Genomic DNA, 72,089 nt, shown 5'->3' with positions numbered 1-72,089 from the left:
CTACGGCTGATGCTAACCCTAACCCTAACCCTAACACTATCCTAAGGCTGATGCTAACCCTAACACTAACACTATCCTAGGCCTGGTGCTAACCCTAACCCTAACCCTAACACTATCCTAGGGCTGATGCTAACCCTAACTCTAATAATATCCTAGGGCTGATGCTAACCCTAACCCTAACCCTAACACTATCCTAGGGCTGATGCTAACCCTAACCCTAACCCTAACACTATCCTAGGGCTGATGCTAACCCTAACCCTAACTCTAACACTATCCTAGGGCTGATGCTAACCCTAACCCTAACAATATCCTAGGCCTGATGATATCCCTAACCCTAAACCTAACACTATCCTAGGGCTGATGCTAACCCTAACCCTAACCCAAACACTATCCTAGGGTTGATGCTAACCCTAACCCTGACACTATCCTAGGGCTGATGCTAACCCTAACCCTAACTCTAACACTATCCTAGGGCTGATGCTAACCCTAACCCTAACACTATCCTAGGCCTGATGCGAACCCTAACCCTAACCCTTACACTATCGTAGGGCTGATGCTAACCCTAACTCTAACAATAAAACTGTCCTAGAGCTGATGCTAACCCTAACGCTAACCCTAACCCTAACCCTAACACTATCCTAGGGCTGATGCTAACCCTAACACTAACACTATCCTAGGGCTGATGCTAACCCTAAGCCTAACCCTAACACTATCCTAGGGCTGATGCTAACCCTAACCCTAACACTATCCTAGGCCTGATGCTAACCCTAACCCTAACCCTAACACTATCCTAGGGCTGATGCTAACCCTAACCCTAACACTATCCTAGGGCTGATGCTAACCCTAACCCTAACCCTAACACTATCCTAGAGCTGATGCTAACCCTAACCCTAACACTATCCTAGGCCTGATGATAACCCTAACCCTAACACTAACACTATCCTAGGGCTGATGCTAACCCTAACCCTAACCCTAACACTATCCTAGAGATGATGCTAACCCTAACCCTAACACTATCCTAGGCCTGATGATAACCCTAACCCTAACACTAACACTATCCTAGGGCTGATGCTAACCCTAACCCTAACACTATCCTAGGGCTGATGCTAACCCTAACCCTAACCCTAACACTATCCTAGGGCTGATGCTAACCCTAACGCTAACCCTAACACTATCCTTGAACTGATGCTAACCCTAACCCTAACCCTAACACTATCCTAGGCCTGATGCTAACCCTAACCCTAACCCTAACACTATCCTAGGGTTTATGTTAACCCTAACCCTAACACTATCCTAGGGCTGATGCTAACCCTAATCCTAACCCTAACACTATCCTAGGGCTGATGCTAACCCTAACCCTAACCCTAACACTCTCCTAGGGCTGATGCTAACCCTAACCCTAACACTATCCTAGGCCTGATGCTAACCCTAACCCTAACACTATCCTAGGGCTGATGCTAACCCTAACCCTAACCCTAACACTATCCTAGGCCTGATGCTAACCCTATCCCTAACACTAACACTCTCCTAGGGCTGAGGCTAACCCTAACCCTAACACTATCCTAGGGCTGATGCTAACCCTAAACCTAACCCTAACACTATCCTAGGGTTGATGCTAACCCTAACCCTAACACTATCCTAGGGCTGATGCTAACCCTAACCCTAACCCTAACACTATCCTAGGGTTGATGCTAACCCTAACCCTAACACTATCCTAGGGCTGATGCTAACCCTAACCCTAACCCTAACACTATCCTAGGGCTGATGCTAACCCTATCCCTAACACTATCCTAGGGCTGATGCTAACCCTAACCCTAACCCTAACACTATCCTAGGGCTGATGCTAACCCTAACCCTAACACTATCCTAGGGCTGATGCTAACCCTAACCCTAACCCTAACACTATCCTAGGGCTGATGCTAACCCTAAACCTAACACTATCCTAGGGCTGATGCTAACGCTAACCCTAACCCTAACACTATCCTAGGGCTGATGCTAACCCTAACCCTAACCCTAACACTATCCTAGAGCTGATGCTAACGCTAACCCTAACCCTAACCCTAACCCTAATACTATCCTAGGGCTGATGCTAACCCTAACCCTAACCCTAACACTATCCTAGGGCTGATGCTAACCCTAACCCTAACTCTAACACTATCTTAGGGCTGAGGCTAACCCTAACCCAAACACTATCCTACGGCTGATGCTAACCCTAACCCTAACACTAACACTATCCTAAGGCTGATGCTAACCGTAACACTAACACTATCCTAGGCCTGGTGCTAACCCTAAGCCTAACCCTAACACTATCCTGGGGCTGATGCTAACCCTAACCCTAATACTATCCTAGGGCTGATGCTAACGCTAACCCTAACCCTAACACTATCCTAGGGCTGATGCTAACCCTATCCCTAACCCTAACACTATCCTAGGGCTGATGCTAACCCTAACCCTAACACTATCCTAGGCCTGATGCTAACCCTAACCCTAACCCTTACACTATCCTAGGGCTGATGCTAACCCTAACCCTAACCCTAACACTATCCTAGGTCTGATGCTAACCCTAAACCTAACACTATCCTAGGGCTGACGCTAACCCTAACCCTAACCCTAACACTATCCTAGGGCTGATGTTAACCCTAACCCTAACACTATCCTAAGGCTGATGCTAACCCTAACCCTAACCGTAACACTCTCCTTGGGCTGATGCTAACCGTAACCCTAACACTATCCTAGGCCTGATGCTAACCCTAACCCTAACACTATCCTAGGGCTGATGCTAACCCTAACCCTAACCCTAACACTATCCTAGGCCTGATGCTAACCCTAACCCTAACCCTAACACTATCCTAGGGCTGATGCTAACCCTAACCCTAACACTATCCTAGGGCTGATGCTAACCCTAACCCTAACCCTAACACTTTCCTAGGGCTGATGCTAACCCTAACCCTAACACTATCCTAGGGCTGATGCTAACCCTAACACTAACCCTAACACTATCCTAAGTCTGATGCTAACCCTAGCCCTCACACTATCCTAGGCCTGATGATAACCCTAACCCTAACCTTAACACTATCCTAGGGCTGATGCTAACCCTAACCCTAACCCTAACACTATCCTAGAGCTGATGCTAACCCTAACCCTAACACTATCCTAGGCCTGATGATAACCCTAACCCTAACCCTAACGCTATCCTAGGGCTGATGCTAACCCTAACCCTAACACTATCCTAGGGCTGATGCTAACCCTAACCCTAACCCTAACACTATCCTAGGGCTGATGCTAACCCTAACGCTAAGCCTAACACTATCCTTGAACTGATGCTAACCCTAACCCTAACCCTAACACTATCCTAGGCCTCAAGATAACCCTAACCCTAACCCTAACACTATCCTAGGGTTTATGTTAACCCTAACCCTAACACTATCCTAGCGCGGATGCTAACCCTAACCCTAACCCTAACACTATCCTAGGGCTGATGCTAACCCTAACACTAACACTATCCTAGGGCTGATGCTAACCCTAACCCTAACCCTAACACTATCCTAGGGCTGATGCTAACCCTAACCCTAACTCTAACACTATCTTAGGGCTAAGGCTAACCCTAACCCAAACACTATCCTACGGCTGATGCTAACCCTAACCCTAACCCTAACACTATCCTAAGGCTGATGCTAACCCTAACACTAACACTATCCTGGGCCTGGTGCTAACCCTAACCCTAACCCTAACACTATCCTAGGTCTGATGCTAACCCTAAACCTAACACTATCCTAGGGCTGACGCTAACCCTAACCCTAACGCTAACACTATCCTAGGGCTGATGTTAACCCTAACCCTAACACTATCCTAAGGCTGATGCTAACCCTAACCCTAACCCTAACACTCTCCTTGGGCTGATGCTAACCGTAACCCTAACACTATCCTAGGCCTGATGCTAACCCTAACCCTAACACTATCCTAGGGCTGATGCTAACCCTAACCCTAACCCTAACACTATCCTAGGCCTGATGCTAACCCTAACCCTAACCCTAACACTATCCTAGGGCTGATGCTAACCCTAACCCTAACACTATCCTAGGGCTGATGCTAACCCTAACCCTAACCCTAACACTTTCCTAGGGCTGATGCTAACCCTAACCCTAACACTATCCTAGGGCTGATGCTAACCCTAACACTAACCCTAACACTATCCTACGTCTGATGCTAACCCTAGCCGTCACACTATCCTAGGCCTGATGATAACCCTAACCCTAACATTAACACTATCCTAGGGCTGATGCTAACCCTAACCCTAACCCTAACACTATCCTAGAGCTGATGCTAACCCTAACCCTAACACTATCCTAGGCCTGATGATAACCCTAACCCTAACCCTAACGCTATCCTAGGGCTGATGCTAACCCTAACCCTAACACTATCCTAGGGCTGATGCTAACCCTAACCCTAACCCTAACACTATCCTAGGGCTGATGCTAACCCTAACGCTAAGCCTAACACTATCCTTGAACTGATGCTAACCCTAACCCTAACCCTAACACTATCCTAGGCCTCAAGATAACCCTAACCCTAACCCTAACACTATCCTAGGGTTTATGTTAACCCTAACCCTAACACTATCCTAGCGCGGATGCTAACCCTAACCCTAACCCTAACACTATCCTAGGGCTGATGCTAACCCTAACACTAACACTATCCTAGGGCTGATGCTAACCCTAACCCTAACCCTAACACTATCCTAGGGCTGATGCTAACCCTAACCCTAACTCTAACACTATCTTAGGGCTAAGGCTAACCCTAACCCAAACACTATCCTACGGCTGATGCTAACCCTAACCCTAACCCTAACACTATCCTAAGGCTGATGCTAACCCTAACACTAACACTATCCTGGGCCTGTTGCTAACCCTAACCCTAACCCTAACACTATCCTAGGGCTGATGCTAACCCTAACCCTAATACTATCCTAGGGCTGATGCTATCCCTAACCCTAACCCTAACACTATCCTAGGGCTGATGCTAACCCTAACCCTAACACCATCCTAGGCCTGATGCTAACCCTAACCCTAACACTTACACTATCCTAGGGCTGATGCTAACCCTAACCCTAACCCTAACACTATCCTAGGTCTGATGCTAACCCTAAACCTAACACTATCCTAGGGCTGATGCTAACCCTAACCCTAACCCTAACACTATCATAGGGCTGATGTTAACCCTAACCCTAACACTATCCTAGGGCTGATGCTAACCCTAACCCTAACACTATCCTAGGGCTGCTGCTAACGCTAACCCTAACCCTAACACTATCCTAGGGCTGATGCTAACCCTAACCCTAACACTATCCTAGGGCTGATGCTAACCCTAACCCTAACCCTAACACTATCCTAGGGCTGATGCTAACCCTAACCCTAACAGTATCCTAGGGCTGATGCTAACCCTAACCCTAACCCTAACACTATCCTAGGGCTGATGCTAACCCTAACCCTAACCCTAACACTATCCTAGAGCTGATGCTAACGCTAACCCTAACCCTAACCCTAACCCTAATACTATCCTAGGGCTGATGCTAACCCTAACCCTAACCCTAACACTATCCTAGGGCTGATGCTAACCCTAACACTAACACTATCCTAGGGCTCACGCTAACCCTAACCCTAACCCTAACACTATCCTAGGGCTGATGCTAACCCTAACCCTAACTCTAACACTATCCTAGGGCTGAGGCTAACCCTAACCCTAACACTATCCTACGGCTGATGCTAACCCTAACCCTAACCCTAACACTATCCTAAGGCTGATGCTAACCCTAACACTAACACTATCCTAGGCCTGGTGCTAACCCTAACCCTAACACTAACACTATCCTAGGGCTGATGCTAACCCTAACTCTAATAATATCCTAGGGCTGATGCTAACCCTAACCCTAACCCTAACACTATCCTAGGCCTGATGCTAACCATATCCCTAACACTAACACTCTCCTAGGGCTGAGGCTAACCCTAACCCTAACACTATCCTAGGGCTGATGCTAACTCTAACCCTAACCCTAACACTATCCTAGGGTTGATGCTAACCCTAACCCTAACACTATCCTAGGGCTGATGCTAACCCTAACCCTAACCCTAACACTATCCTAGGGCTGATGCTAACCCTAACCCTAACACTATCCTAGGGCTGATGCTAACGCTAACCCTAACCCTAACACTATCCTAGGGCTCATGCTAACCCTAACGCTAAACCTAACACTATCCTTGAACTGATGCTAACCCTAACCCTAACCCTAACACTATCCTAGGCCTCAAGATAACCCTAACCCTAACCCTAACACTATCCTAGGGTTTATGTTAACCCTAACCCTAACACTATCCTAGGGCGGATGCTAACCCTAACCCTAACCCTAACACTATCCTAGGGCTGGTGCTAACCCTAACACTAACACTATCCTAGGGCTGATGCTAACCCTAACCCTAACCCTAACACTATCCTAGGGCTGATGCTAACCCTAACCCTAACTCTAACACTATCTTAGGGCTAAGGCTAACCCTAACCCAAACACTATCCTACGGCTGATGCTAACCCTAACCCTAACCCTAACACTATCCTAAGGCTGATGCTAACCCTAACACTAACACTATCCTGGGCCTGGTGCTAACCCTAACCCTAACCCTAACACTATCCTAGGGCTGATGCTAACCCTAACCCTAATACTATCCTAGGGCTGATGCTAACCCTAACCCTAACCCTAACACTATCGTAGGGCTGATGCTAACCCTAACCCTAACACTATCCTAGGCCTGATGCTAACCCTAACCCTAACACTTACACTATCCTTCGGCTGATGCTAACCCTAACCCTAACCCTAACACTATCCTAGGTCTGATGCTAACCCTAAACCTAACACTATCCTAGGGCTGATGCTAACCCTAACCCTAACCCTAACACTATCATAGGGCTGATGTTAACCCTAACCCTAACACTATCCTAGGGCTGATGCTAACCCTAACACTAACACTATCCTAGGGCTGATGCTAACCCTAACACTAACCCTAACACTATCCTAGGGCTGATGCTAACCCTAACCCTAACACTATCCTAGGGCTGATGCTAACCCTAACCCTAACCCTAACCCTAACACTATCCTAGGGCTGATGCTAACCCTATCCCTAACACTATCCTAGGGCTGATGCTAACCCTAACCCTAACCCTAACACTATCCTAGGGCTGATGCTAACCCTAACCCTAACACTATCCTAGGGCTGATGCTAACCCTAACCCTAACCCTAACACTATCCTAGGGCTGATGCTAACCCTAACCCTAACCCTAACACTATCCTAGGGCTGATGCTAACCCTAACCCTAACTCTAACACTATCCTAGGGCTGATTCTAACCCTAACCCTAACAATATCCTAGGCCTGATGATATCCCTAACCCTAAACGTAACACTATCCTAGGGCTGATGCTAACCCTAACCCTAACCCAAACACTATCCTAGGGTTGATGTTAACCCTAACCCTGACACTATCCTAGGGCTGATGCTAACCCTAACCCTAACCCTAACACTATCCTAGGGCTGATGCTAACCCTAACCCTAACACTATCCTAGGCCTGATGCTAACCCTAACCCTAACCCTAACACTATCGTAGGGCTGATGCTAACCCTAACCCTAACCCTAACACTGTCCTAGAGCTGATGCTAACCCTAACGCTAACCCTAACCCTAACCGTAACACTATGCTAGGGCTGATGCCAACCCTAACCCTAACTCTAACACTATCCTTTGGCTGAGGCTAACCCTAACCCTAACACTATCCTACGGCTGATGCTAACCCTAACCCTAACCCTAACAGTCTCCTAGGGTGATGCTAACCCTAACCCTAACACTATCCTAGGCCGGATGCTAACCCTAACCCTAACACTATCCTTGGGCTGATGCTAACCCTAACCCTAAACCTAACACTATCCTAGGCCTGATGCTAACCTTATCCCTAACACTAACACTCTCCTAGTGCTGAGGCTAACCCTAACCCTAACACTATCCTAGGGCTGATGCTAACCCTAACCCTAACCCTAACACTATCCTAGGGCTGATGCTAACCCTAACCCTAACACTATCCTAGGGCTGATGCTAACCCTAACCCTAACCCTAACACTATCCTAGGGCTGATGCTAACCCTAACCCTAACCCTAACACTATCCTAGGGCTGATGCTAACCCTAACCCTAACAGTATCCTAGGGCTGATGCTAAACCTAACCCTAACCCTAACACTATCCTAGGGCTGATGCTAACCCTAACCCTAACCCTAACACTATCCTAGAGCTGATGCTAACGCTAACCCTAACCCTAACCCTAACCCTAATACTATCCTAGGGCTGATGCTAACCCTAACCCTAACCCTAACACTATCCTAGGGCTGATGCTAACCCTAACACTAACACTATCCTAGGGCTCACGCTAACCCTAACCCTAACCCTAACACTATCCTAGGGCTGATGCTAACCCTAACCCTAACTCTAACACTATCCTAGGGCTGAGGCTAACCCTAACCCTAACACTATCCTACGGCTGATGCTAACCCTAACCCTAACCCTAACACTATCCTAAGGCTGATGCTAACCCTAACACTAACACTATCCTAGGCCTGGTGCTAACCCTAACCCTAACACTAACACTATCCTAGGGCTGATGCTAACCCTAACTCTAATAATATCCTAGGGCTGATGCTAACCCTAACCCTAACCCTAACACTATCCTAGGCCTGATGCTAACCATATCCCTAACACTAACACTCTCCTAGGGCTGAGGCTAACCCTAACCCTAACACTATCCTAGGGCTGATGCTAACTCTAACCCTAACCCTAACACTATCCTAGGGTTGATGCTAACCCTAACCCTAACACTATCCTAGGGCTGATGCTAACCCTAACCCTAACCCTAACACTATCCTAGGGCTGATGCTAACCCTAACCCTAACACTATCCTAGGGCTGATGCTAACGCTAACCCTAACCCTAACACTATCCTAGGGCTCATGCTAACCCTAACGCTAAACCTAACACTATCCTTGAACTGATGCTAACCCTAACCCTAACCCTAACACTATCCTAGGCCTCAAGATAACCCTAACCCTAACCCTAACACTATCCTAGGGTTTATGTTAACCCTAACCCTAACACTATCCTAGGGCGGATGCTAACCCTAACCCTAACCCTAACACTATCCTAGGGCTGGTGCTAACCCTAACACTAACACTATCCTAGGGCTGATGCTAACCCTAACCCTAACCCTAACACTATCCTAGGGCTGATGCTAACCCTAACCCTAACTCTAACACTATCTTAGGGCTAAGGCTAACCCTAACCCAAACACTATCCTACGGCTGATGCTAACCCTAACCCTAACCCTAACACTATCCTAAGGCTGATGCTAACCCTAACACTAACACTATCCTGGGCCTGGTGCTAACCCTAACCCTAACCCTAACACTATCCTAGGGCTGATGCTAACCCTAACCCTAATACTATCCTAGGGCTGATGCTAACCCTAACCCTAACCCTAACACTATCGTAGGGCTGATGCTAACCCTAACCCTAACACTATCCTAGGCCTGATGCTAACCCTAACCCTAACACTTACACTATCCTTCGGCTGATGCTAACCCTAACCCTAACCCTAACACTATCCTAGGTCTGATGCTAACCCTAAACCTAACACTATCCTAGGGCTGATGCTAACCCTAACCCTAACCCTAACACTATCATAGGGCTGATGTTAACCCTAACCCTAACACTATCCTAGGGCTGATGCTAACCCTAACACTAACACTATCCTAGGGCTGATGCTAACCCTAACACTAACCCTAACACTATCCTAGGGCTGATGCTAACCCTAACCCTAACACTATCCTAGGGCTGATGCTAACCCTAACCCTAACCCTAACCCTAACACTATCCTAGGGCTGATGCTAACCCTATCCCTAACACTATCCTAGGGCTGATGCTAACCCTAACCCTAACCCTAACACTATCCTAGGGCTGATGCTAACCCTAACCCTAACACTATCCTAGGGCTGATGCTAACCCTAACCCTAACCCTAACACTATCCTAGGGCTGATGCTAACCCTAACCCTAACCCTAACACTATCCTAGGGCTGATGCTAACCCTAACCCTAACTCTAACACTATCCTAGGGCTGATTCTAACCCTAACCCTAACAATATCCTAGGCCTGATGATATCCCTAACCCTAAACGTAACACTATCCTAGGGCTGATGCTAACCCTAACCCTAACCCAAACACTATCCTAGGGTTGATGTTAACCCTAACCCTGACACTATCCTAGGGCTGATGCTAACCCTAACCCTAACCCTAACACTATCCTAGGGCTGATGCTAACCCTAACCCTAACACTATCCTAGGCCTGATGCTAACCCTAACCCTAACCCTAACACTATCGTAGGGCTGATGCTAACCCTAACCCTAACCCTAACACTGTCCTAGAGCTGATGCTAACCCTAACGCTAACCCTAACCCTAACCGTAACACTATGCTAGGGCTGATGCCAACCCTAACCCTAACTCTAACACTATCCTTTGGCTGAGGCTAACCCTAACCCTAACACTATCCTACGGCTGATGCTAACCCTAACCCTAACCCTAACAGTCTCCTAGGGTGATGCTAACCCTAACCCTAACACTATCCTAGGCCGGATGCTAACCCTAACCCTAACACTATCCTTGGGCTGATGCTAACCCTAACCCTAAACCTAACACTATCCTAGGCCTGATGCTAACCTTATCCCTAACACTAACACTCTCCTAGTGCTGAGGCTAACCCTAACCCTAACACTATCCTAGGGCTGATGCTAACCCTAACCATAACCCTAACACTATCCTAGGGCTGATGCTAACCCTAACCCTAACACTATCCTAGGGCTGATGCTAACCCTAACCCTAACCCTAACACTATCCTAGGGCTGATGCTAACCCTAACCCTAACACTATCCTAGGGCTGATGCTAACCATAACTCTAACCCTAACACTATCCTAGGGCTGATGCTAACCCTAACCCTAACACTATCCTAGGGCTGATGCTAACCCTAACCCTAACCCTAACACTATCCTAGGGCTGATGCTAACCCTAACCCTAACACTATCCTAGGGCTGATGCTAACGCTAACCCTAACCCTAACACTCTCCTAGGGCTGATGCTAACCCTAACCCTAACCCTAACACTATCCTAGAGCTGATGCTAACGCTAACCCTAACCCTAACCCTAACCCTAATACTATCCTAGGGCTGATGCTCACCCTAACCCTAACCCTAACACTATCCTAGAGCTGATCCTAACCCTAACCCTAACTCTAACACTATCTTAGGGCTGAGGCTAACCCTAACCCAAACACTATCCTACGGATGATGCTAACCCTAACCCTAACCCTAACACTATCCTAAGGCTGATGCTAACCGTAACACTAACACTATCCTAGGCCTGGTGCTAACCCTAAGCCTAACCCTAACACTATCCTGGGGCTGATGCTAACCCTAACACTAATACTATCCTAGGGCTGATGCTAACGCTAACCCTAACCCTAACACTATCCTAGGGCTGATGCTAACCCTATCCCTAACCCTAACACTATCCTAGGGCTGATGCTAACCCTAACCCTAACACTAACACTATCCTAGGACTGATGCTAACCCTAACCCTAACACTATCCTAGGGCTGATGCTAACCCTAACCCTAACCCTAACACTATCCTAGGGCTGATGCTAACCCTAACCCTAACACTAACACTATCCTAGAGCTGATGCTAACGCTAACCCTAACCCTAACCCTAACCCTAACACTATCCTGGGGCTGATGCTAACCCTAACACTAATACTATCCTAGGGCTGATGCTAACGCTAACCCTAACCCTAACACTATCCTAGGGCTGATGCTAACGCTAACCCTAACCCTAACACTATCCTAGGGCTGATGCTAACCCTATCCCTAACCCTAACACTATCCTAGGGCTGATGCTAACCCTAACCCTAACCCTAACACTATCCTAGGACTGATGCTAACCCTAACCCTAACACTATCCTAGGGCTGATGCTAACCCTAACCCTAACCCTAACACTATCCTAGGGCTGATGCTAACCCTAACCCTAACAATATCCTAGGCCTGATGATATCCCTAACCCTAAACCTAACACTATCCTAGGGCTGATGCTAACCCTAACCCTAACCCAAACACTATCCTAGGGTTGATGCTAACCCTAACCCTGACACTATCCTAGGGCTGATGCTAACCCTAACCCTAACCCTAACACTATCCTAGGGTTGATGCTAACTCTAACCCTAACACTATCCTAGGGCTGATGCTAACCCTAACGCTAACCCTAACACTATCCTAGGGCTGATGCTACCCCTAACCCTAACACTATCCTATGGCTGATGTTAACCCTAACCCTAACCCTAACACTATCCTAAGGCTGATGCTAACCCTAACAGTAACACTATCGTAGGCCTGATGCTAACCCTAACCCTAACCCTAACACTATCCTAGGGCTGATGGTAACCCTAACCCTAACACTATCCTAGGGCTGATGCTAACCCCAACCCTAAACCTAACACTATCCTAGGGCTGATGCTAACCCTAATCCTAACACAATCCTAGGGCTGATGCTAACCCTAACCCTAACCTTAATAGTATCCTAGGGCCGATGCTAACCCTAACCCTAACACTAACACTATCCTAGGGCTGATGCTAACCCTAACCCTAACACTATCCTAAGGCCGATGCTCACCCTAACCCTAACACAATCCTAGGGCTGATGCTAACCCTAACCCTAACCCTAACACTATCCTAGGGCTGATGCTAACCCTAACACTAACCCTGACACTATCCTAGGGCTGATGCTAACCCTAACCCTAAATCTAACACTATCCTAGTGCTTGTGCTAACCCTAACCCTAACACTGTCCTAGGGCTGATGCTAACCCTAACCCTAACCCTAACACTATCCTTGGTCTGATGCCAACCCTAACCCTAACACTATCGTAGGGCTGATGCTTACCCTAACCCTTACCCTAACACTATCCTAGGGCTGATGCTAACCCTAACCCTAACACTATCCTAGGGCTGACGCTAACCCTAACCCTAACCCTAACCCTAACACTATCCTAGGGCTGATGCTAACAGTAACCCTAACTCTAACACTATCCTAGGGCTGAGGCTAACCCTAAAGCTAACACTATCCTAGGGGTGATGTTAACCCTAACCCTAACCCTAACACTATCCTAAGGCTGATGCTAACCCTAACCCTAACACTATCCTAGGCCTGGTGCTAATCCTAACCCTAACCCTAACACTATCCTAGGGCTGATGCTAACCCTAACCCTAACACTATCCTAGGGCTTATGCTAACACTAACCCTAACCCTAACACAATCCTAGGGCTGATGCTAACCCTAACCCTAACCCTAACACTATCCTAGGGCTGATGCTAACCCTAACCCTAACCCAAACACTATCCTAGGGTTGATGCTAACCCTAACCCTGACACTATCCTAGGGCTGATGCTAACCCTAACCCTAACCCTAACACTATCCTAGGGCTGATGCTAACCCTAACCCTAACACTATCCTAGGCCTGATGCTAACCCTAACCCTAACCCTAACACTATCGTAGGGCTGATGCTAACCCTAACCCTAACCCTAACACTGTCCTAGAGCTGATGCTAACCCTAACGCTAACCCTAACCCTAACCCTAACACTATCCTAGGGCTGATGCTAACCCTAACCCTAACGCTAACACTATCCTATTGCTGATGCTAACCCTAACACTAACACTATCCAAGGGCTGATGCTAACCCAAACCTTAACCCTAACACTATCCTAGGGCTGATGCTAACACTAACCCTAACTCTAACACTATCCTAGGGCTGAGGCTAACCCTAACCCTAACACTATCCTACGGCTGATGCTAACCCTAACCCTAACCCTAACAAACTCCTAGGGCTGATGCTAACCCTAACCCTAACACTATCCTAGGCCTGATGCTAACCCTAACCCTAACACTATCCTAGGGCTGATGCTAACCCTAACCCTAAACCTAACACTATCCTAGGCCTGATGCTAACCCTATCCCTAACACTAACACTCTCCTAGGGCTTAGGCTAACCCTAACCCTAACACTATCCTAGGGCTGATGCTAACTCTAACCCTAACCCTAACACTATCCTAGGGTTGATGCTAACCCTAACCCTAACACTATCCTAGGGCTGATGCTAACCTTAACCCTAACCCTAACACTATCCTAGGGCTGATGCTAACCCTAACCCTAACACTATCCTAGGGCTGATGCTAACCCTAACCCTAACCCTAACACTATCCTATGGCTGATGGTAACCCTAACCCTAACACTATCCTAGGGCTGATGCTAACCCTAACTCTAACCCTAACACTATCCTAGGGCTGATGCTAACCCTAACCCTAACCCTAACACTATCCTAGGGCTGATGCTAACCCTAACCATAACACTATCCTAGGGCTGATGCTAACGCTAACCCTAACCCTAACACTCTCCTAGGGCTGATGCTAACCCTAACCCTAACCCTAACACTATCCTAGAGCTGATGCTAACGCTAACCCTAACCCTAACCCTAACACTAATACTATCCTAGGGCTGATGCTAACGCTAACCCTAACCCTAACACTATCCTAGGGCTGATGCTAACCCTATCCCTAACCCTAACACTATCCTAGGGCTGATGCTAACCCTAACCCTAACACTAACACTATCCTAGGACTGATGCTAACCCTAACCCTAACACTATCCTAGGGCTGATGCTAACCCTAACCCTAACCCTAACACTATCCTAGGGCTGATGCTAACCCTAACCCTAACACTAACACTATCCTAGAGCTGATGCTAACGCTAACCCTAACCCTAACCCTAACCCTAACACTATCCTGGGGCTGATGCTAACCCTAACACTAATACTATCCTAGGGCTGATGCTAACGCTAACCCTAACCCTAACACTATCCTAGGGCTGATGCTAACGCTAACCCTAACCCTAACACTATCCTAGGGCTGATGCTAACCCTATCCCTAACCATAACACTATCCTAGGGCTGATGCTAACCCTAACCCTAACCCTAACACTATCCTAGGACTGATGCTAACCCTAACCCTAACACTATCCTAGGGCTGATGCTAACCCTAACCCTAACCCTAACACTATCCTAGGGCTGATGCTAACCCTAACCCTAACAATATCCTAGGCCTGATGATATCCCTAACCCTAAACCTAACACTATCCTAGGGCTGATGCTAACCCTAACCCTAACCCAAACACTATCCTAGGGTTGATGCTAACCCTAACCCTGACACTATCCTAGGGCTGATGCTAACCCTAACCCTAACCCTAACACTATCCTAGGGTTGATGCTAACTCTAACCCTAACACTATCCTAGGGCTGATGCTAACCCTAACGCTAACCCTAACACTATCCTAGGGCTGATGCTACCCCTAACCCTAACACTATCCTATGGCTGATGTTAACCCTAACCCTAACCCTAACACTATCCTAAGGCTGATGCTAACCCTAACAGTAACACTATCGTAGGCCTGATGCTAACCCTAACCCTAACCCTAACACTATCCTAGGGCTGATGGTAACCCTAACCCTAACACTATCCTAGGGCTGATGCTAACCCCAACCCTAAACCTAACACTATCCTAGGGCTGATGCTAACCCTAACCCTAACACAATCTTAGGGCTGATGCTAACCCTAACCCTAACCTTAGTAGTATCCTAGGGCCGATGCTAACCCTAACCCTAACACTAACACTATCCTAGGGCTGATGCTAACCCTAACCCTAACACTATCCTAAGGCCGATGCTCACCCTAACCCTAACACAATCCTAGGGCTGATGCTAACCCTAACCCTAACCCTAACACTATCCTAGGGCTGATGCTAACCCTAACACTAACCCTGACACTATCCTAGGGCTGATGCTAACCCTAACCCTAAATCTAACACTATCCTAGTGCTTGTGCTAACCCTAACCCTAACACTGTCCTAGGGCTGATGCTAACCCTAACCCTAACCCTAACACTATCCTTGGTCTGATGCCAACCCTAACCCTAACACTATCGTAGGGCTGATGCTTACCCTAACCCTTACCCTAACACTATCCTAGGGCTGATGCTAACCCTAACCCTAACACTATCCTAGGGCTGACGCTAACCCTAACCCTAACCCTAACCCTAACACTATCCTAGGGCTGATGCTAACAGTAACCCTAACTCTAACACTATCCTAGGGCTGAGGCTAACCCTAAAGCTAACACTATCCTAGGGGTGATGTTAACCCTAACCCTAACCCTAACACTATCCTAAGGCTGATGCTAACCCTAACCCTAACACTATCCTAGGCCTGGTGCTAATCCTAACCCTAACCCTAACACTATCCTAGGGCTGATGCTAACCCTAACCCTAACACTATCCTAGGGCTTATGCTAACACTAACCCTAACCCTAACACAATCCTAGGGCTGATGCTAACCCTAACCCTAACCCTAACACTATCCTAGGGCTGATGCTAACCCTAACCCTAACCCAAACACTATCCTAGGGTTGATGCTAACCCTAACTCTGACACTATCCTAGGGCTGATGCTAACCCTAACCCTAACCCTAACACTATCCTAGGGCTGATGCTAACCCTAACCCTAACACTATCCTAGGCCTGATGCTAACCCTAACCCTAACCCTAACACTATCGTAGGGCTGATGCTAACCCTAACCCTAACCCTAACACTGTCCTAGAGCTGATGCTAACCCTAACGCTAACCCTAACCCTAACCCTAACACTATCCTAGGGCTGATGCTAACCCTAACCCTAACGCTAACACTATCCTATTGCTGATGCTAACCCTAACACTAACACTATCCTAGGGCTGATGCTAACCCAAACCTTAACCCTAACACTATCCTAGGGCTGATGCTAACACTAACCCTCACTCTAACACTATCCTAGGGCTGAGGCTAACCCTAACCCTAACACTATCCTACGGCTGATGCTAACCCTAACCCTAACCCTAACAAACTCCTAGGGCTGATGTTAACCCTAACCCTAACACTATCCTAGGCCTGATGCTAACCCTAACCCTAACACTATCCTAGGGCTGATGCTAACCCTAACCCTAAACCTAACACTATCCTAGGCCTGATGCTAACCCTATCCCTAACACTAACACTCTCCTAGGGCTTAGGCTAACCCTAACCCTAACACTATCCTAGGGCTGATGCTAACTCTAACCCTAACCCTAACACTATCCTAGGGTTGATGCTAACCCTAACCCTAACACTATCCTAGGGCTGATGCTAACCTTAACCCTAACCCTAACACTATCCTAGGGCTGATGCTAACCCTAACCCTAACACTATCCTAGGGCTGATGCTAACCCTAACCCTAACCCTAACACTATCCTATGGCTGATGGTAACCCTAACCCTAACACTATCCTAGGGCTGATGCTAACCCTAACTCTAACCCTAACACTATCCTAGGGCTGATGCTAACCCTAACCCTAACCCTAACACTATCCTAGGGCTGATGCTAACCCTAACCATAACACTATCCTAGGGCTGATGCTAACGCTAACCCTAACCCTAACACTCTCCTAGGGCTGATGCTAACCCTAACCCTAACCCTAACACTATCCTAGAGCTGATGCTAACGCTAACCCTAACCCTAACCCTAACACTAATACTATCCTAGGGCTGATGCTAACGCTAACCCTAACCCTAACACTATCCTAGGGCTGATGCTAACCCTATCCCTAACCCTAAAACTATCCTAGGGCTGATGCTAACCCTAACCCTAACACTAACACTATCCTAGGACTGATGCTAACCCTAACCCTAACACTATCCTAGGGCTGATGCTATCCCTAACCCTAACCCTAACACTATCCTAGGGCTGATGCTAACCCTAACCCTAACACTAACACTATCCTAGAGCTGATGCTAACGCTAACCCTAACCCTAACCCTAACCCTAACACTATCCTGGGGCTGATGCTAACCCTAACACTAATACTATCCTAGGGCTGATGCTAACGCTAACCCTAACCCTAACACTATCCTAGGGCTGATGCTAACGCTAACCCTAACCCTAACACTATCCTAGGGCTGATGCTAACCCTATCCCTAACCCTAACACTATCCTAGGGCTGATGCTAACCCTAACCCTAACCCTAACACTATCCTAGGACTGATGCTAACCCTAACCCTAACACTATCCTAGGGCTGATGCTAACCCTAACCCTAACCCTAACACTATCCTAGGGCTGATGCTAACCCTAACCCTAACAATATCCTAGGCCTGATGATATCCCTAACCCTAAACCTAACACTATCCTAGGGCTGATGCTAACCCTAACCCTAACCCAAACACTATCCTAGGGTTGATGCTAACCCTAACCCTGACACTATCCTAGGGCTGATGCTAACCCTAACCCTAACCCTAACACTATCCTAGGGTTGATGCTAACTCTAACCCTAACACTATCCTAGGGCTGATGCTAACCCTAACGCTAACCCTAACACTATCCTAGGGCTGATGCTACCCCTAACCCTAACACTATCCTATGGCTGATGTTAACCCTAACCCTAACCCTAACACTATCCTAAGGCTGATGCTAACCCTAACAGTAACACTATCGTAGGCCTGATGCTAACCCTAACCCTAACCCTAACACTATCCTAGGGCTGATGGTAACCCTAACCCTAACACTATCCTAGGGCTGATGCTAACCCCAACCCTAAACCTAACACTATCCTAGGGCTGATGCTAACCCTAACCCTAACACAATCCTAGGGCTGATGCTAACCCTAACCCTAACCTTAATAGTATCCTAGGGCCGATGCTAACCCTAACCCTAACACTAACACTATCCTAGGGCTGATGCTAACCCTAACCCTAACACTATCCTAAGGCCGATGCTCACCCTAACCCTAACACAATCCTAGGGCTGATGCTAACCCTAACCCTAACCCTAACACTATCCTAGGGCTGATGCTAACCCTAACACTAACCCTGACACTATCCTAGGGCTGATGCTAACCCTAACCCTAAATCTAACACTATCCTAGTGCTTGTGCTAACCCTAACCCTAACACTGTCCTAGGGCTGATGCTAACCCTAACCCTAACCCTAACACTATCCTTGGTCTGATGCCAACCCTAACCCTAACACTATCGTAGGGCTGATGCTTACCCTAACCCTTACCCTAACACTATCCTAGGGCTGATGCTAACCCTAACCCTAACACTATCCTAGGGCTGACGCTAACCCTAACCCTAACCCTAACCCTAACACTATCCTAGGGCTGATGCTAACAGTAACCCTAACTCTAACACTATCCTAGGGCTGAGGCTAACCCTAAAGCTAACACTATCCTAGGGGTGATGTTAACCCTAACCCTAACCCTAACACTATCCTAAGGCTGATGCTAACCCTAACCCTAACACTATCCTAGGCCTGGTGCTAATCCTAACCCTAACCCTAACACTATCCTAGGGCTGATGCTAACCCTAACCCTAACACTATCCTAGGGCTTATGCTAACACTAACCCTAACCCTAACACAATCCTAGGGCTGATGCTAACCCTAACCCTAACCCTAACACTATCCTAGGGCTGATGCTAACCCTAACCCTAACCCAAACACTATCCTAGGGTTGATGCTAACCCTAACCCTGACACTATCCTAGGGCTGATGCTAACCCTAACCCTAACCCTAACACTATCCTAGGGCTGATGCTAACCCTAACCCTAACACTATCCTAGGCCTGATGCTAACCCTAACCCTAACCCTAACACTATCGTAGGGCTGATGCTAACCCTAACCCTAACCCTAACACTGTCCTAGAGCTGATGCTAACCCTAACGCTAACCCTAACCCTAACCCTAACACTATCCTAGGGCTGATGCTAACCCTAACCCTAACGCTAACACTATCCTATTGCTGATGCTAACCCTAACACTAACACTATCCTAGGGCTGATGCTAACCCAAACCTTAACCCTAACACTATCCTAGGGCTGATGCTAACACTAACCCTAACTCTAACACTATCCTAGGGCTGAGGCTAACCCTAACCCTAACACTATCCTACGGCTGATGCTAACCCTAACCCTAACCCTAACAAACTCCTAGGGCTGATGCTAACCCTAACCCTAACACTATCCTAGGCCTGATGCTAACCCTAACCCTAACACTATCCTAGGGCTGATGCTAACCCTAACCCTAAACCTAACACTATCCTAGGCCTGATGCTAACCCTATCCCTAACACTAACACTCTCCTAGGGCTTAGGCTAACCCTAACCCTAACACTATCCTAGGGCTGATGCTAACTCTAACCCTAACCCTAACACTATCCTAGGGTTGATGCTAACCCTAACCCTAACACTATCCTAGGGCTGATGCTAACCTTAACCCTAACCCTAACACTATCCTAGGGCTGATGCTAACCCTAACCCTAACACTATCCTAGGGCTGATGCTAACCCTAACCCTAACCCTAACACTATCCTATGGCTGATGGTAACCCTAACCCTAACACTATCCTAGGGCTGATGCTAACCCTAACTCTAACCCTAACACTATCCTAGGGCTGATGCTAACCCTAACCCTAACCCTAACACTATCCTAGGGCTGATGCTAACCCTAACCATAACACTATCCTAGGGCTGATGCTAACGCTAACCCTAACCCTAACACTCTCCTAGGGCTGATGCTAACCCTAACCCTAACCCTAACACTATCCTAGAGCTGATGCTAACGCTAACCCTAACCCTAACCTTAACCCGAATACTATCCTAGGGCTGATGCTAACCCTAACCCTAACCCTAACACTATCCTAGGGTTGATGCTAACTCTAACCCTAACACTATCCTAGGGCTGATGCTAACCCTAACCCTAACCAAAACACTATCCTAGGGCTGATGCTACCCCTAACCCTAACACTATCCTATGGCTGATGTTAACCCTAACCCTAACCCTAACACTATCCTAAGGCTGATGCTAACCCTAACAGTAACACTATCGTAGGCCTGATGATAACCCTAACCCTAACCCTAACACTATCCTAGGGCTGATGGTAACCCTAACCCTAACACTATCCTAGGGCTGATGCTAACCCCAACCCTAAACCTAACACTATCCTAGGGCTGATGCTAACCCTAACCCTAACACAATCCTAGGGCTGATGCTAACCCTAACCCTAACCTTAATAGTATCCTAGGGCTGATGCTAACCCTAACCCTAACACTAACACTATCCTAGGGCTGATGCTAACCCTAACCCTAACACTATCCTAAGGCCGATGCTCACCCTAACCCTAACACAATCCTAGGGCTGATGCTAACCCTAACCCTAACCCTAACACTATCCTAGGGCTGATGCTAACCCTAACACTAACCCTGACACTATCCTAGGGCTGATGCTAACCCTAACCCTAAATCTAACACTATCCTAGTGCTTGTGCTAACCCTAACCCTAACACTGTCCTAGGGCTGATGCTAACCCTAACCCTAACCCTAACACTATCCTTGGTCTGATGCCAACCCTAACCCTAACACTATCGTAGGGCTGATGCTTACCCTAACCCTTACCCTAACACTATCCTAGGGCTGATGCTAACCCTAACCCTAACACTCTCCTAGGGCTGATGCTAACCCTAACCCTAACAATAACACTATCCTAGGGCTGACGCTAACCCTAACCCTAACCCTAACCCTAACACTATCCTAGGGCTGATGCTAACAGTAACCCTAACTCTAACACTATCCTAGGGCTGAGGCTAACCCTAAAGCTAACACTATCCTAGGGGTGATGCTAACCCTAACCCTAACCCTAACACTATCCTAAGGCTGATGCTAACCCTAACCCTAACACTATCCTAGGCCTGGTGCTAATCCTAACCCTAACCCTAACACTATCCTAGGGCTGATGCTAACCCTAACACTAACACTATCCTAGGGCTGATGCTAACACTAACCCTAACACTAACATAATCCTAGGGCTGATGATAACCCTAACCCTAACCCTAACACTATCCTAGGGCTGATGCTAACCCTAAACCTAACCCTAACACTATCCTAGGGCTGATGCTAACATTAACCCTAACACTATCCTAGCCTGATGATAACCCTAACCCTAACCCTAACACTATCCTAGGGCTGATGCTGACCCTAACCCTAAGAGTATCCTAGGGCTGATTCTAACCGTAACCCTAACCCTAACACTATCCTAGGGCTGATGCTGACCCTAATCCTAACACTATCCTAGGGCTGATTCTAACCGTAACCCTAACCCTAACACTATCCTAGGGCTGATGCTAACCTTAACCCTAACACTCTCCTAGGGCTGAGGCTAACCCTAACCAAAACACTATCTTAGGGCTGATGCTAACCCTAACCCTTACCCTAAATCTATTCTAGGGCTGATGCTAAACCTAACCCTAACCCTAACACTATCCTAGGGCTGATGCTAACCCTAACCCTAACACTATGCTAGGGCTGATGCTAACCCTAACCCTAACCCTAACGCTCTCCTAGGGCTGAGGCTAACCCTAACCCTAACACTATCCTAGGGCTGAGGCTAACCCTAACGCTAACACTATCCTATTGCTGATGCTAACCCTAACCCTAACAATAACACTATCCTAAGGCTGATGCTAACCCTAACCCTAACACTATACTAGGCCTGGTCCTAATCCTAACCCTAACCCTAACTCTATCCTAGGGCTGATGCTAACCCTAACCCTAACACTATCTTAGGGCTGATACTAACACTAACCCTAACACTAACATTATCCTAGGTCTGATGCTAACCCTAACCTTAACACTAACCTAAGACAGATGCTCACCCTAACCCTAACACTATCCTACGGCTGATGCTAACCCTAACCCTAACCCTAACACTATCCTAGAGCTGATGCTAACCCTAACACTAACCCTAACACTTTCCTAGGGCTGATGCTAACCCTAACCCTAACCCTAACACTATCCTATGTCTGATGGTAACACTAACCCTAAACCTAACACTATCCTAGGGCTGATGCTAACCCTAACCCTAACACTATCTTAGGGCTGATGCTAACCCTAACCTAACCCTAACACTATCCTAAGGCTGATGCTAAACCTAACCCTAACCCTAACACTATCCTTGGGCTGATGCTATCCGTAACACAAACGCTAACACTATCCTTGGTCTGATGCTAACCCTAACCCTAACACTATCGTAGGGCTGATGCTTACCCTAACCCTTACCCTAACACTATCCTAGGGCTGATGCTAACCCTAACCCTAACACTCTCCTAGGGCTGATGCTAACCCTAACCCTAACAATAACACTATCCTAGGGCTGACGCTAACCCTAACCCTAACCCTAACCCTAACACTATCCTAGGGCTGATGCTAACAGTAACCCTAACTCTAACACTATCCTAGGGCTGAGGCTAACCCTAAAGCTAACACTATCCTAGGGGTGATGCTAACCCTAACCCTAACCCTAACACTATCCAAAGCTGATGCTAACCCTAACCCTAACACTATCCTAGGCCTGGTGCTAATCCTAACCCTAACCCTAACACTATCCTAGGGCTGATGCTAACCCTAACCCTAACACTATCCTAGGGCTGATGATAACCCTAACCCTAACCCTAACACAATCCTAGGGTGATGTTAACCCTAACCCTAACCCTAACACTATCCTAGGGCTGATGCTAACCCTAACCCTAACCCTAACAGTATCCTAGGGCTGATGCTAACTGTAACCCTAACACTATCCTAGGGCTGATGCTAACCCTAACCCTAACATTAACAGTATCCTAGGGCTGATGCTAACCCTAACCCTAACCCTAACACTATCCTAGGGTTGATGCTAACCCTAACCCTAACCCTAACACTATACTAAGGCTGATGCCAACCCTAACCCTAACACTATCCTAGGCCTGATGCTAACCCTAACCCTAACACTATACTATGTCTGTTGCTTACACTAACCCAAAACTTAACACTATCCTAGGGCTGATGCTAACCCTAACCCTAACACTATCTTAGGGCTGATGCTAACCCTAACCCTAACCCTAACACTATCCTAGGGCTGATGCTAAACCTAACCCTAACCCTAACACTATCCTTGGGCTGATGCTAACCCAAACCCTAACCCTAAACCTAATACTATCCTAGGGCTGATGGTAACCGTAACACAAACGCTAACACTATCCTAGGGCTGATGCTAACCCTAACCCTAACGCTATCCTATGTCTGATGCTAACACTAACCCTAAACCTAACACTATCCTAGGACTGATGCTAACCCTAACCCTAACACTATCTTAGGGCTGAAGCTAACCCTAACGCTAACCCTAACACTATCCTAGGGCTCATGCTAAACCTAACCCTAACCCTAACACTATCCTTGGGCTGATGCTAACCGTAACACAAATGCTAACACTATCCTAGGGCTGATGCTAACCCTAAACCTAACCCTAACACTATCCTAGGGTTGATGCTTACCCTAACCCTAACACTATCCTAGGGCTGATGCTAACCCTATCCCTCACCCTAGCACTATCCTAGGTCTGATGCTAACCCTAGCCCTAACACTATCCTAGGGCTGATGCTAACCCTAACCCTAACACTATCCTAGGCCTGATGATAACCCTAACCCTAACCCTAACACAATCCTCGGGCTGATGCTAACCCTAACCCTAACCCTAACACTATCCTAGGGCTGATGCTAACCCTAAACCTAACCCTAACACTATCCTAGGGCTGATGCTAACATTAACCCTAACACTATCCTAGGCCTGATGATAACCCTAACCATAACCCTAACACTATCCTAGGGCTGATGCTGACCCTAACCCTAACACTATCCTAGGGCTGATGCTAACCCTAACCCTAACACTATCCTAGGGCTGATGCTAACCCTGACCCTAACCCTAACACTCTCCAAGCCCTGAGGCTAGCCCTAACCCTAACACTATCTTAGGGCTGATGTTAAACCTAACACTAACCCTAACACTATCCTAGGGCTGATGGTAACCCTAACCCTAACACTATCCTAGGGCTGATGCTAACCCTAACTCTAACCCTAACACTATCCTAGGGCTGATGCTAACCCTAACCCTAACCCTAACACTATCCTAGGGCTGATGCTAACCCTAACCCTAACACTATCCTAGGGCTGATGCTAACGCTAACCCTAACCCTAACACTCTACAAGGGCTGATGCTAACCCTAACCCTAACCCTAACACTATCCTAGAGCTGATGCTAACGCTAACCCTAACCCTAACCCTAACCCTAATACTATCCTAGGGCTGATGCTAACCCTAACCCTAACCCTAACACTATCCTAGGGCTGATGCTAACCCTAACCCTAACTCTAACACTATCTTAGGGCTGAGGCTGACCCTAACCCAAACACTATCCTACGGATGATGCTAACCCTAACCCTAACCCTAACACTATCGTAAGGCTGATGCTAACCGTAACACTAACACTATCCTAGGCCTGGTGCTAACCCTAAGCCTAACCCTAACACTATCCTGGGGCTGATGCTAACCCTAACACTAATACTATCCTAGGGCTGATGCTAACGCTAACCCTAACCCTAACACTATCCTAGGGCTGATGCTAACCCTATCCCTAACCCTAACACTATCCTAGGGCTGATGCTAACCCTAACCCTAACCCTAACACTATCCTAGGACTGATGCTAACCCTAACCCTAACACTATCCTAGGGCTGATGCTAACCCTAACCCTAACCCTAACACTATCCTAGGGCTGATGCTAACCCTAACCCTAACCCTAACACTATCCTAGGGCTGATGCTAACGCTAACCCTAACCCTAACCCTAACCCTAGTACTATCCTAGGGCTGATGCTAACCCTAACCCTAACCCTAACACTATCCTAGGGCTGATGCTAACCCTAACACTAACACTATCCTAGGGCTCACGCTAACCCTAACCCTAACCCTAACACTATCCTAGGGCTGATGCTAACCCTAACCCTAACTCTAACACTATCCTAGGGCTGAGGCTAACCCTAACCCTAACACTATCCTACGGCTGATGCTAACCCTAACCCTAACCCTAACACTATCCTAAGGCTGATGCTAACCCTAACACTAACACTATCCTAGGCCTGGCGCTACCCCTAACCCTAACCCTAACACTATCCTAGGGCTGATGCTAACCCTAACTCTAATAATATCCTAGGGCTGATGCTAACCCTAACCCTAACCCTCACACTATCCTAGGGCTGATGCTAACCCTAACCCTAACCCTAACACTATCCTAGGGCTGATGCTAACAGTAACCCTAACTCTAACACTATCCTAGGGCTGATGCTAACCCTAACCCTAACAATATCCTAGGCCTGATGATATCCCTAACCCTATACCTAACACTATCCTAGGGCTGATGCTAACCCTAACCCTAACCCAAACACTATCCTATGGTTGATGCTAACCCTAACCCTGACACTATCCTAGGGCTGATGCTAACCCTAACCCTAACCCTAACACTATCCTAGGGTTGATGCTAACTCTAACCCTAACACTATCCTAGGGCTGATGCTAACCCTAACCCTAACCCTAACACTATCCTAGGGCAGATGCTACCCCTAACCCTAACACTATCCTATGGCTGATGTTAACCCTAACCCTAACCCTAACACTATCCTAAGGCTGATGCTAACCCTAACAGTAACACTATCATAGGCCTGATGATAACCCTAACCCTAACCCTAACACTATCCTAGGGCTGATGGTAACAGTAACCCTAACACTATCCTAGGGCTGATGCTAACCCCAACCCTAAACCTAACACTATCCTAGGGCTGATGCTAACCCTAACCCTAACACAATCCTAGGGCTGATGCTAACCCTAACCCTAACCTTAATAGTATCCTAGGGCTGATGCTAACCCTATCCCTAACACTAACACTATCCTAGGGCTGATGCTAACCCTAACCCTAACACTATCCTAAGGCCGATGCTCACCCTAACCCTAACACAATCCTAGGGCTGATGCTAACCCTAACCCTAACCCTAACACTATCCTAGGGCTGATGCTAACCCTAACACTAACCATGACACTATCCTAGGGCTGATGCTAACCCTAACCCTAAATCTAACACTATCCTAGTGCTTGTGCTAACCCTAACCCTAACACTGTCCTAGGGCTGATGCTAACCCTAACCCTAACCCTAACACTATCCTTGGTCTGATGCCAACCCTAACCCTAACACTATCGTAGGGCTGATGCTTACCCTAACCCTTACCCTAACACTATCCTAGGGCTGATGCTAACCCTAACCCTAACACTCTCCTAGGGCTGAGGCTAACCCTAACCAAAACACTATCTTAGGGCTGATGCTAACCCTAACCCTTACCCTAAATCTATCCTAGGGCTGATGCTAAACCTAACCCTAACCCTAACAATAACACTATCCTAAGGCTGATGCTAACCCTAACCCTAACACTATACAAGGCCTGGTCCTAATCCTAACCCTAACCCTAACTCTATCCTAGGGCTGATGCTAACCCTAACCCTAACACTATCTTAGGGCTGATGCTAACCCTAACCCTAACCCTAACACAATCCTAGGGTGATGTTAACCCTAACCCTAACCCTAACACTATCCTAGGGCTGATGCTAACCCTAACCCTAACCCTAACACTATCCTAGGGCTGATGCTAACCGTAACCCTAACACTATCCTAGGGCTGATGCTAACCCTAACCCTAACCTTAACAGTATCCTAGGGCTGATGCTAACCCTAACCCTAACCCTAACACTATCCTAGGGTTGATGCTAACCCTAACCCTAACCCTAACACTATACTAAGGCTGATGCCAACCCTAACCCTAACACTATCCTAGGCCTGATGCTAACCCTAACCCTAACACTATACTATGTCTGGTGCTTACACTAACCCTAAACTTAACACTATCCTAGGGCTGATGCTAACCCTAACCCTAACACTATCTTAGGGCTGATGCTAACCCTAACCCTAACCCTAACACTATCCTAGGGCTGATGCTAAACCTAACCCTAACCCTAACACTATCCTTGGGCTGATGCTAACCCAAACCCTAACCCTAAACCTAATACTATCCTAGGGCTGATGGTAACCGTAACACAAACGCTAACACTATCCTAGGGCTGATGCTAACCCTAACCCTAACGCTATCCTATGTCTGATGCTAACACTAACCCTAAACCTAACACTATCCTAGGACTGATGCTAACCCTAACCCTAACACTATCTTAGGGCTGAAGCTAACCCTAACCCTAACCCTAACACTATCCTAGGGCTCATGCTAAACCTAACCCTAACCCTAACACTATCCTTGGGCTGATGCTAACCGTAACACAAATGCTAACACTATCCTAGGGCTGATGCTAACCCTAAACCTAACCCTAACACTATCCTAGGGTTGATGCTTACCCTAACCCTAACACTATCCTAGGGCTGATGCTAACCCTAACCCTCACCCTAGCACTATCCTAGGTCTGATGCTAACCCTAGCCCTAACACTATCCTAGGGCTGATGCTAACCCTAACCCTAACACTATCCTAGGCCTGATGATAACCCTAACCCTAACCATAACACAATCCTTGGGCTGATGCTAACCCTAACCCTAACCCTAACACTATCCTAGGGCTGATGCTAACCCTAAACCTAACCCTAACACTATCCTAGGGCTGATGCTAACATTAACCCTAACACTATCCTAGGCCTGATGATAACCCTAACCCTAACCCTAACACTATCCTAGGGCTGATGCTGACCCTAACCCTAACACTATCCTAGGGCTGATGCTAACCCTAACCCTAACACTATCCTAGGGCTGAGGCTAACCCTGACCCTAACCCTAACACTCTCCAAGCCCTGAGGCTAGCCCTAACCCTAACACTATCTTAGGGCTGATGTTAAACCTAACACTAACCCTAACACTATCCTAGGGCTGATGCTAACCCTAACCCTAACATTATCCTAGGGCTGATGCTAACCCTAACCCTAACTCTAACACTCTCCTGGGACTGAGGCTAACCCTAACCGTAACACTATCCTAGGGCTCATGCTAACCCTAACCCTAACCCTAACACTATCCTAGGGTTGATGCTAACTCTAACCCTAACACTATCCTAGGGCTGATGCTAACCCTTACCCTAACCCTAACACTATCCTAGGGCTGATGCTACCCCTAACCCTAACACTATACTATGGCTGATGTTAACCCTAACCCTAACCCTAACACTATCCTAAGGCTGATGCTAACCCTAACAGTAACACTATCGTAGACCTGATGCTAACCCTAACCCTAACCCTAACACTATCCTAGGGCTGATGGTAACCCTAACCCTAACACTATCCTAGGGCTGATGCTAACCCCAACCCTAAACCTAACACTATCCTAGGGCTGATGCTAACCCTAACCCTAACACAATCCTAGGGCTGATGCTAACCCTAACCCTAACCTTAATAGTATCCTAGGGTTGATGCTAACCCTAACACTAACACTAACACTATCCTAGGGCTGATGCTAACCCTAACCCTAACACTATCCTAAGGCCGATGCTCACCCTAACCCTAACACAATCCTAGGGCTGATGCTAACCCTAACCCTAACCCTAACACTATCCTAGGGCTGATGCTAACCCTAACACTAACCCTAACACTATCCTGGGGCTGATGCTAACCCTAACCCTAAATCTAACACTATCCTAGTGCTTGTGCTAACCCTAACCCTAACACTGTCCTAGGGCTGATGCTAACCCTAACCCTAACCCTAACACTATCCTTGGTCTGATGCTAACCCTAACCGTAACACTATCGTAGGGCTGATGCTTACCCTAACCCTTACCCTAACACTATCCTAGGGCTGATGCTAACCCTAACCCTAACACTCTCCTAGGGCTGATGCTAACCCTAACCCTAACAATAACACTATCCTAGGGCTGACGCTATCCCTAACCCTAACCCTAACACTAACACTATCCTAGGGCTGATGCTAACAGTAACCCTAACTCTAACACTATCCTAGGGCTGAGGCTAACCCTAAAGCTAACACTATCCTAGGGGTGATGCTAACCCTAACCCTAACCCTAACACTATCCTAAGGCTGATGCTAACCCTAACCCTAACACTATCCTAGGCCTGGTGCTAATCCTAACCCTAACCCTAACACTGTCCTAGGGCTGATGCTAACCCTAACCCTAACCCTAACACAATCCTAGGGCTGATGCTAACCCTAACCCTAACCCTAACACTATCCTAGGGCTGATGCTAACCCTAAACCTAACCCTAACACTATCCTAGGGCTGATGCTAACATTAACCCTAACACTATCCTAGCCTGATGATAACCCTAACCCTAACCCTAACACTATCCTAGGGCTGATGCTAACCCTAACCCTAACACTCTCCTAGGGCTGAGGCTAACCCTAACCAAAACACTATCTTAGGGCTGATACTAACCCTAACCCTTACCCTAAATCTATCCTAGGGCTGATGCTAAACCTAACCCTAACCCTAACACTATCCTAGGGCTGATGCTAACCCTAACCCTAACACTATCCTAGGGCTGATGCTAACCCTAACCCTAACCCTAACGCTCTCCTAGGGCTGAGGCTAACCCTAACCCTAACACTATCCTGGGGCTGATGCTAACCCTAACCCTAACAATAACACTATCCTAAGGCTGATGCTAACCCTAACCCTAACACTATACAAGGCCTGGTCCTAATCCTAACCCTAACCCTAACTCTATCCTAGGGCTGATGCTAACCCTAACCCTAACACTATCTTAGGGCTGATGCGAACCCTAACCCTAACCCTAACACAATCCTAGGGTGATGTTAACCCTAACCCTAACCCTAACACTATCCTAGGGCTGATGCTAACCCTAACCCTAACCCTAACACTATCCTAGGGCTGATGCTAACCGTAACCCTAACACTATCCTAGGGCTGATGCTAACCCTAACCCTAACCTTAACAGTATCCTAGTGCTGATGCTAACCCTAAACCTAACCCTAACACTATCCTAGGGCTGATGCTAACCCTAACACTAACACTATCCTAGGGCTCACGCTAACCCTAACCCTAACCCTAACACTATCCTAGGGCTGATGCTAACCCTAACCCTAACTCTAACGCTATCCTAGGGCTGAGGCTAACCCTAACCCTAACACTATCCTACGGCTGATGCTAACCCTAACCCTAACCCTAACACTATCCTAAGGCTGATGCTAACCCTAACACTAACACTATCCTAGGCCTGGTGCTAACCCTAACCCTAACCCTAACACTATCCTAGGGCTGATGCTAACCCTAACTCTAATAATATCCTAGGGCTGATGCTAACCCTAACCCTAACCCTAACACTATCCTAGGGCTGATGCTAACCCTAACCCTAACCCTAACACTATCCTAGGGCAGATGCTACCCCTAACCCTAACACTATCCTATGGCTGATGTTAACCCTAACCCTAACCCTAACACTATCCTAAGGCTGATGCTAGCCCTAACAGTAACACTATCGTACGCCTGATGATAACCCTAACCCTAACCCTAACACTATCCTAGGGCTGATGGTAACCCTAACCCTAACACTATCCTAGGGCTGATGCTAACCCCAACCCTAAACCTAACACTATCCTAGGGCTGATGCTAACCCTAACCCTAACACAATCCTAGGGCTGATGCTAACCCTAACCCTAACCTTAATAGTATCCTAGGGCTGATGCTAACCCTAACCCTAACACTAACACTATCCTAGGGCTGATGCTAACCCTAACCCTAACACTATCCTAAGGCCGATGCTCACCCTAACCCTAACACAATCCTAGGGCTGATGCTAACCCTAACCCTAACCCTAACACTATCCTAGGGCTGATGCTAACCCTGACACTAACCCTGACACTATCCTAGGGCTGATGCTAACCCTAACCCTAAATCTAACACTATCCTAGTGCTTGTGCTAACCCTAACCCTAACGCTGTCCTAGGGCTGATGCTAACCCTAACCCTAACCCTAACACTATCCTTGGTCTGATGCCAACCCTAACCCTAACACTATCGTACGGCTGATGCTTACCCTAACCCTTACCCTAACACTATCCTAGGGCTGATGCTAACCCTAACCCTAACACTCTCCTAGGGCTGAGGCTAACCCTAACCAAAACACTATCTTAGGGCTGATGCTAACCCTAACCCTTACCCTAAATCTATCCTAGGGCTGATGCTAAACCTAACCCTAACCCTAACAATATCCTAGGGCTGATGCTAACCCTAACCCTAACACTATCCTAGGGCTGATGCTAACCCTAACCCTAACCCTAACGCTCTCCTAGGGCTGAGGCTAACCCTAACCCTAACACTATCCTGGGGCTGATGCTAACCCTAACCCTAACAATAACACTATCCTAAGGCTGATGCTAACCCTAACCCTAACACTATACAAGGCCTGGTCCTAATCCTAACCCTAACCCTAACTCTATCCTAGGGCTGATGCTAACCCTAACCCTAACACTATCTTAGGGCTGATACTAACACTAACCCTAACACTAACATTATCCTAGGTCTGATGCTAACCCTAACCTTAACACTAACCTAAGACAGATGCTCACCCTAACCCTAACACTATCCTAGGGCTGATGCTAACCCTAACCCTAACCCTAACACTATCCTAGAGCTGATGCTAACCCTAACACTAACCCTAACACTATCCTAGGGCTGATGCTAACCCTAACCCTAACCCTAACACTATCCTATGTCTGATGGTAACACTAACCCTAAACCTAACACTATCCTAGGGCTGATGCTAACCCTAACCCTAACACTATCTTAGGGCTGATGCTAACCCTAACCTAACCCTAACACTATCCTAAGGCTGATGCTAAACCTAACCCTAACCCTAACACTATCCTTGGGCTGATGCTATCCGTAACACAAACGCTAACACTATCCTTGGTCTGATGCTAACCCTAACCCTAACACTATCGTAGGGCTGATGCTTATCCTAACCCTTACCCTAACACTATCCTAGGGCTGAGGCTAACCCTAAAGCTAACACTATCCTAGGGGTGATGCTAACCCTAACCCTAACCCTAACACTATCCTAAGGCTGATGCTAACCCTAACCCTAACACTATACTAGGCCTGGTGCTAATCCTAACCCTAACCCTAACACTATCCTAGGGCTGATGCTAACCCTAACCCTAACACTATCCTAGGGCTGATGCTAACCCTAACCCTAACCCTAACACAATCCTAGGGTGCTGTTAACCCTAACCCTAACCCTAACACTATCCTAGGGCTGATGCTAACCCTAACCCTAACCCTAACACTATCCTAGGGCTGATGCTAACCGTAACCCTAACACTATCCTAGGGCTGATGCTAACCCTAACCCTAACCTTAACAGTATCCTAGGGCTGATGCTAACCCTAACCCTAACCCTAACACTATCCTAGGGTTGATGCTAACCCTAACTCTAACCCTAACACTATACTAAGGCTGATGCCAACCCTAACCCTAACACTATCCTAGGCCTGATGCTAACCCTAACCCTAACACTATACTATGTCTGGTGCTTACACTAACCCTAAACTTAACACTATCCTAGGGCTGATGCTAACCCTAACCCTAACACTATCTTAGGGCTGATGCTAACCCTAACCCTAACCCTAACACTATCCTAGGGCTGATGCTAAACCTAACCCTAACCCTAACACTATCCTTGGGCTGATGCTAACCCAAACCCTAACCCTAAACCTAATACTATCCTAGGGCTGATGGTAACCGTAACACAAACGCTAACACTATCCTAGGGCTGATGCTAACCCTAACCCTAACGCTATCCTATGTCTGATGCTAACACTAACCCTAAACCTAACACTATCCTAGGACTGATGCTAACCCTAACCCTAACACTATCTTAGGGCTGAAGCTAACCCTAACCCTAACCCTAACACTATCCTAGGGCTCATGCTAAACCTAACCCTAACCCTAACACTATCCTTGGGCTGATGCTAACCGTAACACAAATGCTAACACTATCCTAGGGCTGATGCTAACCCTAAACCTAACCCTAACACTATCCTAGGGTTGATGCTTACCCTAACCCTAACACTATCCTAGGGCTGATGCTAACCCTAACCCTCACCCTAGCACTATCCTAGGTCTGATGCTAACCCTAGCCCTAACACTATCCTAGGGCTGATGCTAACCCTAACCCTAACACTATCCTAGGCCTGATGATAACCCTAACCCTAACCATAACACAATCCTAGGGCTGATGCTAACCCTAACCCTAACCCTAACACTATCCTAGGGCTGATGCTAACCCTAAACCTAACCCTAACACTATCCTAGGGCTGATGCTAACATTAACCCTAACACTATCCTAGGCCTGATGATAACCCTAACCCTAACCCTAACACTATCCTAGGGCTGATGCTGACCCTAACCCTAACACTATCCTAGGGCTGATGCTAACCCTAACCCTAACACTATCCTAGGGCTGATGCTAACCCTGACCCTAACCCTAACACTCTCCAAGCCCTGAGGCTAGCCCTAACCCTAACACTATCTTAGGGCTGATGTTAAACCTAACACTAACCCTAACACTATCCTAGGGCTGATGGTAACCCTAACCCTAACACTATCCTAGGGCTGATGCTAACCCTAACTCTAACACTAACACTATCCTAGGGCTGATGCTAACCCTAACCCTAACCCTAACACTATCCTAGGGCTGATGCTAACCCTAACCCTAACACTATCCTAGGGCTGATGCTAACGCTAACCCTAACCCTAACACTCTACAAGGGCTGATGCTAACCCTAACCCTAACCCTAACACTATCCTAGAGCTGATGCTAACGCTAACCCTAACCCTAACCCTAACCCTAATACTATCCTAGGGCTGATGCTAACCCTAACCCTAACCCTAACACTATCCTAGGGCTGATGCTAACCCTAACCCTAACTCTAACACTATCTTAGGGCTGAGGCTGACCCTAACCCAAACACTATCCTACGGATGATGCTAACCCTAACCCTAACCCTAACACTATCGTAAGGCTGATGCTAACCGTAACACTAACACTATCCTAGGCCTGGTGCTAACCCTAAGCCTAACCCTAACACTATCCTGGGGCTGATGCTAACCCTAACACTAATACTATCCTAGGGCTGATGCTAACGCTAACCCTAACCCTAACACTATCCTAGGGCTGATGCTAACCCTATCCCTAACCCTAACACTATCCTAGGGCTGATGCTAACCCTAACCCTAACCCTAACACTATCCTAGGACTGATGCTAACCCTAACCCTAACACTATCCTAGGGCTGATGCTAACCCTAACCCTAACCCTAACACTATCCTAGGGCTGATGCTAACCCTAACCCTAACCCTAACACTATCCTAGGGCTGATGCTAACGCTAACCCTAACCCTAACCCTAACCCTAGTACTATCCTAGGGCTGATGCTAACCCTAACCCTAACCCTAACACTATCCTAGGGCTGATGCTAACCCTAACACTAACACTATCCTAGGGCTCACGCTAACCCTAACCCTAACCCTAACACTATCCTAGGGCTGATGCTAACCCTAACCCTAACCCTAACACTATCCTAAGGCTGATGCTAACCCTAACACTAACACTATCCTAGGCCTGGTGCTAACCCTAACCCTAACCCTAACACTATCCTAGGGCTGATGCTAACCCTAACTCTAATAATATCCTAGGGCTGATGCTAACCCTAACCCTAACCCTCACACTATCCTAGGGCTGATGCTAACCCTAACCCTAACCCTAACACTATCCTAGGGCTGATGCTAACCCTAACCCTAACTCTAACACTATCCTAGGGCTGATGCTAACCCTAACCCTAACAATATCCTAGGCCTGATGATATCCCTAACCCTATACCTAACACTATCCTAGGGCTGATGCTAACCCTAACCCTAACCCAAACACTATCCTATGGTTGATGCTAACCCTAACCCTGACACTATCCTAGGGCTGATGCTAACCCTAACCCTAACCCTAACACTATCCTAGGGTTGATGCTAACTCTAACCCTAACACTATCCTAGGGCTGATGCTAACCCTAACCCTAACCCTAACACTATCCTAGGGCAGATGCTACCCCTAACCCTAACACTATCCTATGGCTGATGTTAACCCTAACCCTAACCCTAACACTATCCTAAGGCTGATGCTAACCCTAACAGTAACACTATCATAGGCCTGATGATAACCCTAACCCTATCCCTAACACTATCCTAGGGCTGATGGTAACAGTAACCCTAACACTATCCTAGGGCTGATGCTAACCCCAACCCTAAACCTAACACTATCCTAGGGCTGATGCTAACCCTAACCCTAACACAATCCTAGGGCTGATGCTAACCCTAACCCTAACCTTAATAGTATCCTAGGGCTGATGCTAACCCTATCCCTAACACTAACACTATCCTAGGGCTGATGCTAACCCTAACCCTAACACTATCCTAAGGCCGATGCTCACCCTAACCCTAACACAATCCTAGGGCTGATGCTAACCCTAACCCTAACCCTAACACTATCCTAGGGCTGATGCTAACCCTAACACTAACCATGACACTATCCTAGGGCTGATGCTAACCCTAACCCTAAATCTAACACTATCCTAGTGCTTGTGCTAACCCTAACGCTAACACTGTCCTAGGGCTGATGCTAACCCTAACCCTAACCCTAACACTATCCTTGGTCTGATGCCAACCCTAACCCTAACACTATCGTAGGGCTGATGCTTACCCTAACCCTTACCCTAACACTATCCTAGGGCTGATGCTAACCCTAACCCTAACACTCTCCTAGGGCTGAGGCTAACCCTAACCAAAACACTATCTTAGGGCTGATGCTAACCCTAACCCTTACCCTAAATCTATCCTAGGGCTGATGCTAAACCTAACCCTAACCCTAACACTATCCTAGGGCTGATGCTAACCCTAACCCTAACACTATCCTAGGGCTGATGCTAACCCTAACCCTAACCCTAACGCTCTCCTAGGGCTGAGGCTAACCCTAACCCTAACACTATCCTGGGGCTGATGCTAACCCTAACCCTAACAATAACACTATCCTAAGGCTGATGCTAACCCTAACCCTAACACTATACAAGGCCTGGTCCTAATCCTAACCCTAACCCTAACTCTATCCTAGGGCTGATGCTAACCCTAACCCTAACACTATCTTAGGGCTGATGCTAACCCTAACCCTAACCCTAACACAATCCTAGGGTGATGTTAACCCTAACCCTAACCCTAACACTATCCTAGGGCTGATGCTAACCCTAACCCTAACCCTAACACTATCCTAGGTCTGATGCTAACCCTAGCCCTAACACTATCCTAGGGCTGATGCTAACCCTAACCCTAACCCTAACACTATCCTAGGGTTGATGCTAACCCTAACTCTAACCCTAACACTATACTAAGGCTGATGCCAACCCTAACCCTAACACTATCCTAGGCCTGATGCTAACCCTAACCCTAACACTATACTATGTCTGGTGCTTACACTAACCCTAAACTTAACACTATCCTAGGGCTGATGCTAACCCTAACCCTAACACTATCTTAGGGCTGATGCTAACCCTAACCCTAACCCTAACACTATCCTAGGGCTGATGCTAAACCTAACCCTAACCCTAACACTATCCTTGGGCTGATGCTAACCCAAACCCTAACCCTAAACCTAATACTATCCTAGGGCTGATGGTAACCGTAACACAAACGCTAACACTATCCTAGGGCTGATGCTAACCCTAACCCTAACGCTATCCTATGTCTGATGCTAACACTAACCCTAAACCTAACACTATCCTAGGACTGATGCTAACCCTAACCCTAACACTATCTTAGGGCTGAAGCTAACCCTAACCCTAACCCTAACACTATCCTAGGGCTCATGCTAAACCTAACCCTAACCCTAACACTATCCTTGGGCTGATGCTAACCGTAACACAAATGCTAACACTATCCTAGGGGTGATGCTAACCCTAAACCTAACCCTAACACTATCCTAGGGTTGATGCTTACCCTAACCCTAACACTATCCTAGGGCTGATGCTAACCCTAACCCTCACCCTAGCACTATCCTAGGTCTGATGCTAACCCTAGCCCTAACACTATCCTAGGGCTGATGCTAACCCTAACCCTAACACTATCCTAGGCCTGATGATAACCCTAACCCTAACCATAACACAATCCTAGGGCTGATGCTAACCCTAACCCTAACCCTAACACTATCCTAGGGCTGATGCTAACCCTAAACCTAACCCTAACACTATCCTAGGGCTGATGCTAACATTAACCCTAACACTATCCTAGGCCTGATGATAACCCTAACCCTAACCATAACACTATCCTAGGGCTGATGCTGACCCTAACCCTAACACTATCCTAGGGCTGATGCTAACCCTAACCCTAACACTATCCTAGGGCTGATGCTAACCCTGACCCTAACCCTAACACTCTCCAAGCCCTGAGGCTAGCCCTAACCCTAACACTATCTTAGGGCTGATGTTAAACCTAACACTAACCCTAACACTATCCTAGGGCTGATGGTAACCCTAACCCTAACACTATCCTAGGGCTGATGCTAACCCTAACTCTAACCCTAACACTATCCTAGGGCTGATGCTAACCCTAACCCTAACCCAAACACTATCCTAGGGCTGATGCTAACCCTAACCCTAACACTATCCTAGGGCTGATGCTAACGCTAACCCTAACCCTAACACTCTACAAGGGCTGATGCTAACCCTAACCCTAACCCTAACACTATCCTAGAGCTGATGCTAACGCTAACCCTAACCCTAACCCTAACCCTAATACTATCCTAGGGCTGATGCTAACCCTAACCCTAACCCTAACACTATCCTAGGGCTGATGCTAACCCTAACCCTAACTCTAACACTATCTTAGGGCTGAGGCTGACCCTAACCCAAACACTATCCTACGGATGATGCTAACCCTAACCCTAACCCTAACACTATCGTAAGGCTGATGCTAACCGTAACACTAACACTATCCTAGGCCTGGTGCTAACCCTAAGCCTAACCCTAACACTATCCTGGGGCTGATGCTAACCCTAACACTAATACTATCCTAGGGCTGATGCTAACGCTAACCCTAACCCTAACACTATCCTAGGGCTGATGCTAACCCTATCCCTAACCCTAACACTATCCTAGGGCTGATGCTAACCCTAACCCTAACCCTAACACTATCCTAGGACTGATGCTAACCCTAACCCTAACACTATCCTAGGGCTGATGCTAACCCTAACCCTAACCCTAACACTATCCTAGGGCTGATGCTAACCCTAACCCTAACCCAAACACTATCCTAGGGCTGATGCTAACGCTAACCCTAACCCTAACCCTAACGCTAGTACTATCCTAGGGCTGATGCTAACCCTAACCCTAACCCTAACACTATCCTAGGGCTGATGCTAACCCTAACACTAACACTATCCTAGGGCTCACGCTAACCCTAACCCTAACCCTAACACTATCCTAGGGCTGATGCTAACCCTAACCCTAACCCTAACACTATCCTAAGGCTGATGCTAACCCTAACACTAACACTATCCTAGGCCTGGTGCTAACCCTAACCCTAACCCTAACACTATCCTAGGGCTGATGCTAACCCTAACTCTAATAATATCCTAGGGCTGATGCTAACCCTAACCCTAACCCTCACACTATCCTAGGGCTGATGCTAACCCTAACCCTAACCCTAACACTATCCTAGGGCTGATGCTAACCCTAACCCTAACTCTAACACTATCCTAGGGCTGATGCTAACCCTAACCCTAACAATATCCTAGGCCTGATGATATCCCTAACCCTATACCTAACACTATCCTAGGGCTGATGCTAACCCTAACCCTAACCCAAACACTATCCTATGGTTGATGCTAACCCTAACCCTGACACTATCCTAGGGCTGATGCTAACCCTAACCCTAACCCTAACACTATCCTAGGGTTGATGCTAACTCTAACCCTAACACTATCCTAGGGCTGATGCTAACCCTAACCCTAACCCTAACACTATCCTAGGGCAGATGCTACCCCTAACCCTAACACTATCCTATGGCTGATGTTAACCCTAACCCTAACCCTAACACTATCCTAAGGCTGATGCTAACCCTAACAGTAACACTATCATAGGCCTGATGATAACCCTAACCCTAACCCTAACACTATCCTAGGGCTGATGGTAACAGTAACCCTAACACTATCCTAGGGCTGATGCTAACCCCAACCCTAAACCTAACACTATCCTAGGGCTGATGCTAACCCTAACCCTAACACAATCCTAGGGCTGATGCTAACCCTAACCCTAACCTTAATAGTATCCTAGGGCTGATGCTAACCCTATCCCTAACACTAACACTATCCTAGGGCTGATGCTAACCCTAACCCTAACACTATCCTAAGGCCGATGCTCACCCTAACCCTAACACAATCCTAGGGCTGATGCTAACCCTAACCCTAACCCTAACACTATCCTAGGGCTGATGCTAACCCTAACACTAACCATGACACTATCCTAGGGCTGATGCTAACCCTAACCCTAAATCTAACACTATCCTAGTGCTTGTGCTAACCCTAACGCTAACACTGTCCTAGGGCTGATGCTAACCCTAACCCTAACCCTAACACTATCCTTGGTCTGATGCCAACCCTAACCCTAACACTATCGTAGGGCTGATGCTTACCCTAACCCTTACCCTAACACTATCCTAGGGCTGATGCTAACCCTAACCCTAACACTCTCCTAGGGCTGAGGCTAACCCTAACCAAAACACTATCTTAGGGCTGATGCTAACCCTAACCCTTACCCTAAATCTATCCTAGGGCTGATGCTAAACCTAACCCTAACCCTAACACTTTCCTAGGGCTGATGCTAACCCTAACCCTAACACTATCCTAGGGCTGATGCTAACCCTAACCCTAACCCTAACGCTCTCCTAGGGCTGAGGCTAACCCTAACCCTAACACTATCCTGGGGCTGATGCTAACCCTAACCCTAACAATAACACTATCCTAAGGCTGATGCTAACCCTAACCCTAACACTATACAAGGCCTGGTCCTAATCCTAACCCTAACCCTAACTCTATCCTAGGGCTGATGCTAACCCTAACCCTAACACTATCTTAGGGCTGATGCTAACCCTAACCCTAACCCTAACACAATCCTAGGGTGATGTTAACCCTAACCCTAACCCTAACACTATCCTAGGGCTGATGCTAACCCTAACCCTAACCCTAACACTATCCTAGGTCTGATGCTAACCCTAGCCCTAACACTATCCTAGGGCTGATGCTAACCCTAACCCTAACCCTAACACTATCCTAGGGTTGATGCTAACCCTAACTCTAACCCTAACACTATACTAAGGCTGATGCCAACCCTAACCCTAACACTATCCTAGGCCTGATGCTAACCCTAACCCTAACACTATACTATGTCTGGTGCTTACACTAACCCTAAACTTAACACTATCCTAGGGCTGATGCTAACCCTAACCCTAACACTATCTTAGGGCTGATGCTAACCCTAACCCTAACCCTAACACTATCCTAGGGCTGATGCTAAACCTAACCCTAACCCTAACACTATCCTTGGGCTGATGCTAACCCAAACCCTAACCCTAAACCTAATACTATCCTAGGGCTGATGGTAACCGTAACACAAACGCTAACACTATCCTAGGGCTGATGCTAACCCTAACCCTAACGCTATCCTATGTCTGATGCTAACACTAACCCTAAACCTAACACTATCCTAGGACTGATGCTAACCCTAACCCTAACACTATCTTAGGGCTGAAGCTAACCCTAACCCTAACCCTAACACTATCCTAGGGCTCATGCTAAACCTAACCCTAACCCTAACACTATCCTTGGGCTGATGCTAACCGTAACACAAATGCTAACACTATCCTAGGGCTGATGCTAACCCTAAACCTAACCCTAACACTATCCTAGGGTTGATGCTTACCCTAACCCTAACACTATCCTAGGGCTGATGCTAACCCTAACCCTCACCCTAGCACTATCCTAGGTCTGATGCTAACCCTAGCCCTAACACTATCCTAGGGCTGATGCTAACCCTAACCCTAACACTATCCTAGGCCTGATGATAACCCTAACCCTAACCATAACACAATCCTAGGGCTGATGCTAACCCTAACCCTAACCCTAACACTATCCTAGGGCTGATGCTAACCCTAAACCTAACCCTAACACTATCCTAGGGCTGATGCTAACATTAACCCTAACACTATCCTAGGCCTGATGATAACCCTAACCCTAACCATAACACTATCCTAGGGCTGATGCTGACCCTAACCCTAACACTATCCTAGGGCTGATGCTAACCCTAACCCTAACACTATCCTAGGGCTGATGCTAACCCTGACCCTAACCCTAACACTCTCCAAGCCCTGAGGCTAGCCCTAACCCTAACACTATCTTAGGGCTGATGTTAAACCTAACACTAACCCTAACACTATCCTAGGGCTGATGGTAACCCTAACCCTAACACTATCCTAGGGCTGATGCTAACCCTAACTCTAACCCTAACACTATCCTAGGGCTGATGCTAACCCTAACCCTAACCCAAACACTATCCTAGGGCTGATGCTAACCCTAACCCTAACACTATCCTAGGGCTGATGCTAACGCTAACCCTAACCCTAACACTCTACAAGGGCTGATGCTAACCCTAACCCTAACCCTAACACTATCCTAGAGCTGATGCTAACGCTAACCCTAACCCTAACCCTAACCCTAATACTATCCTAGGGCTGATGCTAACCCTAACCCTAACCCTAACACTATCCTAGGGCTGATGCTAACCCTAACCCTAACTCTAACACTATCTTAGGGCTGAGGCTGACCCTAACCCAAACACTATCCTACGGATGATGCTAACCCTAACCCTAACCCTAACACTATCGTAAGGCTGATGCTAACCGTAACACTAACACTATCCTAGGCCTGGTGCTAACCCTAAGCCTAACCCTAACACTATCCTGGGGCTGATGCTAACCCTAACACTAATACTATCCTAGGGCTGATGCTAACGCTAACCCTAACCCTAACACTATCCTAGGGCTGATGCTAACCCTATCCCTAACCCTAACACTATCCTAGGGCTGATGCTAACCCTAACCCTAACCCTAACACTATCCTAGGACTGATGCTAACCCTAACCCTAACACTATCCTAGGGCTGATGCTAACCCTAACCCTAACCCTAACACTATCCTAGGGCTGATGCTAACCCTAACCCTAACCCAAACACTATCCTAGGGCTGATGCTAACGCTAACCCTAACCCTAACCCTAACGCTAGTACTATCCTAGGGCTGATGCTAACCCTAACCCTAACCCTAACACTATCCTAGGGCTGATGCTAACCCTAACACTAACACTATCCTAGGGCTCACGCTAACCCTAACCCTAACCCTAACACTATCCTAGGGCTGATGCTAACCCTAACCCTAACCCTAACACTATCCTAAGGCTGATGCTAACCCTAACACTAACACTATCCTAGGCCTGGTGCTAACCCTAACCCTAACCCTAACACTATCCTAGGGCTGATGCTAACCCTAACTCTAATAATATCCTAGGGCTGATGCTAACCCTAACCCTAACCCTCACACTATCCTAGGGCTGATGCTAACCCTAACCCTAACCCTAACACTATCCTAGGGCTGATGCTAACCCTAACCCTAACTCTAACACTATCCTAGGGCTGATGCTAACCCTAACCCTAACAATATCCTAGGCCTGATGATATCCCTAACCCTATACCTAACACTATCCTAGGGCTGATGCTAACCCTAACCCTAACCCAAACACTATCCTATGGTTGATGCTAACCCTAACCCTGACACTATCCTAGGGCTGATGCTAACCCTAACCCTAACCCTAACACTATCCTAGGGTTGATGCTAACTCTAACCCTAACACTATCCTAGGGCTGATGCTAACCCTAACCCTAACCCTAACACTATCCTAGGGCAGATGCTACCCCTAACCCTAACACTATCCTATGGCTGATGTTAACCCTAACCCTAACCCTAACACTATCCTAAGGCTGATGCTAACCCTAACAGTAACACTATCATAGGCCTGATGATAACCCTAACCCTAACCCTAACACTATCCTAGGGCTGATGGTAACAGTAACCCTAACACTATCCTAGGGCTGATGCTAACCCCAACCCTAAACCTAACACTATCCTAGGGCTGATGCTAACCCTAACCCTAACACAATCCTAGGGCTGATGCTAACCCTAACCCTAACCTTAATAGTATCCTAGGGCTGATGCTAACCCTATCCCTAACACTAACACTATCCTAGGGCTGATGCTAACCCTAACCCTAACACTATCCTAAGGCCGATGCTCACCCTAACCCTAACACAATCCTAGGGCTGATGCTAACCCTAACCCTAACCCTAACACTATCCTAGGGCTGATGCTAACCCTAACACTAACCATGACACTATCCTAGGGCTGATGCTAACCCTAACCCTAAATCTAACACTATCCTAGTGCTTGTGCTAACCCTAACGCTAACACTGTCCTAGGGCTGATGCTAACCCTAACCCTAACCCTAACACTATCCTTGGTCTGATGCCAACCCTAACCCTAACACTATCGTAGGGCTGATGCTTACCCTAACCCTTACCCTAACACTATCCTAGGGCTGATGCTAACCCTAACCCTAACACTCTCCTAGGGCTGAGGCTAACCCTAACCAAAACACTATCTTAGGGCTGATGCTAACCCTAACCCTTACCCTAAATCTATCCTAGGGCTGATGCTAAACCTAACCCTAACCCTAACACTTTCCTAGGGCTGATGCTAACCCTAACCCTAACACTATCCTAGGGCTGATGCTAACCCTAACCCTAACCCTAACGCTCTCCTAGGGCTGAGGCTAACCCTAACCCTAACACTATCCTGGGGCTGATGCTAACCCTAACCCTAACAATAACACTATCCTAAGGCTGATGCTAACCCTAACCCTAACACTATACAAGGCCTGGTCCTAATCCTAACCCTAACCCTAACTCTATCCTAGGGCTGATGCTAACCCTAACCCTAACACTATCTTAGGGCTGATGCTAACCCTAACCCTAACCCTAACACAATCCTAGGGTGATGTTAACCCTAACCCTAACCCTAACACTATCCTAGGGCTGATGCTAACCCTAACCCTAACCCTAACACTATCCTAGGTCTGATGCTAACCCTAGCCCTAACACTATCCTAGGGCTGATGCTAACCCTAACCCTAACCCTAACACTATCCTAGGGTTGATGCTAACCCTAACTCTAACCCTAACACTATACTAAGGCTGATGCCAACCCTAACCCTAACACTATCCTAGGCCTGATGCTAACCCTAACCCTAACACTATACTATGTCTGGTGCTTACACTAACCCTAAACTTAACACTATCCTAGGGCTGATGCTAACCCTAACCCTAACACTATCTTAGGGCTGATGCTAACCCTAACCCTAACCCTAACACTATCCTAGGGCTGATGCTAAACCTAACCCTAACCCTAACACTATCCTTGGGCTGATGCTAACCCAAACCCTAACCCTAAACCTAATACTATCCTAGGGCTGATGGTAACCGTAACACAAACGCTAACACTATCCTAGGGCTGATGCTAACCCTAACCCTAACGCTATCCTATGTCTGATGCTAACACTAACCCTAAACCTAACACTATCCTAGGACTGATGCTAACCCTAACCCTAACACTATCTTAGGGCTGAAGCTAACCCTAACCCTAACCCTAACACTATCCTAGGGCTCATGCTAAACCTAACCCTAACCCTAACACTATCCTTGGGCTGATGCTAACCGTAACACAAATGCTAACACTATCCTAGGGCTGATGCTAACCCTAAACCTAACCCTAACACTATCCTAGGGTTGATGCTTACCCTAACCCTAACACTATCCTAGGGCTGATGCTAACCCTAACCCTCACCCTAGCACTATCCTAGGTCTGATGCTAACCCTAGCCCTAACACTATCCTAGGGCTGATGCTAACCCTAACCCTAACACTATCCTAGGCCTGATGATAACCCTAACCCTAACCATAACACAATCCTAGGGCTGATGCTAACCCTAACCCTAACCCTAACACTATCCTAGGGCTGATGCTAACCCTAAACCTAACCCTAACACTATCCTAGGGCTGATGCTAACATTAACCCTAACACTATCCTAGGCCTGATGATAACCCTAACCCTAACCATAACACTATCCTAGGGCTGATGCTGACCCTAACCCTAACACTATCCTAGGGCTGATGCTAACCCTAACCCTAACACTATCCTAGGGCTGATGCTAACCCTGACCCTAACCCTAACACTCTCCAAGCCCTGAGGCTAGCCCTAACCCTAACACTATCTTAGGGCTGATGTTAAACCTAACACTAACCCTAACACTATCCTAGGGCTGATGGTAACCCTAACCCTAACACTATCCTAGGGCTGATGCTAACCCTAACTCTAACCCTAACACTATCCTAGGGCTGATGCTAACCCTAACCCTAACCCAAACACTATCCTAGGGCTGATGCTAACCCTAACCCTAACACTATCCTAGGGCTGATGCTAACGCTAACCCTAACCCTAACACTCTACAAGGGCTGATGCTAACCCTAACCCTAACCCTAACACTATCCTAGAGCTGATGCTAACGCTAACCCTAACCCTAACCCTAACCCTAATACTATCCTAGGGCTGATGCTAACCCTAACCCTAACCCTAACACTATCCTAGGGCTGATGCTAACCCTAACCCTAACTCTAACACTATCTTAGGGCTGAGGCTGACCCTAACCCAAACACTATCCTACGGATGATGCTAACCCTAACCCTAACCCTAACACTATCGTAAGGCTGATGCTAACCGTAACACTAACACTATCCTAGGCCTGGTGCTAACCCTAAGCCTAACCCTAACACTATCCTGGGGCTGATGCTAACCCTAACACTAATACTATCCTAGGGCTGATGCTAACGCTAACCCTAACCCTAACACTATCCTAGGGCTGATGCTAACCCTATCCCTAACCCTAACACTATCCTAGGGCTGATGCTAACCCTAACCCTAACCCTAACACTATCCTAGGACTGATGCTAACCCTAACCCTAACACTATCCTAGGGCTGATGCTAACCCTAACCCTAACCCTAACACTATCCTAGGGCTGATGCTAACCCTAACCCTAACCCTAACACTATCCTAGGGCTGATGCTAACGCTAACCCTAACCCTAACCCTAACCCTAGTACTATCCTAGGGCTGATGCTAACCCTAACCCTAACCCTAACACTATCCTAGGGCTGATGCTAACCCTAACACTAACACTATCCTAGGGCTCACGCTAACCCTAACCCTAACCCTAACACTATCCTAGGGCTGATGCTAACCCTAACCCTAACTCTAACACTATCCTAGGGCTGAGGCTAACCCTAACCCTAACACTATCCTACGGCTGATGCTAACCCTAACCCTAACCCTAACACTATCCTAAGGCTGATGCTAACCCTAACACTAACACTATCCTAGGCCTGGCGCTAACCCTAACCCTAACCCTAACACTATCCTAGGGCTGATGCTAACCCTAACTCTAATAATATCCTAGGGCTGATGCTAACCCTAACCCTAACCCTCACACTATCCTAGGGCTGATGCTAACCCTAACCCTAACCCTAACACTATCCTAGGGCTGATGCTAACCCTAACCCTAACTCTAACACTATCCTAGGGCTGATGCTAACCCTAACCCTAACAATATCCTAGGCCTGATGATATCCCTAACCCTATACCTAACACTATCCTAGGGCTGATGCTAACCCTAACCCTAACCCAAACACTATCCTATGGTTGATGCTAACCCTAACCCTGACACTATCCTAGGGCTGATGCTAACCCTAACCCTAACCCTAACACTATCCTAGGGTTGATGCTAACTCTAACCCTAACACTATCCTAGGGCTGATGCTAACCCTAACCCTAACCCTAACACTATCCTAGGGCAGATGCTACCCCTAACCCTAACACTATCCTATGGCTGATGTTAACCCTAACCCTAACCCTAACACTATCCTAAGGCTGATGCTAACCCTAACAGTAACACTATCATAGGCCTGATGATAACCCTAACCCTAACCCTAACACTATCCTAGGGCTGATGGTAACAGTAACCCTAACACTATCCTAGGGCTGATGCTAACCCCAACCCTAAACCTAACACTATCCTAGGGCTGATGCTAACCCTAACCCTAACACAATCCTAGGGCTGATGCTAACCCTAACCCTAACCTTAATAGTATCCTAGGGCTGATGCTAACCCTATCCCTAACACTAACACTATCCTAGGGCTGATGCTAACCCTAACCCTAACACTATCCTAAGGCCGATGCTCACCCTAACCCTAACACAATCCTAGGGCTGATGCTAACCCTAACCCTAACCCTAACACTATCCTAGGGCTGATGCTAACCCTAACACTAACCATGACACTATCCTAGGGCTGATGCTAACCCTAACCCTAAATCTAACACTATCCTAGTGCTTGTGCTAACCCTAACCCTAACACTGTCCTAGGGCTGATGCTAACCCTAACCCTAACCCTAACACTATCCTTGGTCTGATGCCAACCCTAACCCTAACACTATCGTAGGGCTGATGCTTACCCTAACCCTTACCCTAACACTATCCTAGGGCTGATGCTAACCCTAACCCTAACACTATCCTAGGGCTGATGCTAACCCTAACCCTAACCCAAACACTATCCTAGGGCTGATGCTAACGCTAACCCTAACCCTAACCCTAACGCTAGTACTATCCTAGGGCTGATGCTAACCCTAACCCTAACCCTAACACTATCCTAGGGCTGATGCTAACCCTAACACTAACACTATCCTAGGGCTCACGCTAACCCTAACCCTAACCCTAACACTATCCTAGGGCTGATGCTAACCCTAACCCTAACCCTAACACTATCCTAAGGCTGATGCTAACCCTAACACTAACACTATCCTAGGCCTGGTGCTAACCCTAACCCTAACCCTAACACTATCCTAGGGCTGATGCTAACCCTAACTCTAATAATATCCTAGGGCTGATGCTAACCCTAACCCTAACCCTCACACTATCCTAGGGCTGATGCTAACCCTAACCCTAACCCTAACACTATCCTAGGGCTGATGCTAACCCTAACCCTAACTCTAACACTATCCTAGGGCTGATGCTAACCCTAACCCTAACAATATCCTAGGCCTGATGATATCCCTAACCCTATACCTAACACTATCCTAGGGCTGATGCTAACCCTAACCCTAACCCAAACACTATCCTATGGTTGATGCTAACCCTAACCCTGACACTATCCTAGGGCTGATGCTAACCCTAACCCTAACCCTAACACTATCCTAGGGTTGATGCTAACTCTAACCCTAACACTATCCTAGGGCTGATGCTAACCCTAACCCTAACCCTAACACTATCCTAGGGCAGATGCTACCCCTAACCCTAACACTATCCTATGGCTGATGTTAACCCTAACCCTAACCCTAACACTATCCTAAGGCTGATGCTAACCCTAACAGTAACACTATCATAGGCCTGATGATAACCCTAACCCTAACCCTAACACTATCCTAGGGCTGATGGTAACAGTAACCCTAACACTATCCTAGGGCTGATGCTAACCCCAACCCTAAACCTAACACTATCCTAGGGCTGATGCTAACCCTAACCCTAACACAATCCTAGGGCTGATGCTAACCCTAACCCTAACCTTAATAGTATCCTAGGGCTGATGCTAACCCTATCCCTAACACTAACACTATCCTAGGGCTGATGCTAACCCTAACCCTAACACTATCCTAAGGCCGATGCTCACCCTAACCCTAACACAATCCTAGGGCTGATGCTAACCCTAACCCTAACCCTAACACTATCCTAGGGCTGATGCTAACCCTAACACTAACCATGACACTATCCTAGGGCTGATGCTAACCCTAACCCTAAATCTAACACTATCCTAGTGCTTGTGCTAACCCTAACGCTAACACTGTCCTAGGGCTGATGCTAACCCTAACCCTAACCCTAACACTATCCTTGGTCTGATGCCAACCCTAACCCTAACACTATCGTAGGGCTGATGCTTACCCTAACCCTTACCCTAACACTATCCTAGGGCTGATGCTAACCCTAACCCTAACACTCTCCTAGGGCTGAGGCTAACCCTAACCAAAACACTATCTTAGGGCTGATGCTAACCCTAACCCTTACCCTAAATCTATCCTAGGGCTGATGCTAAACCTAACCCTAACCCTAACACTTTCCTAGGGCTGATGCTAACCCTAACCCTAACACTATCCTAGGGCTGATGCTAACCCTAACCCTAACCCTAACGCTCTCCTAGGGCTGAGGCTAACCCTAACCCTAACACTATCCTGGGGCTGATGCTAACCCTAACCCTAACAATAACACTATCCTAAGGCTGATGCTAACCCTAACCCTAACACTATACAAGGCCTGGTCCTAATCCTAACCCTAACCCTAACTCTATCCTAGGGCTGATGCTAACCCTAACCCTAACACTATCTTAGGGCTGATGCTAACCCTAACCCTAACCCTAACACAATCCTAGGGTGATGTTAACCCTAACCCTAACCCTAACACTATCCTAGGGCTGATGCTAACCCTAACCCTAACCCTAACACTATCCTAGGTCTGATGCTAACCCTAGCCCTAACACTATCCTAGGGCTGATGCTAACCCTAACCCTAACCCTAACACTATCCTAGGGTTGATGCTAACCCTAACTCTAACCCTAACACTATACTAAGGCTGATGCCAACCCTAACCCTAACACTATCCTAGGCCTGATGCTAACCCTAACCCTAACACTATACTATGTCTGGTGCTTACACTAACCCTAAACTTAACACTATCCTAGGGCTGATGCTAACCCTAACCCTAACACTATCTTAGGGCTGATGCTAACCCTAACCCTAACCCTAACACTATCCTAGGGCTGATGCTAAACCTAACCCTAACCCTAACACTATCCTTGGGCTGATGCTAACCCAAACCCTAACCCTAAACCTAATACTATCCTAGGGCTGATGGTAACCGTAACACAAACGCTAACACTATCCTAGGGCTGATGCTAACCCTAACCCTAACGCTATCCTATGTCTGATGCTAACACTAACCCTAAACCTAACACTATCCTAGGACTGATGCTAACCCTAACCCTAACACTATCTTAGGGCTGAAGCTAACCCTAACCCTAACCCTAACACTATCCTAGGGCTCATGCTAAACCTAACCCTAACCCTAACACTATCCTTGGGCTGATGCTAACCGTAACACAAATGCTAACACTATCCTAGGGCTGATGCTAACCCTAAACCTAACCCTAACACTATCCTAGGGTTGATGCTTACCCTAACCCTAACACTATCCTAGGGCTGATGCTAACCCTAACCCTCACCCTAGCACTATCCTAGGTCTGATGCTAACCCTAGCCCTAACACTATCCTAGGGCTGATGCTAACCCTAACCCTAACACTATCCTAGGCCTGATGATAACCCTAACCCTAACCATAACACAATCCTAGGGCTGATGCTAACCCTAACCCTAACCCTAACACTATCCTAGGGCTGATGCTAACCCTAAACCTAACCCTAACACTATCCTAGGGCTGATGCTAACATTAACCCTAACACTATCCTAGGCCTGATGATAACCCTAACCCTAACCATAACACTATCCTAGGGCTGATGCTGACCCTAACCCTAACACTATCCTAGGGCTGATGCTAACCCTAACCCTAACACTATCCTAGGGCTGATGCTAACCCTGACCCTAACCCTAACACTCTCCAAGCCCTGAGGCTAGCCCTAACCCTAACACTATCTTAGGGCTGATGTTAAACCTAACACTAACCCTAACACTATCCTAGGGCTGATGGTAACCCTAACCCTAACACTATCCTAGGGCTGATGCTAACCCTAACTCTAACCCTAACACTATCCTAGGGCTGATGCTAACCCTAACCCTAACCCAAACACTATCCTAGGGCTGATGCTAACCCTAACCCTAACACTATCCTAGGGCTGATGCTAACGCTAACCCTAACCCTAACACTCTACAAGGGCTGATGCTAACCCTAACCCTAACCCTAACACTATCCTAGAGCTGATGCTAACGCTAACCCTAACCCTAACCCTAACCCTAATACTATCCTAGGGCTGATGCTAACCCTAACCCTAACCCTAACACTATCCTAGGGCTGATGCTAACCCTAACCCTAACTCTAACACTATCTTAGGGCTGAGGCTGACCCTAACCCAAACACTATCCTACGGATGATGCTAACCCTAACCCTAACCCTAACACTATCGTAAGGCTGATGCTAACCGTAACACTAACACTATCCTAGGCCTGGTGCTAACCCTAAGCCTAACCCTAACACTATCCTGGGGCTGATGCTAACCCTAACACTAATACTATCCTAGGGCTGATGCTAACGCTAACCCTAACCCTAACACTATCCTAGGGCTGATGCTAACCCTATCCCTAACCCTAACACTATCCTAGGGCTGATGCTAACCCTAACCCTAACCCTAACACTATCCTAGGACTGATGCTAACCCTAACCCTAACACTATCCTAGGGCTGATGCTAACCCTAACCCTAACCCTAACACTATCCTAGGGCTGATGCTAACCCTAACCCTAACCCTAACACTATCCTAGGGCTGATGCTAACGCTAACCCTAACCCTAACCCTAACCCTAGTACTATCCTAGGGCTGATGCTAACCCTAACCCTAACCCTAACACTATCCTAGGGCTGATGCTAACCCTAACACTAACACTATCCTAGGGCTCACGCTAACCCTAACCCTAACCCTAACACTATCCTAGGGCTGATGCTAACCCTAACCCTAACTCTAACACTATCCTAGGGCTGAGGCTAACCCTAACCCTAACACTATCCTACGGCTGATGCTAACCCTAACCCTAACCCTAACACTATCCTAAGGCTGATGCTAACCCTAACACTAACACTATCCTAGGCCTGGCGCTAACCCTAACCCTAACCCTAACACTATCCTAGGGCTGATGCTAACCCTAACTCTAATAATATCCTAGGGCTGATGCTAACCCTAACCCTAACCCTCACACTATCCTAGGGCTGATGCTAACCCTAACCCTAACCCTAACACTATCCTAGGGCTGATGCTAACCCTAACCCTAACTCTAACACTATCCTAGGGCTGATGCTAACCCTAACCCTAACAATATCCTAGGCCTGATGATATCCCTAACCCTATACCTAACACTATCCTAGGGCTGATGCTAACCCTAACCCTAACCCAAACACTATCCTATGGTTGATGCTAACCCTAACCCTGACACTATCCTAGGGCTGATGCTAACCCTAACCCTAACCCTAACACTATCCTAGGGTTGATGCTAACTCTAACCCTAACACTATCCTAGGGCTGATGCTAACCCTAACCCTAACCCTAACACTATCCTAGGGCAGATGCTACCCCTAACCCTAACACTATCCTATGGCTGATGTTAACCCTAACCCTAACCCTAACACTATCCTAAGGCTGATGCTAACCCTAACAGTAACACTATCATAGGCCTGATGATAACCCTAACCCTAACCCTAACACTATCCTAGGGCTGATGGTAACAGTAACCCTAACACTATCCTAGGGCTGATGCTAACCCCAACCCTAAACCTAACACTATCCTAGGGCTGATGCTAACCCTAACCCTAACACAATCCTAGGGCTGATGCTAACCCTAACCCTAACCTTAATAGTATCCTAGGGCTGATGCTAACCCTATCCCTAACACTAACACTATCCTAGGGCTGATGCTAACCCTAACCCTAACACTATCCTAAGGCCGATGCTCACCCTAACCCTAACACAATCCTAGGGCTGATGCTAACCCTAACCCTAACCCTAACACTATCCTAGGGCTGATGCTAACCCTAACACTAACCATGACACTATCCTAGGGCTGATGCTAACCCTAACCCTAAATCTAACACTATCCTAGTGCTTGTGCTAACCCTAACCCTAACACTGTCCTAGGGCTGATGCTAACCCTAACCCTAACCCTAACACTATCCTTGGTCTGATGCCAACCCTAACCCTAACACTATCGTAGGGCTGATGCTTACCCTAACCCTTACCCTAACACTATCCTAGGGCTGATGCTAACCCTAACCCTAACACTCTCCTAGGGCTGAGGCTAACCCTAACCAAAACACTATCTTAGGGCTGATGCTAACCCTAACCCTTACCCTAAATCTATCCTAGGGCTGATGCTAAACCTAACCCTAACCCTAACACTATCCTAGGGCTGATGCTAACCCTAACCCTAACACTATCCTAGGGCTGATGCTAACCCTAACCCTAACCCTAACGCTCTCCTAGGGCTGAGGCTAACCCTAACCCTAACACTATCCTGGGGCTGATGCTAACCCTAACCCTAACAATAACACTATCCTAAGGCTGATGCTAACCCTAACCCTAACACTATACAAGGCCTGGTCCTAATCCTAACCCTAACCCTAACTCTATCCTAGGGCTGATGCTAACCCTAACCCTAACACTATCTTAGGGCTGATGCTAACCCTAACCCTAACCCTAACACAATCCTAGGGTGATGTTAACCCTAACCCTAACCCTAACACTATCCTAGGGCTGATGCTAACCCTAACCCTAACCCTAACACTATCCTAGGGCTGATGCTAACCGTAACCCTAACACTATCCTAGGGCTGATGCTAACCCTAACCCTAACCTTAACAGTATCCTAGGGCTGATGCTAACCCTAACCCTAACCCTAACACTATCCTAGGGTTGATGCTAACCCTAACCCTAACCCTAACACTATACTAAGGCTGATGCCAACCCTAACCCTAACACTATCCTAGGCCTGATGCTAACCCTAACCCTAACACTATACTATGTCTGGTGCTTACACTAACCCTAAACTTAACACTATCCTAGGGCTGATGCTAACCCTAACCCTAACACTATCTTAGGGCTGATGCTAACCCTAACCCTAACCCTAACACTATCCTAGGGCTGATGCTAAACCTAACCCTAACCCTAACACTATCCTTGGGCTGATGCTAACCCAAACCCTAACCCTAAACCTAATACTATCCTAGGGCTGATGGTAACCGTAACACAAACGCTAACACTATCCTAGGGCTGATGCTAACCCTAACCCTAACGCTATCCTATGTCTGATGCTAACACTAACCCTAAACCTAACACTATCCTAGGACTGATGCTAACCCTAACCCTAACACTATCTTAGGGCTGAAGCTAACCCTAACCCTAACCCTAACACTATCCTAGGGCTCATGCTAAACCTAACCCTAACCCTAACACTATCCTTGGGCTGATGCTAACCGTAACACAAATGCTAACACTATCCTAGGGCTGATGCTAACCCTAAACCTAACCCTAACACTATCCTAGGGTTGATGCTTACCCTAACCCTAACACTATCCTAGGGCTGATGCTAACCCTAACCCTCACCCTAGCACTATCCTAGGTCTGATGCTAACCCTAGCCCTAACACTATCCTAGGGCTGATGCTAACCCTAACCCTAACACTATCCTAGGCCTGATGATAACCCTAACCCTAACCATAACACAATCCTTGGGCTGATGCTAACCCTAACCCTAACCCTAACACTATCCTAGGGCTGATGCTAACCCTAAACCTAACCCTAACACTATCCTAGGGCTGATGCTAACATTAACCCTAACACTATCCTAGGCCTGATGATAACCCTAACCCTAACCCTAACACTATCCTAGGGCTGATGCTGACCCTAACCCTAACACTATCCTAGGGCTGATGCTAACCCTAACCCTAACACTATCCTAGGGCTGATGCTAACCCTGACCCTAACCCTAACACTCTCCAAGCCCTGAGGCTAGCCCTAACCCTAACACTATCTTAGGGCTGATGTTAAACCTAACACTAACCGTAACACTATCCTAGGGCTGATGCTAACCCTAACCCTAACATTATCCTAGGGCTGATGCTAATCCTAACCCTAACTCTAACACTCTCCTGGGACTGAGGCTAACCCTAACCCTAACACTATCCTAGGGCTCATGCTAACCCTAACCCTAACCCTAACACTATCCTAGGGTTGATGCTAACTCTAACCCTAACACTATCCTAGGGCTGATGCTAACCCTTACCCTAACCCTAACACTATCCTAGGGCTGATGCTATCCCTAACCCTAACACTATACTATGGCTGATGTTAACCCTAACCCTAACCCTAACACTATCCTAAGGCTGATGCTAACCCTAACAGTAACACTATCGTAGACCTGATGCTAACCCTAACCCTAACCCTAACACTATCCTAGGGCTGATGGTAACCCTAACCCTAACACTATCCTAGGGCTGATGCTAACCCCAACCCTAAACCTAACACTATCCTAGGGCTGATGCTAACCCTAACCCTAACACAATCCTAGGGCTGATGCTAACCCTAACCCTAACCTTAATAGTATCCTAGGGCTGATGCTAACCCTAACACTAACACTAACACTATCCTAGGGCTGATGCTAACCCTAACCCTAACACTATCCTAAGGCCGATGCTCACCCTAACCCTAACACAATCCTAGGGCTGATGCTAACCCTAACCCTAACCCTAACACTATCCTAGGGCTGATGCTAACCCTAACACTAACCCTAACACTATCCTGGGGCTGATGCTAACCCTAACCCTAAATCTAACACTATCCTAGTGCTTGTGCTAACCCTAACCCTAACACTGTCCTAGGGCTGATGCTAACCCTAACCCTAACCCTAACACTATCCTTGGTCTGATGCTAACCCTAACCCTAACACTATCGTAGGGCTGATGCTTACCCTAACCCTTACCCTAACACTATCCTAGGGCTGATGCTAACCCTAACCCTAACACTCTCCTAGGGCTGATGCTAACCCTAACCCTAACAATAACACTATCCTAGGGCTGACGCTATCCCTAACCCTAACCCTAACACTAACACTATCCTAGGGCTGATGCTAACAGTAACCCTAACTCTAACACTATCCTAGGGCTGAGGCTAACCCTAAAGCTAACACTATCCTAGGGGTGATGCTAACCCTAACCCTAACCCTAACACTATCCTAAGGCTGATGCTAACCCTAACCCTAACACTATCCTAGGCCTGGTGCTAATCCTAACCCTAACCCTAACACTGTCCTAGGGCTGATGCTAACCCTAACCCTAACCCTAACACAATCCTAGGGCTGATGCTAACCCTAACCCTAACCCTAACACTATCCTAGGGCTGATGCTAACCCTAAACCTAACCCTAACACTATCCTAGGGCTGATGCTAACATTAACCCTAACACTATCCTAGCCTGATGATAACCCTAACCCTAACCCTAACACTATCCTAGGGCTGATGCTAACCCTAACCCTAACACTCTCCTAGGGCTGAGGCTAACCCTAACCAAAACACTATCTTAGGGCTGATGCTAACCCTAACCCTTACCCTAAATCTATCCTAGGGCTGATGCTAAACCTAACCCTAACCCTAACACTATCCTAGGGCTGATGCTAACCCTAACCCTAACACTATCCTAGGGCTGATGCTAACCCTAACCCTAACCCTAACGCTCTCCTAGGGCTGAGGCTAACCCTAACCCTAACACTATCCTGGGGCTGATGCTAACCCTAACCCTAACAATAACACTATCCTAAGGCTGATGCTAACCCTAACCCTAACACTATACAAGGCCTGGTCCTAATCCTAACCCTAACCCTAACTCTATCCTAGGGCTGATGCTAACCCTAACCCTAACACTATCTTAGGGCTGATGCTAACCCTAACCCTAACCCTAACACAATCCTAGGGTGATGTTAACCCTAACCCTAACCCTAACACTATCCTAGGGCTGATGCTAACCCTAACCCTAACCCTAACACTATCCTAGGGCTGATGCTAACCGTAACCCTAACACTATCCTAGGGCTGATGCTAACCCTAACCCTAACCTTAACAGTATCCTAGGGCTGATGCTAACCCTAAACCTAACCCTAACACTATCCTAGGGCTGATGCTAACCCTAACACTAACACTATCCTAGGGCTCACGCTAACCCTAACCCTAACCCTAACACTATCCTAGGGCTGATGCTAACCCTAACCCTAACTCTAACGCTATCCTAGGGCTGAGGCTAACCCTAACCCTAACACTATCCTACGGCTGATGCTAACCCTAACCCTAACCCTAACACTATCCTAAGGCTGATGCTAACCCTAACACTAACACTATCCTAGGCCTGGTGCTAACCCTAACCCTAACCCTAACACTATCCTAGGGCTGATGCTAACCCTAACTCTAATAATATCCTAGGGCTGATGCTAACCCTAACCCTAACCCTAACACTATCCTAGGGCTGATGCTAACCCTAACCCTAACCCTAACACTATCCTAGGGCTGATGCTAACCCTAACCCTAACTCTAACACTATCCTAATGCTGATGCTAACCCTAACCCTAACAATATCCTAAGCCTGATGATATCCCTAACCCTAAACCTAACACTATCCTAGGGCTGATGCTAACCCTAACCCTAACCCAAACACTATCCTATGGTTGATGCTAACCCTAACCCTGACACTATCCTAGGGCTGATGCTAACTCTAACCCTAACCCTAACACTATCCTAGGGTTGATGCTAACTCTAACCCTAACACTATCCTAGGGCTGATGCTAACCCTAACCCTAACCCTAACACTATCCTAGGGCAGATGCTACCCCTAACCCTAACACTATCCTATGGCTGATGTTAACCCTAACCCTAACCCTAACACTATCCTAAGGCTGATGCTAGCCCTAACAGTAACACTATCGTAGGCCTGATGATAACCCTAACCCTAACCCTAACACTATCCTAGGGCTGATGGTAACCCTAACCCTAACACTATCCTAGGGCTGATGCTAACCCCAACCCTAAACCTAACACTATCCTAGGGCTGATGCTAACCCTAACCCTAACACAATCCTAGGGCTGATGCTAACCCTAACCCTAACCTTAATAGTATCCTAGGGCTGATGCTAACCCTAACCCTAACACTAACACTATCCTAGGGCTGATGCTAACCCTAACCCTAACACTATCCTAAGGCCGATGCTCACCCTAACCCTAACACAATCCTAGGGCTGATGCTAACCCTAACCCTAACCCTAACACTATCCTAGGGCTGATGCTAACCCTGACACTAACCCTGACACTATCCTAGGGCTGATGCTAACCCTAACCCTAAATCTAACACTATCCTAGTGCTTGTGCTAACCCTAACCCTAACGCTGTCCTAGGGCTGATGCTAACCCTAACCCTAACCCTAACACTATCCTTGGTCTGATGCCAACCCTAACCCTAACACTATCGTACGGCTGATGCTTACCCTAACCCTTACCCTAACACTATCCTAGGGCTGATGCTAACCCTAACCCTAACACTCTCCTAGGGCTGAGGCTAACCCTAACCAAAACACTATCTTAGGGCTGATGCTAACCCTAACCCTTACCCTAAATCTATCCTAGGGCTGATGCTAAACCTAACCCTAACCCTAACAATATCCTAGGGCTGATGCTAACCCTAACCCTAACACTATCCTAGGGCTGATGCTAACCCTAACCCTAACCCTAACGCTCTCCTAGGGCTGAGGCTAACCCTAACCCTAACACTATCCTGGGGCTGATGCTAACCCTAACCCTAACAATAACACTATCCTAAGGCTGATGCTAACCCTAACCCTAACACTATACAAGGCCTGGTCCTAATCCTAACCCTAACCCTAACTCTATCCTAGGGCTGATGCTAACCCTAACCCTAACACTATCTTAGGGCTGATACTAACACTAACCCTAACACTAACATTATCCTAGGTCTGATGCTAACCCTAACCTTAACACTAACCTAAGACAGATGCTCACCCTAACCCTAACACTATCCTAGGGCTGATGCTAACCCTAACCCTAACCCTAACACTATCCTAGAGCTGATGCTAACCCTAACACTAACCCTAACACTATCCTAGGGCTGATGCTAACCCTAACCCTAACCCTAACACTATCCTATGTCTGATGGTAACACTAACCCTAAACCTAACACTATCCTAGGGCTGATGCTAACCCTAACCCTAACACTATCTTAGGGCTGATGCTAACCCTAACCTAACCCTAACACTATCCTAAGGCTGATGCTAAACCTAACCCTAACCCTAACACTATCCTTGGGCTGATGCTATCCGTAACACAAACGCTAACACTATCCTTGGTCTGATGCTAACCCTAACCCTAACACTATCGTAGGGCTGATGCTTATCCTAACCCTTACCCTAACACTATCCTAGGGCTGAGGCTAACCCTAAAGCTAACACTATCCTAGGGGTGATGATAACCCTAACCCTAACCCTAACACTATCCTAAGGCTGATGCTAACCCTAACCCTAACACTATACTAGGCCTGGTGCTAATCCTAACCCTAACCCTAACACTATCCTAGGGCTGATGCTAACCCTAACCCTAACACTATCCTAGGGCTGATGCTAACCCTAACCCTAACCCTAACACAATCCTAGGGTGATGTTAACCCTAACCCTAACCCTAACACTATCCTAGGGCTGATGCTAACCCTAACCCTAACCCTAACACTATCCTAGGGCTGATGCTAACCGTAACCCTAACACTATCCTAGGGCTGATGCTAACCCTAACCCTAACCTTAACAGTATCCTAGGGCTGATGCTAACCCTAACCCTAACCCTAACACTATCCTAGGGTTGATGCTAACCCTAACTCTAACCCTAACACTATACTAAGGCTGATGCCAACCCTAACCCTAACACTATCCTAGGCCTGATGCTAACCCTAACCCTAACACTATACTATGTCTGGTGCTTACACTAACCCTAAACTTAACACTATCCTAGGGCTGATGCTAACCCTAACCCTAACACTATCTTAGGGCTGATGCTAACCCTAACCCTAACCCTAACACTATCCTAGGGCTGATGCTAAACCTAACCCTAACCCTAACACTATCCTTGGGCTGATGCTAACCCAAACCCTAACCCTAAACCTAATACTATCCTAGGGCTGATGGTAACCGTAACACAAACGGAACACTATCCTAGGGCTGATGCTAACCCTAACCCTAACGCTATCCTATGTCTGATGCTAACACTAACCCTAAACCTAACACTATCCTAGGACTGATGCTAACCCTAACCCTAACACTATCTTAGGGCTGAAGCTAACCCTAACCCTAACCCTAACACTATCCTAGGGCTCATGCTAAACCTAACCCTAACCCTAACACTATCCTTGGGCTGATGCTAACCGTAACACAAATGCTAACACTATCCTAGGGCTGATGCTAACCCTAAACCTAACCCTAACACTATCCTAGGGTTGATGCTAACCCTAACCCTAACACTCTCCTAGGGCTGATGCTAACCCTAACCCTAACAATAACACTATCCTAGGGCTGACGCTATCCCTAACCCTAACCCTAACACTAACACTATCCTAGGGCTGATGCTAACAGTAACCCTAACTCTAACACTATCCTAGGGCTGAGGCTAACCCTAAAGCTAACACTATCCTAGGGGTGATGCTAACCCTAACCCTAACCCTAACACTATCCTAAGGCTGATGCTAACCCTAACCCTAACACTATCCTAGGCCTGGTGCTAATCCTAACCCTAACCCTAACACTGTCCTAGGGCTGATGCTAACCCTAACCCTAACCCTAACACAATCCTAGGGCTGATGCTAACCCTAACCCTAACCCTAACACTATCCTAGGGCTGATGCTAACCCTAAACCTAACCCTAACACTATCCTAGGGCTGATGCTAACATTAACCCTAACACTATCCTAGCCTGATGATAACCCTAACCCTAACCCTAACACTATCCTAGGGCTGATGCTAACCCTAACCCTAACACTCTCCTAGGGCTGAGGCTAACCCTAACCAAAACACTATCTTAGGGCTGATGCTAACCCTAACCCTTACCCTAAATCTATCCTAGGGCTGATGCTAAACCTAACCCTAACCCTAACACTATCCTAGGGCTGATGCTAACCCTAACCCTAACACTATCCTAGGGCTGATGCTAACCCTAACCCTAACCCTAACGCTCTCCTAGGGCTGAGGCTAACCCTAACCCTAACACTATCCTGGGGCTGATGCTAACCCTAACCCTAACAATAACACTATCCTAAGGCTGATGCTAACCCTAACCCTAACACTATACAAGGCCTGGTCCTAATCCTAACCCTAACCCTAACTCTATCCTAGGGCTGATGCTAACCCTAACCCTAACACTATCTTAGGGCTGATGCTAACCCTAACCCTAACCCTAACACAATCCTAGGGTGATGTTAACCCTAACCCTAACCCTAACACTATCCTAGGGCTGATGCTAACCCTAACCCTAACCCTAACACTATCCTAGGGCTGATGCTAACCGTAACCCTAACACTATCCTAGGGCTGATGCTAACCCTAACCCTAACCTTAACAGTATCCTAGGGCTGATGCTAACCCTAAACCTAACCCTAACACTATCCTAGGGCTGATGCTAACCCTAACACTAACACTATCCTAGGGCTCACGCTAACCCTAACCCTAACCCTAACACTATCCTAGGGCTGATGCTAACCCTAACCCTAACTCTAACGCTATCCTAGGGCTGAGGCTAACCCTAACCCTAACACTATCCTACGGCTGATGCTAACCCTAACCCTAACCCTAACACTATCCTAAGGCTGATGCTAACCCTAACACTAACACTATCCTAGGCCTGGTGCTAACCCTAACCCTAACCCTAACACTATCCTAGGGCTGATGCTAACCCTAACTCTAATAATATCCTAGGGCTGATGCTAACCCTAACCCTAACCCTAACACTATCCTAGGGCTGATGCTAACCCTAACCCTAACCCTAACACTATCCTAGGGCTGATGCTAACCCTAACCCTAACTCTGACACTATCCTAATGCTGATGCTAACCCTAACCCTAACAATATCCTAGGCCTGATGATATCCCTAACCCTAAACCTAACACTATCCTAGGGCTGATGCTAACCCTAACCCTAACCCAAACACTATCCTATGGTTGATGCTAACCCTAACCCTGACACTATCCTAGGGCTGATGCTAACTCTAACCCTAACCCTAACACTATCCTAGGGTTGATGCTAACTCTAACCCTAACACTATCCTAGGGCTGATGCTAACCCTAACCCTAACCCTAACACTATCCTAGGGCAGATGCTACCCCTAACCCTAACACTATCCTATGGCTGATGTTAACCCTAACCCTAACCCTAACACTATCCTAAGGCTGATGCTAACCCTAACAGTAACACTATCGTAGGCCTGATGATAACCCTAACCCTAACCCTAACACTATCCTAGGGCTGATGGTAACCCTAACCCTAACACTATCCTAGGGCTGATGCTAACCCCAACCCTAAACCTAACACTATCCTAGGGCTGATGCTAACCCTAACCCTAACACAATCCTAGGGCTGATGCTAACCCTAACCCTAACCTTAATAGTATCCTAGGGCTGATGCTAACCCTAACCCTAACACTAACACTATCCTAGGGCTGATGCTAACCCTAACCCTAACACTATCCTAAGGCCGATGCTCACCCTAACCCTAACACAATCCTAGGGCTGATGCTAACCCTAACCCTAACCCTAACACTATCCTAGGGCTGATGCTAACCCTGACACTAACCCTGACACTATCCTAGGGCTGATGCTAACCCTAACCCTAAATCTAACACTATCCTAGTGCTTGTGCTAACCCTAACCCTAACGCTGTCCTAGGGCTGATGCTAACCCTAACCCTAACCCTAACACTATCCTTGGTCTGATGCCAACCCTAACCCTAACACTATCGTACGGCTGATGCTTACCCTAACCCTTACCCTAACACTATCCTAGGGCTGATGCTAACCCTAACCCTAACACTCTCCTAGGGCTGAGGCTAACCCTAACCAAAACACTATCTTAGGGCTGATGCTAACCCTAACCCTTACCCTAAATCTATCCTAGGGCTGATGCTAAACCTAACCCTAACCCTAACAATATCCTAGGGCTGATGCTAACCCTAACCCTAACACTATCCTAGGGCTGATGCTAACCCTAACCCTAACCCTAACGCTCTCCTAGGGCTGAGGCTAACCCTAACCCTAACACTATCCTGGGGCTGATGCTAACCCTAACCCTAACAATAACACTATCCTAAGGCTGATGCTAACCCTAACCCTAACACTATACAAGGCCTGGTCCTAATCCTAACCCTAACCCTAACTCTATCCTAGGGCTGATGCTAACCCTAACCCTAACACTATCTTAGGGCTGATACTAACACTAACCCTAACACTAACATTATCCTAGGTCTGATGCTAACCCTAACCTTAACACTAACCTAAGACAGATGCTCACCCTAACCCTAACACTATCCTAGGGCTGATGCTAACCCTAACCCTAACCCTAACACTATCCTAGAGCTGATGCTAACCCTAACACTAACCCTAACACTATCCTAGGGCTGATGCTAACCCTAAACCTAACCCTAACACTATCCTATGTCTGATGGTAACACTAACCCTAAACCTAACACTATCCTAGGGCTGATGCTAACCCTAACCCTAACACTATCTTAGGGCTGATGCTAACCCTAACCTAACCCTAACACTATCCTAAGGCTGATGCTAAACCTAACCCTAACCCTAACACTATCCTTGGGCTGATGCTATCCGTAACACAAACGCTAACACTATCCTTGGTCTGATGCTAACCCTAACCCTAACACTATCGTAGGGCTGATGCTTATCCTAACCCTTACCCTAACACTATCCTAGGGCTGAGGCTAACCCTAAAGCTAACACTATCCTAGGGGTGATGCTAACCCTAACCCTAACCCTAACACTATCCTAAGGCTGATGCTAACCCTAACCTTAACACTATACTAGGCCTGGTGCTAATCCTAACCCTAACCCTAACACTATCCTAGGGCTGATGCTAACCCTAACCCTAACACTATCCTAGGGCTGATGCTAACCCTAACCCTAACCCTAACACAATCCTAGGGTGATGTTAACCCTAACCCTAACCCTAACACTATCCTAGGGCTGATGCTAACCCTAACCCTAACCCTAACACTATCCTAGGGCTGATGCTAACCGTAACCCTAACACTATCCTAGGGCTGATGCTAACCCTAACCCTAACCTTAACAGTATCCTAGGGCTGATGCTAACCCTAACCCTAACCCTAACACTATCCTAGGGTTGATGCTAACCCTAACTCTAACCCTAACACTATACTAAGGCTGATGCCAACCCTAACCCTAACACTATCCTAGGCCTGATGCTAACCCTAACCCTAACACTATACTATGTCTCGTGCTTACACTAACCCTAAACTTAACACTATCCTAGGGCTGATGCTAACCCTAACCCTAACACTATCTTAGGGCTGATGCTAACCCTAACCCTAACCCTAACACTATCCTAGGGCTGATGCTAAACCTAACCCTAACCCTAACACTATCCTTGGGCTGATGCTAACCCAAACCCTAACCCTAAACCTAATACTATCCTAGGGCTGATGGTAACCGTAACACAAACGCTAACACTATCCTAGGGCTGATGCTAACCCTAACCCTAACGCTATCCTATGTCTTATGCTAACACTAACCCTAAACCTAACACTATCCTAGGACTGATGCTAACCCTAACCCTAACACTATCTTAGGGCTGAAGCTAACCCTAACCCTAACCCTAACACTATCCTAGGGCTCATGCTAAACCTAACCCTAACCCTAACACTATCCTTGGGCTGATGCTAACCGTAACACAAATGCTAACACTATCCTAGGGCTGATGCTAACCCTAAACCTAACCCTAACACTATCCTAGGGTTGATGCTTACCCTAACCCTAACACTATCCTAGGGCTGATGCTAACCCTAACCCTCACCCTAGCACTATCCTAGGTCTGATGCTAACCCTAGCCCTAACACTATCCTAGGGCTGATGCTAACCCTAACCCTAACACTATCCTAGGCCTGATGATAACCCTAACCCTAACCATAACACAATCCTAGGGCTGATGCTAACCCTAACCCTAACCCTAACACTATCCTAGGGCTGATGCTAACCCTAAACCTAACCCTAACACTATCCTAGGGCTGATGCTAACATTAACCCTAACACTATCCTAGGCCTGATGATAACCCTAACCCTAACCCTAACACTATCCTAGGGCTGATGCTGACCCTAACCCTAACACTATCCTAGGGCTGATGCTAACCCTAACCCTAACACTATCCTAGGGCTGATGCTAACCCTGACCCTAACCCTAACACTCTCCAAGCCCTGAGGCTAGCCCTAACCCTAACACTATCTTAGGGCTGATGTTAAACCTAACACTAACCCTAACACTATCCTAGGGCTGATGGTAACCCTAACCCTAACACTATCCTAGGGCTGATGCTAACCCTAACTCTAACCCTAACACTATCCTAGGGCTGATGCTAACCCTAACCCTAACCCTAACACTATCCTAGGGCTGATGCTAACCCTAACCCTAACACTATCCTAGGGCTGATGCTAACGCTAACCCTAACCCTAACACTCTACAAGGGCTGATGCTAACCCTAACCCTAACCCTAACACTATCCTAGAGCTGATGCTAACGCTAACCCTAACCCTAACCCTAACCCTAATACTATCCTAGGGCTGATGCTAACCCTAACCCTAACCCTAACACTATCCTAGGGCTGATGCTAACCCTAACCCTAACTCTAACACTATCTTAGGGCTGAGGCTGACCCTAACCCAAACACTATCCTACGGATGATGCTAACCCTAACCCTAACCCTAACACTATCGTAAGGCTGATGCTAACCGTAACACTAACACTATCCTAGGCCTGGTGCTAACCCTAAGCCTAACCCTAACACTATCCTGGGGCTGATGCTAACCCTAACACTAATACTATCCTAGGGCTGATGCTAACGCTAACCCTAACCCTAACACTATCCTAGGGCTGATGCTAACCCTATCCCTAACCCTAACACTATCCTAGGGCTGATGCTAACCCTAACCCTAACCCTAACACTATCCTAGGACTGATGCTAACCCTAACCCTAACACTATCCTAGGGCTGATGCTAACCCTAACCCTAACCCTAACACTATCCTAGGGCTGATGCTAACCCTAACCCTAACCCTAACACTATCCTAGGGCTGATGCTAACGCTAACCCTAACCCTAACCCTAACCCTAGTACTATCCTAGGGCTGATGCTAACCCTAACCCTAACCCTAACACTATCCTAGGGCTGATGCTAACCCTAACACTAACACTATCCTAGGGCTCACGCTAACCCTAACCCTAACCCTAACACTATCCTAGGGCTGATGCTAACCCTAACCCTAACCCTAACACTATCCTAAGGCTGATGCTAACCCTAACACTAACACTATCCTAGGCCTGGTGCTAACCCTAACCCTAACCCTAACACTATCCTAGGGCTGATGCTAACCCTAACTCTAATAATATCCTAGGGCTGATGCTAACCCTAACCCTAACCCTCACACTATCCTAGGGCTGATGCTAACCCTAACCCTAACCCTAACACTATCCTAGGGCTGATGCTAACCCTAACCCTAACTCTAACACTATCCTAGGGCTGATGCTAACCCTAACCCTAACAATATCCTAGGCCTGATGATATCCCTAACCCTATACCTAACACTATCCTAGGGCTGATGCTAACCCTAACCCTAACCCAAACACTATCCTATGGTTGATGCTAACCCTAACCCTGACACTATCCTAGGGCTGATGCTAACCCTAACCCTAACCCTAACACTATCCTAGGGTTGATGCTAACTCTAACCCTAACACTATCCTAGGGCTGATGCTAACCCTAACCCTAACCCTAACACTATCCTAGGGCAGATGCTACCCCTAACCCTAACACTATCCTATGGCTGATGTTAACCCTAACCCTAACCCTAACACTATCCTAAGGCTGATGCTAACCCTAACAGTAACACTATCATAGGCCTGATGATAACCCTAACCCTAACCCTAACACTATCCTAGGGCTGATGGTAACAGTAACCCTAACACTATCCTAGGGCTGATGCTAACCCCAACCCTAAACCTAACACTATCCTAGGGCTGATGCTAACCCTAACCCTAACACAATCCTAGGGCTGATGCTAACCCTAACCCTAACCTTAATAGTATCCTAGGGCTGATGCTAACCCTATCCCTAACACTAACACTATCCTAGGGCTGATGCTAACCCTAACCCTAACACTATCCTAAGGCCGATGCTCACCCTAACCCTAACACAATCCTAGGGCTGATGCTAACCCTAACCCTAACCCTAACACTATCCTAGGGCTGATGCTAACCCTAACACTAACCATGACACTATCCTAGGGCTGATGCTAACCCTCACCCTAAATCTAACACTATCCTAGTGCTTGTGCTAACCCTAACCCTAACACTGTCCTAGGGCTGATGCTAACCCTAACCCTAACCCTAACACTATCCTTGGTCTGATGCCAACCCTAACCCTAACACTATCGTAGGGCTGATGCTTACCCTAACCCTTACCCTAACACTATCCTAGGGCTGATGCTAACCCTAACCCTAACACTCTCCTAGGGCTGAGGCTAACCCTAACCAAAACACTATCTTAGGGCTGATGCTAACCCTAACCCTTACCCTAAATCTATCCTAGGGCTGATGCTAAACCTAACCCTAACCCTAACACTATCCTAGGGCTGATGCTAACCCTAACCCTAACACTATCCTAGGGCTGATGCTAACCCTAACCCTAACCCTAACGCTCTCCTAGGGCTGAGGCTAACCCTAACCCTAACACTATCCTGGGGCTGATGCTAACCCTAACCCTAACAATAACACTATCCTAAGGCTGATGCTAACCCTAACCCTAACACTATACAATTCCTGGTCCTAATCCTAACCCTAACCCTAACTCTATCCTAGGGCTGATGCTAACCCTAACCCTAACACTATCTTAGGGCTGATGCTAACCCTAACCCTAACCCTAACACAATCCTAGGGTGATGTTAACCCTAACCCTAACCCTAACACTATCCTAGGGCTGATGCTAACCCTAACCCTACACCCTAACACTATCCTAGGTCTGATGCTAACCCTAGCCCTAACACTATCCTAGGGCTGATGCTAACCCTAACCCTAACCCTAACACTATCCTAGGGTTGATGCTAACCCTAACTCTAACCCTAACACTATACTAAGGCTGATGCCAACCCTAACCCTAACACTATCCTAGGCCTGATGCTAACCCTAACCCTAACACTATACTATGTCTGGTGCTTACACTAACCCTAAACTTAACACTATCCTAGGGCTGATGCTAACCCTAACCCTAACACTATCTTAGGGCTGATGCTAACCCTAACCCTAACCCTAACACTATCCTAGGGCTGATGCTAAACCTAACCCTAACCCTAACACTATCCTTGGGCTGATGCTAACCCAAACCCTAACCCTAAACCTAATACTATCCTAGGGCTGATGGTAACCGTAACACAAACGCTAACACTATCCTAGGGCTGATGCTAACCCTAACCCTAACGCTATCCTATGTCTGATGCTAACACTAACCCTAAACCTAACACTATCCTAGGACTGATGCTAACCCTAACCCTAACACTATCTTAGGGCTGAAGCTAACCCTAACCCTAACCCTAACACTATCCTAGGGCTCATGCTAAACCTAACCCTAACCCTAACACTATCCTTGGGCTGATGCTAACCGTAACACAAATGCTAACACTATCCTAGGGCTGATGCTAACCCTAAACCTAACCCTAACACTATCCTAGGGTTGATGCTTACCCTAACCCTAACACTATCCTAGGGCTGATGCTAACCCTAACCCTCACCCTAGCACTATCCTAGGTCTGATGCTAACCCTAGCCCTAACACTATCCTAGGGCTGATGCTAACCCTAACCCTAACACTATCCTAGGCCTGATGATAACCCTAACCCTAACCATAACACAATCCTAGGGCTGATGCTAACCCTAACCCTAACCCTAACACTATCCTAGGGCTGATGCTAACCCTAAACCTAACCCTAACACTATCCTAGGGCTGATGCTAACATTAACCCTAACACTATCCTAGGCCTGATGATAACCCTAACCCTAACCCTAACACTATCCTAGGGCTGATGCTGACCCTAACCCTAACACTATCCTAGGGCTGATGCTAACCCTAACCCTAACACTATCCTAGGGCTGATGCTAACCCTGACCCTAACCCTAACACTCTCCAAGCCCTGAGGCTAGCCCTAACCCTAACACTATCTTAGGGCTGATGTTAAACCTAACACTAACCCTAACACTATCCTAGGGCTGATGGTAACCCTAACCCTAACACTATCCTAGGGCTGATGCTAACCCTAACTCTAACCCTAACACTATCCTAGGGCTGATGCTAACCCTAACCCTAACCCTAACACTATCCTAGGGCTGATGCTAACCCTAACCCTAACACTATCCTAGGGCTGATGCTAACGCTAACCCTAACCCTAACACTCTACAAGGGCTGATGCTAACCCTAACCCTAACCCTAACACTATCCTAGAGCTGATGCTAACGCTAACCCTAACCCTAACCCTAACCCTAATACTATCCTAGGGCTGATGCTAACCCTAACCCTAACCCTAACACTATCCTAGGGCTGATGCTAACCCTAACCCTAACTCTAACACTATCTTAGGGCTGAGGCTGACCCTAACCCAAACACTATCCTACGGATGATGCTAACCCTAACCCTAACCCTAACACTATCGTAAGGCTGATGCTAACCGTAACACTAACACTATCCTAGGCCTGGTGCTAACCCTAAGACTAACCCTAACACTATCCTGGGGCTGATGCTAACCCTAACACTAATACTATCCTAGGGCTGATGCTAACGCTAACCCTAACCCTAACACTATCCTAGGGCTGATGCTAACCCTATCCCTAACCCTAACACTATCCTAGGGCTGATGCTAACCCTAACCCTAACCCTAACACTATCCTAGGACTGATGCTAACCCTAACCCTAACACTATCCTAGGGCTGATGCTAACCCTAACCCTAACCCTAACACTATCCTAGGGCTGATGCTAACCCTAACCCTAACCCTAACACTATCCTAGGGCTGATGCTAACGCTAACCCTAACCCTAACCCTAACCCTAGTACTATCCTAGGGCTGATGCTAACCCTAACCCTAACCCTAACACTATCCTAGGGCTGATGCTAACCCTAACACTAACACTATCCTAGGGCTCACGCTAACCCTAACCCTAACCCTAACACTATCCTAGGGCTGATGCTAACCCTAACCCTAACTCTAACACTATCCTAGGGCTGAGGCTAACCCTAACCCTAACACTATCCTACGGCTGATGCTAACCCTAACCCTAACCCTAACACTATCCTAAGGCTGATGCTAACCCTAACACTAACACTATCCTAGGCCTGGCGCTAACCCTAACCCTAACCCTAACACTATCCTAGGGCTGATGCTAACCCTAACTCTAATAATATCCTAGGGCTGATGCTAACCCTAACCCTAACCCTCACACTATCCTAGGGCTGATGCTAACCCTAACCCTAACGCTAACACTATCCTAGGGCTGATGCTAACCCTAACCCTAACTCT

Source organism: Lemur catta, chromosome 12, assembly GCF_020740605.2.
Source record: "Lemur catta isolate mLemCat1 chromosome 12, mLemCat1.pri, whole genome shotgun sequence".
Lineage (NCBI taxonomy): Eukaryota > Metazoa > Chordata > Mammalia > Primates > Lemuridae > Lemur > Lemur catta.
The sequence above is the reverse complement of the archived record's forward strand: the minus strand, read 5'-3'. Positions refer to the sequence as shown.